General features: G+C 40.6%; 1 long non-coding RNA gene across 2 annotated transcripts; it reads right to left on the bottom strand.

The window, feature by feature from the left end:
• Positions 1–16,365: 16,365 nt before the first annotated feature.
• Positions 16,366–68,879, bottom strand: LOC141990105 (uncharacterized). 2 transcript variants are annotated; one of them, XR_012640076.1, is made up of 3 exons: positions 68,799–68,879; positions 31,170–31,304; positions 16,366–16,434 (listed from the first exon to the last, which is right to left on the bottom strand). It is a non-coding gene; the product is annotated as an uncharacterized LOC141990105 (long non-coding RNA). The 2 variants fall into 2 exon arrangements; XR_012640077.1 differs by lacking the exon at positions 68,799–68,879 and adding an exon at positions 34,834–34,928.
• Between the last annotated feature and the right edge of the window lie 3,210 nt (positions 68,880–72,089).

The following is a 72,089-nucleotide window of genomic DNA, read 5'->3' as shown; positions in this document are numbered from 1 at the left end:
AGAGAAAACAAAACCAACAAAAAGAACTAGGAAAAAGATATTTTGTTTTACTGGAAAACAATTACAAACTAACTTTTGATCTAGCAATATTGTATATGGAACTAATTGAATCGATGGATGTTACATTTCTGTTCGTAAAAAGAAAAGGAATACTTGTGGCACCTTAGAGACTAACCAATTTATTTGAGCATGAGCTTTCGTGAGCTACAGCTCACTTCATCGGATGCATACTGTGGAAACGTGAGCGTAAGCTTTTGTGAGCTACAGCTCACTTCATCGGATGCATACTGTGGAAATGTCTTCTGCAGTTTCCACAGTATGCATCCGATGAAGTGAGCTGTAGCTCACGAAAGCTTATGCTCAAATAAATTGGTTAGTCTCTAAGGTGCCACAAGTACTCCTTTTCTTTTTGCGAATACAGACTAACACGGCTGTTACTCTGATTTCTGTTCGTGTATCAGATCTTTCTCTAGAAATTGTCACAGTTCTCCTGTCAGTGCTTAATTTGTGCCAAGGCGTGCCAGGGCTGAGCCCTGGCCCCTCTAGGCTTGCCTGTTCGCAGCCCTGGCACTTCTGGGCTTGCTGCATCAGTTATGACTGTAAAAATATTGCTTGATCCCCAGCACTTAATTGCTTGAGTCCAGGAACCACTTTCATTACAAATCAAGCACCGGTTTCTGTGTAATTTAAAATATGGCAATGTTTTTCCTTCTCTGTATTCGGGGGTGTGGGGTGTGGGGGGGAGTTAAAAAGAAAAACAAGCTTTGTCCTGAATTTTCTATACTGTTGATCTTTATTTCCTAGAAATGTAGGTGGTCACCCTAACTGTATGCTAAACAGCAGTTACTGAAAACATCTGCACGTGGTTTCAAAAGCACACTGGTGTTTAATTCACATACTGTAACTATTACTCAAAGGGATAATTATTGTATTGAAATGTCAAGTATTAAAATTATGTTTGTTGAGGATTAATAGGTAATGTATATGTAATCCTGAATACATTGTTTATAAAAAGTTAGTGTCTAATTCTGATGTCTGTTATTGCTGAATAAATCTGGAGAAGCTGCACACCCCATTAATGTCACATCCATGGGGCTGGATTTAAGCATCTTTGCCGAGTCAGGGCCATGAGCACCATCTCCCAAAACTGACATTATATGGAAGTCCAACAACTAGATGCTCCCTTCTTTAATGCTGTGCATAAGGCAGCCACCATCCTGATGAAATGTGTCAGGCGATTGTGAGGGGATGAAGAGCAGCAGTTCGGTGGCATGCTCCCTGCACCCCAATCCTCACTTATCCTTCCTTCGCCGGAAAGAAGAACAAGGTGTTATTTTTGTGGTGCCCACTGTCACTCTTTTCCCAGGAGCTTTTTCCTGTCTGGAAGATGCCCCACGGAATGGGTGGCCTGATCCCCAACAGAGCAGCAGCACAGACCTTTTAAAGGCTTACACTACAAGCAAAATGTTCTCTATGTTCCTGTGGTTTGTTGAAGCTTCTTTTTCATGTTGCATAATATAAGTAATTTCCATGGCATTTTACTATGCCCCCCAACAAACAGCTTTAATATTTTTATCCTCTTTAGCTGTTAAGGACTAATGCTTTCTGTGGACTCACGGAATTTGTTCTAGTCCACAACTCCAGTACAAACAACTTTCAGTCGAATGCCTTAGTTCACTAGGTATTTAATAACTCCCCCAAAACTATTTATTGTCTTACAGGCTGATGCAATGAACATTATCCAATAATTAACTCGCATATTTGCAAACCCCAGTTTAAAACATTACCCCATTCCCTAAACTAATAAGAAGTAAACTTCAGTTCTTAAGTGAGTTCACTGCAACACAAATTATTAACAATTTCCTCATACAACATGCTGCTCATTTTTAAAATAAACTGTACAATAGGCCAAGATCTGCTGTCAGATACACCAGTGCACAGCAATTAGACCAAATTCGCGGCCATTCTGTGACATTATATTCAGAGCAGAGTTGCCTATTCATTTTAGTGGGCAGTCCAACTTAAAGACTGACAGCATGATCTAGTCCTGAGTCAGGAGTGATCTAAGTAAGAGCAACTCATAAAACTCTAGGCTAAACAATCAGTTAGGTTAGTAACTATGACTTACTCGTGAGGTGATAGTGAGTCAAGGTACAGGACTAAGGGATAAAGTAGCATAACTTGCAAAAATCTGGCATCCAACAGATCTATCTGCAAAATTAGGGCAACCTGTATGCAGAGGATGTGATGTGGCCACAGCACCCAATTGTTATGCTGATTCAGTGTGGCCCCTTTGCATCTTTCACTGGCAGGGTTACTACGGAGACTGTCATAATCTACAGATGTCTCCCCCATGTGGCACCACTGTCTGCTCCTCCTTGAAGTGAATTTCTTCAAAGCGAATGTGCTCCTGCTTGTTCCAGGTAATCTGTTAGTGATAAAAATGAATCTTTCCCAACCTAGTGTCATAGATGCATGAGTTCTGAAGGAGGAATTTAAACACAAACCAGAGCTGCTAACTACTCATCAGGGAAGCATCTTGTACACACAGCCAGGATTCCTTTACCAAGCTTTTACACTGAGGCACACAACTTTTTTTGTGCTTAAGGTTCAATTCCCAAACATTGTGTAATCCAGTGCCATTTGCCTGACCTATCTTTTCTTTTGGGATATAATGAAAGAGCAAAACTTGCTTCTGATTCTATTATCCAGCAAATCTTATACTGCAAATCGTTCCCCTATGGAAACTGAAGAATTTAACCTCAGACTGTGACAATATTTGCATAGAAAAACAGAATGGGCCACAGGATAAGGCCCTTACTTTATACTCTGCCTTTTTGCAAGCAAAACTTCTATTGGCTTTCATGGGAGTTTGCATCTGTAAGGATTTAGTAAAGGACATCAGTGTCTGAATCAAGGAAACGATGTCTCCTCTTACTTTCTGTACCCTTAATTTCAACAACTCATTCCTTAATAAATTCAGCTGCTGAAAAAGTTTGAAATTACTCAAATGGAATATTTTTGCCTGCTTCAGATCTCACCCCATTGTAACTCAGGAATAACTCCACTGAAATAAACGAAGTCACACCAGTATAATACAAGTGTATGTGAGATTAGAATCTGGCCCTCTGTGTCTATGTTAATCTGAATATTTCTATATTCCCAGGTAACAGTATCCCAGCACACAACATACAGAAGAACTAAAAAATTACACATTAACTATATTACAAACAGAGATGAGTAAACTTGTTTTGTCTAATTTGGAATCCTCTCAAACTTCATAGGTTCAACAGTTCAACTAAAACACAAATAACAGTTGGTTTCTTGCAACACTTATGAAAGATTGTGTAGAAGGAGCAGAGATGGGGGCAAGATATTAAAATTCTAATGAAATATAGAAACAGTAGGCCTTCAAACCTCTGCAAGATTTTAACTGTATCATCTCAGGAAAGAAACCTGAGTATCATTGTGGACAGCTCAATGAAGATCTCTGTTCAACATGCAGCTGTGGTTAAAAAAGGAGACAAGATGCTAGAATGAATAAGAAATGGAATGTAGATTAATATGAAAAAATTGCCATGACATTATATAAACCAGTGTTATAGCTTCATGTGGAATTGTGTGTGTAGTACTGGTACCCCATCTTAGAGGGGATATTGCAACATTAGAGGAGGGTCAAAGAAAGGTGCCAAGAATGGGCATGGAAAAAAACACATCTTTGTTGAGAGACTGAAAAAAATTGGGATTGTTTGTCTCAGAAAGAAAATGAAGAAGAGGCAGCAAGTATATAAAATAGTGACTGATATAGACAGGATAAGGCAGGACCTTCTGTTTTCCCTGTCTGATAATACAAGGAAGAGGGGACATTCAGTGAAATTGAAACTGAGAGGTTACAAATACCAAACTGATACAAGGAAATATTGATTCAAATAGCATATACTTAGGCTGTGGAACTCATTGCTACAAGATGTCATTGGGTAAAGAATTTAGCAAGCTTCAAAACTTATTATGTGGATAACACGAATATCCTGAGTTACAATAGTTAATACTAACAGAGTATTGGAAGGGAAATAAAACCTCACATTCCATGGTTTAAAATGAACTCTAACTGTTAGGACGTAAGATGAGACATTTATGATGGGCAGATTACCCCCACATTTTCCTTGCATTTTCCTCTGAAGTATCTAGTTTTGGTCACTATCAGAAACAGGATGATGAACTTGGTGGACCACAGTTCTGACCCGGTATCCGCTGATGTTATCTTTAATTAACCTGCACACGATTAACTGAGGGCAGAATTTGCCTCAAATATAACCCTTATGTAGGACACCCTCTTATTCCAGTGAAGCTTCTGGGGGAATGTTCTTCTAGTCTTCCATTCCCAAAGACTAATGCTTAATATAGGCTTTCGCATAGTACTAAACAAACAACTGAATCATGCACAGAAGAAACAAGAGTTTAAATTAGAGGAGAAAATATCTGAATCAGTTTCCTTACCTTAAAAACCCCCAAATAGTTTATGAGGTCTGCAAAACCTCAAGCTTCATAAAGTTTGCCCATCCTTGTGAACTGCTGCTGCAGAAGATACATAACTTAAAGGCGGCTGCATACAAGCAGATGATAAAGTGAACTCCATACATTAGAAGGAGGCCTGAGCCACAAAGTTTGGGTCTGGATCTAGATTTGATCTTCTCTAAAGTTTGGGGCATGTTCAGGTCCAGAGTTGTGGTTCAGGCTATTACAGAGAGAGGAACCAGTTGCTAGATATGAACTTTCCCAAATGTGTGGGTATTTGGATCTGGAGATCTGGCTTGGGCTCTTCTCTATAGAGTTTGTACATCAGTTTGGCAAGAGCTAAAAAGTTCTTCAGGAGCCCTTGGGGAAAAGGTGCTATATGAATGTAAGATGGTAAACATTTGCTGGCAGTAATAAATAATTGTCTCAATTTTCTCATTCTTTAGCTTTTCATAGACCAGCTGCTAGCAACTATCTTCCATCCTTCCTTTTTCTGTATGTGTAGGTTTAACTCTTCCATTTGATTTCAAGGACCCACAAACAGACTAAGGCCATTCAGAAAAAATATTGATCCCCTAGATTCTCATCTTAAAATTCCTGCTTACTTTATTTTTCAGATTTTACTTGCTTGAACTTTATTCCAGTCCATTTGTTTAGACATTTAAATGTAGGCAACAGCACTTTAGTCTGCCACATATCTATATATATTGGGCTGCCTTGTTCCAGCCAGCACTGAGTCTCTTGTGGATTTTACTAACAAATTGTTTGCTGCTGCTATTACAAATGAAAGCACTAACAATATACAATCAATTAATTCCCTTCTCCACCTGCTGCTGTGATGTACAGTAACTTCCTGGCATAAAGCAGGATTGCTGAAAACTGCACTGTAACTTCACAATATTTTGCTGATAGTGACCAAATTACTTGGGTTATTCAAATAGATTTCTTTCTACAATTCTCTGTCCCAGTCCCTATAAATTAAATCCAGGCAAAGCACAGTTAAGAAATCTTTTCTTTCCTTTTTTCCTCATGAGCTAATCAATAAGGGTTGTAGCATCTACTTCACCAACGATACAAGGAACGGTCTAAAGGAATCGCATCAGATTTTATTAGTTTGGAATAAGGAGAAAACAACTTTAGTAGATCTGTATAATTTTCCTTAAAAAGAAATAATAAATTGTGACTGTACATAACACTCTACAGTGAGACTTGGGGGCACATTTCATTTGAAGTCTTTGTGGATGTAAATGATGCCATAAAACTTCATCACAGTAGGAATCTTAGCAAACATCTGTTGTACTTTGGACTTCAAGTCAGAATTCAAAAACATCAGCGCAGCTGTAAAATGTCACTTAACTGGCAGGCCCTTCAGCATAGATTCTTTTCTAGCTGAGTCACTTAATAAACAGGTAAAGTTTGCATATTTAATCATAGATTCAGAAGTTGTGTTTGACAAACAAGAGCCAGTCCCACAGGGAAAAAAAATCCTACAACAGAGGGGGTGGTAAAGAAAGAGTTCACCTTTTAAATGCTGAGTAAGTCACAGCATTTCCGGTAGGAAAGAGTATACCACACCTTCTAAATAAAAGAAGACAGATATTTCCCCAATACTCAGATTGAACAAAATCAATCACCCTTTTTCTTTTCTTTTCTTTTGCGAGAGGGTCAAAATTATTTTTCTTTTCATTTTCCACATTTATTTGCTTCTGTATTTTCTGGCTTGGGTTGGCAAATACTGTAAAAGAAGATAATCTTATAGCATTTCCAGCCCAACCCAGGTAGTGAAAGTAATCTTAGCCTATTCATGGACGAGTTCCACACCAAAGGTTAGAGAAACTCTCTCTTATTGAGCTTATGAAGATTTGCATGGAGGAGAGGGGGAGGAAGAGAAAAGCGTTTGCAGCATCATGGCACCAGAGAGTTACACACCATTCCATTTCATAGAATATCAGGGTAGGAAGGGACCTCAGGAGGTCATCTAGTCCAACCCCCTGCTCAAAGCAGGACCAATCCCAACTTATCTGAGGCAGGGCTTTGTCAAGCCTGACCTTGAAAACCTCTAAGGAAGGAGATTCCACCACCCCCTAGATAACCCATTCCAGTGCTTCACCATCCTCCTAGTGAAAAAGTTTTTCCTAACATCCAACCTAAACCTCCCCCACTGCAACTTGAGACCATTACTCCTCGTTCTGTCATCTGCTACCAAGGAGAACAGTCTAGATCCAACCCCTTTGAAACCCCCTTTCAGGTAGTTGAAAGCAGCTATCAAATCCCCCCTCATTTTTCTCTTCTGCAGACTAAACAATCCCAGTTCCCTCAGCCTCTCCTCATAAGTCATGTGCTCCAGCCCCTAATCATTTTTGTTGCCCTCCGCTGGACTCTTTCTAATTTTTCCACATTCTTCTTGTAGTGTGGAGCCCAAAACTGGACACAGTACTCCAGGTGAGGCCTCACCAATGTCGACTAGAGGGGAATGATCACATCCCTCAATCTGCTGTTAATGCCCCTACTTATACACCCCAAAATGCCATTGGCCTTCTTGGCAACAACGGCACACTGTTGACTCATATCCAGCTTCTCGTTCACCGTAACCCCTAGGTCCTTTTCTGCAGAACTGCTGCCTAGTCTGTAGCGGTGCATGGGATACTTCCGTCCTAAGTGCAGGACTCTGCACTTGTCCTTGTTGAACCTCATCAGATTTCTTTTGGCCCAATCCTCTAATTTGTCTCGGTCCCTCTGTATCCTATCCCTACCCTCCAGCGTATCTACCACTCCCCCCAGTTTAGTGTCATCTGCAAACTTGCTGAGGGTGCAGTCCACACCATCTTCCAGATCATTAATGAAGATATTGAACAAAACCAGCCCCAGGACCGACCCTTGGGGCACTCCAACTAGACATGGAGCCATTGATCACTGCCCATTGAGCCCAACAATCTAGCCAGCTTTCTATCCACCTTATAGTCCATTCATCCAGTCCATACTTCTTTAACTTGCTGGCAAGAATACTGTGGGAGACCGTGTCAAAAGCTTTGCTAAAGTCAAGGAATAACATATCCACTGCTTTCCCCTCGTGGAAATCATGGAGCAGGTCCTCAAGGAATCAATTCTGAAGCACTTAGAGGAGAGGAAAGTGATCAGGAACAGTCAGCATGGATTCACCAAGCGCAAGCCATGCCTGACTAACCTAATTGCTTTCTATGACGAGATAACTTGACAGAGCCAGTTATCTCGTCATAGAAAGCAATTAGGTTAGTTAGGCATGGCTTGCGCTTGGTGAATCCATGCTGACTGTTCCTGATCACTTTCCTCTCCTCTAAGTGCTTCAGAATTGATTCCTTGAGGACCTGCTCCATGATTTTTCCAGGGACTGAGGTGAGGCTGACTGGCCTGTAGTTCCCCGGATTCTCCTTCTTCCCTTTTTTAAAGATTGGCGCTACATTAGCCTTTTTCCAGTCTTCTGGGACCTCCCCTGATCACTATGAGTTTTCAAAGATAAAGATTTCATGTGCTTCCAGAGATTTCATGTGCTGTGAATTGTGGGGCCTAATCCCAAATCTGAAAACATCTTCAGTTCATCATTCCGAGGAGAGAGAGGCCACACAGCAGGCAAGAAAACAGTATTAGATGGAATGTGTAATTGAAATATTTGTTTAAAAGAAAAGTCAACCAAAAATCTTTAATACAGTAAGGGAATAAAACTAGGAACACTAGCTAAATATTACTGAATCTGCACCCATCTTCTGGTCCTCCTCCAGGCAAGGGAGAAATGATGGGGGAAATCATTCTTGGGGAACACTGGGGATTTCTCCTGTGGTGGGGGTTCCTGGACTCCCGCAGGTTCATCATTCACCTCCTAGACACCCAGGAGGGTCCCCTGCATGCTCAGGAGGGTCTCTCTGCAAGGAGTTTCAGGTGCCAGTGAAGGGTAAAGTCCCAGGAGTCCTGAAGGCCCCTTGTTCTCCTCCCAGTCACTAGGAGTGTGGGGGTGGGGGATGTCCTTGAAAGCAGCTCCTTCAGCTAGGCAGCACCCTGGGTGGCAGCCAGAGGAGGAGGTATTGTGGTTCATGGACAGGTTCAGTGGTCTTGGCAGCAGACTGACCCTGTACTTGTACAGTCACCAGTTCAGTGAGCGTCTCTGTTAGGGAATGCTCCCATTCCTTATGGCATACCTCCTGCTCCATGAACTGGTTCATCGGTGTCTCTTTATGCTGAAGAGCCTGCTCCTCCTGTGCCCACAGGAAATCAAAGTGCTCCTGGTATCTCCTGCCTATCTCTGTAAATAGCTCTTCCAGGGTCCGTATCTGTCTGCCTCTGCTGTCTCTGGGGTGTTGCTCCTGCCCTCCCGGTAGAATGATTACCCTCTTGAGAGCCAAAAGTCCTACCAATTCAAAGACAAGTGTGTAGCATTGTATATATGTATATATTAATTACTTTGGAAGAAGCTGAGAATTCCTCCCATACAACATAACTTTACTATTTTTTGATACTTTTCAGCATTCCAGAAAAGTAACAGTTTGACTGTCCTTCTCAGACAACTTCTGCAGCCCATGAGAAAGGAGCAGAGGCTACTGATGGTATGAAAAATGTACTAAGGTTCATAAAAAATTTAAATGACTGTAGTATCTGAAGGGGTGGGAGGAGTGGCAGTTCCTTTGAGGGGATATGACCAGATCACAGTTTTTTCTTTTTAAAGCCTGGCTAAAATTTGGAGAACAGAACAGTTTTCAAGGTACCAGAATGGAATAGATAAGCGGCTTTCCATTCCTGTGGAGGAGATCTGGCAATCTATGCCAGAGAGATGTTTCTGCTAATGATCAACCCTCTACATACTGTTGAAGGGAGGGGTTTGGCTGGCTGTGAAGGTGGGCCAAGCAGATTTGCAGTGCTGCTGAAACTCAAGACCCAGCTCAAGTTTCTTCTACACCAGAAATTTGCTGAAATATGCTTACAGGACTGGGAGGCAATTCAGCTGGAAGCTGATTGCATTCTCAGTGATCAGACAGAGTTTCCATGCAAAGGGAAATGCAAACCATGAACACTGCCCCCCACATCCCATCCCTTGCATCACCAGAAAATCCTGCCCTGTGCCTGCCTAACAATGGTGAAATGGACAGGGAAAGAAAGAGACACACCGCAATTTGATATGGTGCCCTTAAGTTTCAGATCAGCATCACAAGCCCCTTGCCTCTCTTTGACAAAGGGACACTCCGGTGTGTTTGTTCAACCACCAGACTGTACCCTTCTCCCACCTGTTTGTAAAGCATGGCTCAGTGTGAGAAGTGGCCAGACACCAGGCACAGGGATGGTAACAATTTTTAAATTTTATATGTTTTCTACAATGATCCCACCCCAAACCAGGACCTTTCTAACCTGCCCTCTTCATTCCTCCACTCTGCACAGCTCTAGGATCATTGCTGCCTGACTGCTGGCCAAGAACTGCACAGATGTAGGGGCACAATGATTTTTCATTAATAATCTATGTTTAGACATAGTAACATAATAATGGTTCACCAGAAATCAATAAAGTCATTGATTTATAACTGTCTTGCTTGGGGACCATTTTTGGGGGCAGTGGAATGGGGACTGGATGGAGGGGAGAAAAGGGATGGGGGTGTGACAGTGCCCTGGCTTCAGCAGGTCAAAATTCACAGAGACCTAGTAATGCATGTGTCATAAAAATAAATGGAAGGGTAACCACCTTTCTGTATACAGTGCTATAAAATCCCTCCTGGCCAGGGGCAAAACCCTTTCACCTGTAAAGGGTTAAGAAGCTAAGATAACCTCACTGACACCTGACCAAAATGACCAATGAGGAGACAAGATACTTTCAAAGCTGGAGGCAGGGGGGAACAAAGGGTTTGTCTGTCTGTGTGATGCTTTTGCCGGGAACAGATCAGGAATGCAGCCTTAAAACTGTTAGTAAGTAATCTAGCTAGAAATGCGTTAGATTTCATTTTGTTTAGTGGCTGGTAAAATAAGCTGTGCTGAATGGAATGTATATTCCTGTTTTTGTGTCTTTTTGTAACTTAAGGTTTTGCCTAGAGGGATTCTCTATGTTTTGAATCTGATTACCCTGTAAGGTAGTTACCATCCTGATTTTACAGAGGTGATTCTCTTACCTTTTCTTTAATTAAAATTCTTCTTTTAAGATCCTGATTGATTTTTCATTGTTCTTAAGACCCAAGGGCTTGGGTCTGTGTTCACCTGTACAGATTGGTGAGGATTTTTATCAAGCCTTCCCCAGGAAAGGGGGTGTAGGGCTTGGGGGGATATTTTGGAGGAAGACATCTCCAAGGGGGCTCTTTCCCTGTTCTTTGTTTAACACGCTTGGTGGCGGCAGCATAGGGTTCAAGGACAAGGCAAAGTTTGTACCTTGGGCAAGTTTTTAACCTAAGCTGGTAAGAATAAGCTTTGGGGGAATCTTTCATGCAGGTCTCCACATCTGTACCCTAGAGTTCAGAGTGGGGAAGGAACATTGACAGCATGTCATGGGGAAGGATAAGTCAGTGCTTATCCTTCAAATACCCTGGATCTTAACATCAGGAATTTAGTTCCAGAGCAAGAGGGGATATTGGCAGGGAGGGATGGGGAGGGAGAGATGGGGGGTGGGGCAGGGGAGTTCCACTGGAACTTACCAGCCTCGGGTTCTGGTTCCTGCTGTGGCTGGGGGTTCTCCTCAGGTTTGTCAGGGGGCACTTTCTCAACTGGCTCCTGTAGACACAGGTGCAGAATCACATGCTCCTCGTCCTCCAGGTCTTCCAGGACATCCTCCACAGTCCCTGCTGCCTCCTCACCCTGGCCCTAATCAGCATCCTGTTGGACAGTGGCAGGTGGGCTTGCCAAAGGGATCATGAGCCAATTTAGGCATTTTACTGGGATCCTTGAACAGCCTGCAGTCAAGGTCTTCATAGAAAGAGCATGTACAATGAGCTCTCCCAGAGCAACTGTTGGAGCCTTTTGCCCTCAGATACAGGAGTCTCAAGTGTGTGATGAGTTCCCAGCACTTGATGAGTTCCCACTTAATGCCCACCTGTTCCAGCTTCCGTGAAATTTCCCGCTGCAGGTGTATGTTCCTGCTACTCCTGGGTAAGTTGTGGAGATGGTGTACTTTGACCACACATTGATCAGCACCAGGGTACAGTTGGTGGGCCAGGCAGCTGTTCTCAGAGCACATTCACCTGTATTAATTTGTAAAGAGTGCAGCAGAAAGCTATTCTGATGCCGTCAGCAGAGCTCACTACTGCTGGTGAAAACAGGGGGACAGGGACCTTTATCACTGGCAAGGCTCAAAAAGAAAAGGGTTCAGTACACAGTAGGAATGGGGGTGAAGAACTATTGAAACCTGAGACCCAGTATACAGCCCTTATCCCTGTCCACACTGCACACTGGCACAAGTACAGGGCCGTGCCACAGCCTAAGATGTGTAATTACTCACGCCCCTCAAGCTTGCTAGCTTATTCAACATCTACTCACCTTCAGACATGTGCTTCCAGGGTTTAGGTGTGGACAATAGCAGGCTATAGTACTACCAAATGTATGGACACATTTACAAATTGCTAGTATAGATGTATCCTAAGAAGACCTTAGTAAAGCTTTTAATACCGGTTCCCACAATATTCTTCCCAGCAAGTTAAAAAAGTATGGATTGGATGAATGGACTATAAGGTGGATAGAAAGCTCTCTAGATCGTCGGTCTCAACGGGTAGTGATCAATGGCTCGATGTCTAGTTGGCAGCTGGTATCAAGCGGAGGGCCCCAGGGATCAGTCCTGGGGCCAGTTTTTTTCAACATCTTCATTAATGATCTGGATGATGGGATGGATTGCACCCTCAGCAAGTTCACAAATGACACCAAGCTCAGGGGAGAGGTAGATATGATGGAGGGTAGGGATAGGGTTCAGAGTGACCTAGACAAATTGGAGGATTGGGCCAAAAGAAATCTGATGAGGTTCAACAAGGACACATGCAGAGTCCTGCACTTAGGATGGAAGAATCTCATGCACTGCTACAGGCTGAGGACCAACTGGCTAAGCAGCAGTTCTGCATAAAAGGAACTGGCGATTACAGTGGACGAGAAACGATATGAGTCATCGGTGTGCTCTTGTTGCCAAGAAGGCTAATGGCATATTGGGCTGCACTAGTAGGAGCATGGCCAGCAGATCTAGGGGAGTGATTATTCCCCTCTATTCGGCACTGGTGAGGCCACATCTGGAGTATTGCATCCAGTTTTGGGCCCCCCACTACAGAAAGGATGTAGACAAATTGGAGAGAGTCCAGCGGAGGGCAATGAAAATGATTAGCGGGCTGGTGCACATGACTTATGAGGAGAGGCTGAGGAAACTGGGCTTATTTAGTCTGCAGAAAAGAAGAGTGAGGTTGGGGGATTTGATAGCAGCCTTCAATTACCTGAAGGGGGGTTCCAAAGAGGATTGAGCTAGGCTGTTCAAAGTGGTGGCAGATGACAGAAAAAGGAGCAATGGTCTCAGGTTGCAGTGTGGGAGGTATAGGCTAGATATTAGGAAAAACTATTTCACTAGGAGGATGGTGAAGCACTGGAATGGGTTACCTAGGGAGCTGGTGGACTCTCCATCCTTAGAGGTTTTTAAGGCCTGGCTTGACAAAGCCCTGGCTGGGATGCTTTAGTTGGGGTTGGTCCTGCTTTGAGCAGGGGGTTGGACTAGATGACCTCCTGAGGTCTCTTCCAACCTAATCTTCTAGGATTCTATTAATGTATTTACAGATAGGTAAGTTTTAAATAGTTATCATAAGTTTCTGAATGAACGATATGGTGCTTCATGCCAAAAAATTGAAATAGCCCTGGAAGTTAAACAGACACCTTGGGTGAAATCTGCACCTACTGAAGGCAATGGCAAAACTTCTGTTAACTCCAAGTAGGCCAGGATTTCACGCCTCATCTTTGCATTTTGGTTCTTTGCCTGCCAACTGCAATAGTATGAGGAACCCTACTGGTTTAGATTAAAAGCAATATCAGAGATATTAAACAACTGCAAATAAAATACACATGAAAATATTTAATATTTAAAATATATGGGAGCTCATCTCTGCCAGTGTGGTAAATTTTGCAACATACAGTAATTTTAAAAAATTAATATACGTGAAAATGTTTCCCTCCTAAAATGTTAGTAAGATTATGGCCTAAAGATACATATTCCTATTCCAAAACCTAAGAACAAAGCCGGGGCCCTCTATGAGTAAGGGTGGGGAGACTTAACACTGAAACAAGATACTAATGGACAGAGACTGAATTACTCCCTTACTCATAGAGTGCCCCAAATCAGCCATGTATCCTGGTATATAAAAGCACTCAAACCAATGCTTAACTCTGAATATGTGTTTAAGTCCCATTGAAATCAAGCTTTGGAGGAAGAGAAAAATTATAATGAATCAATGTTTGAAACCTCCAAAAAGTGACCTAAATTAGCTTTTCCATGGATAACCATGTCACAGTTTCCAAAACTGACAGTTTGTGACCTACCAGGACCATAATCAAATTCCTCCTGACATTCATTGGCAAAGATGGGGAAGAAGGAATTCCTGATTTTATAATGGTATAAATTTCTCATTTCTAGCCACAACGGATTGCAAGATATAGGCCCTTAAACCTTTCATTGTCCAGGACTAATATTTGCCTCTTTTGAGAACCGGAGAAGTATAATTGGCAGGGAGAAATTCCATATATAGGAGTATGGAGAGGAAATAAACTCTTTTGGGTAAGTTTCTTTTTTATTCCCCCCCACCACCACCTCTCTTTTCTTCTTTTAAATGGCGGATGTTCAAAGATTTGGAATATTAGGAGCCCCAGCTGAAATGAATTAGTGAGCAGAGTGCAGGTGTGGTGGTCAAAGGTGCATGATAAATAGCTATCTGTGGTGGATTCTGAGCTAAGTTTCACTGGTAGAAATCAAGAGTAGCTCCATGAAACCCAGTGGCATTACTCTGTAAAACCAAAGCAAGTGAATCCATTCTCAGGTCAAAAAATATTTAGCAGTTATACGGATGTCACAATATTAACCAGTGCTCTAATGTACTGTTCAGGGGGCCAGCGAAATGATGTTTTGGCACAGGCCCTGTGTGGGCAGCTATCCGTCAAGAGCAGCTGTGTAGTGAAAGGTTTGGAATGTCCTCTGAGTAAGACTGGTTGCAGAGCTCTGGGGACTACAATAGTGGGAGGTTCTTGAAATATAAAAGTATCATTCAATAATGAAAAAGAAATTTCACTAATACTTAGTCATACAGCAAGGAAACATGAAAATAAACCAAAACACAGTTGCTATTTTAGTATGTTAAAAAAAATCTCAAAACAAGTTCAGCGTGTTTTACAAATATTTCACTTTTTCAAATGGGTTGTTTTATGGGAAGAACTCAGACTACTGGTCAGACTGTAACAGTACAGAGTATACTGGACTGTAAACATCCTTTAAAAGAGCAAGCACTTCAGTTTTGCTTAGAACTGTAGATCTCAATATGCCTCAGAAGGGGTACTTACTTGAATGAGATCCTATAACCAGTAACAATGGGTCACTGTGGAAGTAATAGTGTTAATTACCATAACATGGGCATATCAGATGTTTCAGATGTCCAAAAAGCACAAAACCCTTCATACCAATGCCCTGTTTTGTTTTGTTTTTTTAGCATAGCAAAAGGACATGGATTCCAGCCTAACGAAATTTTCAAAAACTGTATTGAACTTCCATGACATCCTTTCAAATGAAAAGAACAGAAAGAAAGAGGATAATTTTACCTGGAATATTTCAATAACTCCTCTGTTTACCAGTATGAAGGTACTGTACACATGTTTAAAAATGAAAATGGTGGTAGTGAACTCTCTAAGAAAACATAGTAGACTAAAGCTGTTAAGAATTAAAAGAGGAGTCTGAGAACCGGAGAGGCACTGAGAATCTACCACTCCCATTGACTGAGCTGTGGGTTCGTTGCCCATAAATTCATAAGTAGTCATCATATGTATCATACACAAACGATTTCACTTTAGGAATATATGGTAAATCCTATTAGTGAGCAGGACTTTAGCAGGAACTCAGGGCAGCACTTCTGCAAATCAGGCCAGATTTATTTAGGAACACCAATATTGATTTAGAAGTCTAAGTAGAGGCACCTGCATTTGAAAATTTGAGACACAGAGTTTAATAGAGAATGATCTCCATTCTGTAGATTTATTTTGAACCATCCTATAAAATTTTAATGCAATGATTTCATTTTCTCTGAAATATTACAGGATGATTTTTAAAAATGATTACAGCAAGATTACCATTTTCTTTTAAATTCTACAGGACTTTTTCATAAAGACTCCTTTCAGGGTCTGCAGATTCATCAATACCACCTCTTGTCAATTCCCAAGAACCCACCACTCTAGCTGACTGAGCTGTAGGCTAGTTGCCCATGAATTCATAAGCAGTCATCATATATATATATGACAGACAAGATATTCTACTTAAGGAATATTCAGTGAATCATCACTCCACTCAATGAATGTTATGGCAAGGGACATATCCTAATTTAACAATATAGACATTATTTTAAACAACTAAGAAAATAACTCCTGAGAGATCTTCAGCATAGTCACACAGATTCCTCCATCCCCAGGCAGTGCTCATCAACCCATGCCACCGGAGCTGTTTCTGGATTATATTAACAACATATTGATTGTCATCAAAGAGACTTGAAATTTAGTTTAATTCATTTTCTTTCAACAATAAACATATTATTTATTTGTAGATTATTCCCCCTTGAATTCACTTGTAAAGACATAAAAACTCACAGAAGTTTAACGCTAGTAATTTCACTCAGGAGGATTGTAACGTTTCCGCTTGCTTTCCCATTCTTCAGTCAGAAGGCCAAGAGACAGTCTTCTAACAGCAATGAAACTGGTTTCTCAGAATGCCTGTACATCGTAAAACAGTCATCAGAAGAGAGGAGCAACAGAGCGTAGAAAAGATATAATTTTAAGTAGCATGTGGGAACACTACCAGGAGAGTAAGTGTCACGTCTTGACCTGGGTATGGGAAAAACACAGATCTAATGCATGCCAATTAGATTATGCCATGTTAATAAAGCATGCACTACCAAGGAAATGACAGAAAGTAAAGGATCACCCTAATGATGTGGTACAGAACATAACAGAAAAAGGAATTTCTCTTTGGCTCAAGGTATTTATCCTAAAGTCTTGAAAAATTTGCTGGTATCTTAAAGTAAGAACTCTCGTTAAACCCGAGGAAGCACACATATTTGTAGAACAATGTTTAAAGCCCTTTCCCCCTCTTGCTCTCACAAACACTATACACAAACACTACCTTATGAAGGAGTTAAGGTTCATTAAGTATGACATAAGCCTAACGCAAACCCTTAAAAGCAAACAAAACCCAAAACACCAAACTATGGGATTCCTCCTAACTATGGGACTCCTCCTTACCCTGCCCACACAGCACTTTTCCAGTGACAGTGATAAATTGTGCACTGAGACCTTCCTCAGGCCTCCAAAAAATAAGGAAACACACAATATGCAATCCCCTTTACAGTATAACCCCACTACTAAATACAACCTGAGCAATTTGAACAAATATTCAGCACTAACCTATCTGAACAAGGTGTGTGTGGGTGGTATGTTAGGTGGTTGTGAAGGAAACATGAAGTTGTAATTAGAGGTGGTCAGAGAGGGATAATTCCATTTAATATAGGATTTCAATCTTTTGAAATTTGGTTTCATTCTGACTTTGAACAAAAACCAAACATTTAGAAATTCTCAACGAAAGGGGATGGAGTCCTGGCTCCAGGGCAGTCCACCTGGCCAGCTGCCCCAGAGCTGTGGATTCTGGAAGGCCTGTGCTCCCTGACTTCCAGGGAGTCCAGCTGGCCAGTCTATGTGGTTGCCTACATTCTGCTGGATCTTTGGCAAAATTGAACTCTCTCAGCGAAAGATTGTGATTTCACCAAACTGGCAAATTCCAATAAAAAAAGAACATTTTTCATTCAAATTTTTCCTCACCAGCTGTAGTCATAATTAAGGGATTGTGTTTTTCCGGTGAGGAAGAGTAGTGTGTAGCATGCTATCAAGCCTTTATAATATTCAGGTTTGAAAAGCATTTTTTTTTTGGCTTGGGTCCTTTCCCATCCCATCTTCTAAATAAGTAATATATCACATAAATGTTCACATAAATGAACATAAATGAACTCTTTCTATATTTCTTTGAACTCTTTCTTTGAGTGACTACAAAGACAACAACAGGAACGGTTCAAAATTGGCTGGTTAGTAAGATGTTGAGTGCTGGTAACACTGTTTAATTTTTCTAAAATGCAAGCTATAAATATTTCCCCATTGGTGACAGATAAAAAGTGTTCTATTGTATCAAAAATGATAAAAAACAACATTGATAGACATATTTACTGGTAGTTTCATAATCCCCAGTGGTATGCCAATTTATATTAACTATTATTACACAATGACGTTATGAACACTTGAGTGTGTTTTTCTTCTTCACAGACTACAAAATTGGCAAAGTCTCGAATGATGCAGAATGAGAACTATGATATATATCAGACCATGGGCCAAGTTTGGCCTTCAGAGACATATCATGTCTCCTATAGTCTCTTTAAACTTAGGGAAAATGGATTGCGAAGTGTATAGCCCTTCTTTGGGATATACAATAAAATACTGAAGACAGTTGAATGGTTTCCACTTCTTTTTGCTGTTTTCTATTTCAAAAGTAAGAGAAGAGACAGTTTGGTAACAAGGGCAGAGATGACGTGATGGGCCGTTTGGAAGGAAAATTCAAGAGGGAGTTTTTTTGCTCGTTTGTTGATACTGCTCGAGTGTCCATCGAAAAAAGGTTTGGACAAATGAAGTACCATGAAAAGACCTCTGGCATTTTGTATGACCTCATTAAGCTGCCAGTGAAAAGGAAAACACTCTTGAACAATTGTACAGACCTTCATCAGATGCTGACACATAGGGAACATTCAGGCATCAATGATAAAGACCTCTGTGTCAAATTGGACAACATCTATCACATTTTGCACAACAGGAAGCACTAGCCACTCCAAGTTCTCCAGTTCATTCATGATGCAGAGCTGAAGGACACTTTTCCTAATGTGCGGATAGCTTTGAGGATTCTGCTCATGCTGTCGGTCACAGTTGCAAGTGGTGAGCGTGATTTTTCAACGCTCAGGCTCATTAAAATATATCTTCAATCGATGATGGCCAATGAGAGACTGACATCACTTGCTATTTTATTGTTCATTTTCATGCCATTAGCCAATCTTTGAATCTCTCTGATGTTGCACTTCAGTTTGTGAGACCAAAGGTGAGAAAAATGACTTTTTGAACTAAAGTAATAAGGTTAACATTCTAAGACTGTCACTTACTTGTAACACTATTTAATAATTGTCCACTCACTGTTGGTGCATAGTTCAATTTCTTGAGATTAGTCTGTTTCAGTTATGCTTTAAAATTAAAATGTTTCTATAAGCTTAGAGGAAACAAAGTTTTTTATTTGCTTATATATGTCATGAATACAGATTTACAGATACTAGTGTGCAAATCATTATCTTACATGACAGAGATAACATGCATGCAAATCGTGCATCCAAGTTGTGAAACGGGCTATAAATGCAATAAAAAGTAAGGTATTCAAATTTTTAACAAATGGAGGGGGGGTACTGATGACACTCCTTGCCTGGGGTGCCATTTGGTCTAGGGCCAGCCATGAGTACTTTTATACCAGTATGACTCCATCTAAACTAAGGGTGGCGGTTACTGCTTTAACTATAATGGTATAGTTAGAGGTAAAACTTTCTAGTGTAGACAAGCCCTAAATGGTGAGTTGCTTCCAAGGGAAGCAACTCTGAGGCAAACCACGCTATTCTGAGGTGCCCTTATGTGGGCAGCATCGGAATGTGTATGTGGGGTAGGAGTAGATGCTATTCGTTGAGCTTCTAGAGGCAGATATGTGAACCATGTATATATATATATATAGTTACTCCTTTGTATGTGAGTGGCAAAAATTCAGTCTTGCAGGTTGTTCCAGTCAGGAGGAGAAATTGATCATACAGTAGGGTACTTTTGCTGTAATCTTATTTACAAAGGATGTACCAGGTCCTGTTTCTTTGAACACAAGAAGAACCAAACAAAAGGAAATAGTTTTCCTTGCTCTGGCCCCAAAACTCTTTTAGCCAATGCCAAATCTAGAAGCCCTATCAGGGCTGGGTCAAAGGCAGCCTGTATGCACCAGTCAATTAACAATCATGATTGGGACACAAGTAGCTGGGTCAGGGCTAAACTGGATCAAGATACCAGGAAGTCAGGGTCAGGCACCAAATTTAAGGCTGGAAGCGAGTAGCAAAGTCAGGGATGAACTGGGTCAGAAGCCAGAGTTTTGGGTCCAATAGCAAAGTAAGGTCTGGAGCAGCTTCAAACAAGTAGACTGCTTTGTTGCTCAAACAGCTCCATATGATGGCTTCCTGGTTTATATACCACTCCAGCCATAAATCAGTGCTTATTCAGTCTGTCTCACTTTCTGCTTCTGTGGGTTTCTCCCTTGAGACATATCCACATTAGCTCAATCAGAGCTAGCATGCTAAGAATAACACATAGCTACTAACAGTGCGAGTGGTGAGAGGGGCTAGCCCCCCCATGTATTTATCTAGTATCTTGGAGGGGTACATACTCGAGGTGTCTAGCCCCTCCCACCATTGATGCCGCTGTGGCTACACTATTTTTAGTGCACTATCTCGATCAGAGCTAGCATGAGTATGTCTCTTCAAACAGCAAATTATACTTCCAGCCAGAAATGCAGACTCACCCACACGCTTACCCAAAACAATACCCAGCAAAGCTCTCTGCCCACATACTGCTAATACCTGGAGAGTCATATGCCTTTGTTTTAGGTGGGGGCTGCTATAATGGAGCTAAACTGTTTTATACAGCTGACTCAAATAAAAGATGGCAGTCACACCTCCAGCTCCCAGGCCATTCAACCCAACCCACAACTATATGAATGTGATGGAGTCATTGTCAGGGCATGTAATGTTTCCAATACCATTGTACATAGGGCTGGGTGGGAAATGCTATTCCTGTCCCATGACAATGTTCAACATGTCAACATTTTTCTTGTCTGAAATCAGGAAAAAAAGTCAATATCTTAAAAATACATTGTGAAATGAAAAATCTGAAAATGTTTTTTGTTCAGGTCAATTGAAACATTTCTTTTGTTTGGTTTGACCTTTCCCATTTTTATCAACATTTTAAAATGTAAATTTACTACATTTTTTAAATGAAACATCTTTTTGCCTCAAAACCTCTGAAACTTTTGGGTTGGACAATCTCAAAAGTTTTTTTTTAACCAACAATTTTTCAAGTCGGATGATTCATTGAACCTCACACTGTTTCACAAATAGTTTTGGTTTTGATGAATCTGAATTTTTCTGTGAAAAACCATTTTGTCAAAAAATTCCCAGCCAGCTTCAGTTCTACATCCTCCTCATTCCTTTTAATTAACTTTCATGTCTGTAAGCTAGTTGTCCAGAAGTTCAAGAAAAGGAATCACCACGTACCTAACAGATAAGTCACTCCAATAAGTATATAGTAAAACATTGTTACAACCTCACTCAGTGGGTTGTATGAATGGGGATATTACATCCCAATAGGATAGTTTCTAAATTTGAAAAAATAAGTCAAGGTACAGGTTTGTCAAACTGTACTATAAATTGCTATGACTGCTGGTGACATCCATTTGCTGATTCCTGTACCTTCAATACTATGTCACATGCCTGAAAGCGAGTAGGTGAAAGGAAATTGAAGGGTGTGATAAATGAGTAAAAACACCAGTAATCGAATGGAAACAGGGTGGAATTATCAGATATTATATCAATGATGTTTCTCTGTAATCTATATTATTTGGACAAATTTTGCTTTTCTTTTATTGCTCTTACAAACATTAATGGTAGAAGGGCAATGGTGTTCCTGTAGCCTCAAAGTCTGACAGCTAAGCACACACTCAGATATAAATCCTAATAAGAACTACCTGACAAAGCATGTCCCAATACCCGCAAGGCAAAGGTCTTTCTATGTTGCTTTAAAAGCAGAAGAATGGTGATGGGGGGTAAAACATGGAAGAAAGTGAGATGAATAATGTCTGAGAGGAAAAAAAACACAAGAAATGAAAACTCTACATTTGGCATGCCCTGTGTAATGTCACTGACAATATAAATATAGTACAGATGATGTCAGGCTAACATTAAAGTAAATTTGTTCACAGAATGATCATAACATTACTGCTTTGGGAATCCAGAACAACAGTGAGTCAGTGAGTAAAAAAACACAAAAAAAACCCCAGTGATGATGGGATTAAATAAAGGGAAAACTTCTTTTCTTATATTTCTTAGTAATTTCATGTGGGAGGATAGAGTAATCCCAGAGCATGAACCATTGCAAACTCTAAAAGGGAAAAATGAGAAATGTTTATACAGCAAAACCATTTTTATGGTGAATTCATGTTTGGTATTTTTTTTTAAATTCCTATATGAGAGAAGAACAGTTGTCCTTTGATTTATATCTATGAAAAAAAGGGTGGGGGAAATCAAGTAGAGAACATAAAGTACCACATTCTTAAATCTTTTGGACTAGTTCCAAGAAAAATCTTATTGTCTTTACATTCTGAGTCCCATATAAAGTCATGAAACCCTCCCCATCCCCTCACAAAAGAAAAACGTTCAGGATTTTTTTGCGGGGGTATATTGGTTTCTGCATCTTGGAAACAAACTGCAATTTTATTGAATTAGGTGTGCTCTCTTTGAATACTAGTATTTTCCAGATTGCTAAACAAATGAACATTTAGAAGGATATATACAATACAGTTTAGACAGTTACACACACACAAAAAAACTTGACAATAGTTAGGCTGTTGGCTTGCTGAGACCGCTGCCAATCATGCTGACTCAATATTGTTTCATTGTTTCCTTGTATTCCCACATCTATCTTCTTCTCTTATACTTAAATTATAAGATCTTTGGGGCAGGGACAATCTTTTTGTTCTGTGTTTGTACAGCACCTAGCACAATGAGGTCCTGGTCCATGACAAGGGCTCCTAAGCGCTATGGTGGTAGTAATAATACATAATAAAAGAAAATAATAATATCACAGAGCACAGGTAAACATTTGTATTGTAGATTGTTGTTCACCATCGTGCAGGGGAATGCACTATGAATGTTGTACTTACTGTACAGGCATACAGATTTTTGCAAATATGATTGTGTCCATATACACTGCTATTTAGAGTGAAAATGAGGTTGATATGAACAAGGTACATGAAACCCCTCATAAATGCTGTTTGCATTGCAAATCTGTCCCTATGGAAGTGTTCTCTCTTATTTGTGTTTATTATGATCGATCTGAAATGGTTGAATGACGGCTCTATATGTTTTGTAGCAATACTTTAGTGTTTTGGCTGAGATTTTAAAGGCCACCTAGGGGGTACTGATGTATGATTCCCATTGAAACTAATGAGAACTGTGTGTATCAACCCCTTGGTGGCTTTGAAATTTCATTGTTTATGCTAAATATGATATACTTGCATTTCTCTCTGGCAGCTCCTTTCCTCAAATGCGTAGTTTGTTTTCTGTTCTGCTGAGTATTTTAGCTTCTGTGTGTAAAGCCACTTTTGCCCTGCTCCCCCAAGCTGTGCCAGCTGCAGTTGGGGCACTGGCCCAGGATTTTTAATTTTTCCTAAATTCCCACACACAATAAGCAACCATGTACTTATGAAAAGCAAAGTCTGTGCAGGGCAGGGTCAAATAGCTTCACAGGTCTTTGGGGGATCACATTTGCATCCAAATTAGTTTTCACTTCTCATCTTGGTTCTTACATCTGTTGAATTATTTTTTTCTAGTATGGCTTTGGAGAATTTCTATTTACTGTAAGTTACAGACTCTGTTGATGAGGTCACTAGTTACTTTGAGTGGCTCCTTTATTGAGTAAGGCTAAAACAATAGTGAGCATTGTATTTAATATGTTATTAAATGAATCGTAGCACAGCTGTGGAGAGAGGTAGCCTTAGTAGCCACAGGCTAAAAAGACAGCTGTCTAAGGTTCCACATGGAAGGGAGCACTCTAATATCACTGGAACCAAAGAGGTCACTCAGCAATTGATAAGGCCCAACCCACTTTTCTGTGGTTACAGGGATTCTGCTTACCATCATTGCTGCGTGCAGCTGAACAGAAACTGGAACAATATATTGGAGGAGACGTGAATGAAGGTGTTGGCCACTTTATTTAGGTTGTCAATGCAACTAATGGTTGTGCTGGTGACATAAACATTCGTTGTATTAAATGATAATGGATGAAACTCAAAGGGTTTAGAGATTACACTCAGATGAGCACCCCAAAATTTGGATTCTTATCCATTCCAAACCTTGCCCAAGCCTCTTTGATGGGGAACTAAGGCTGGCAACCTTTTGAGAACAGGCTTGCATTATAATCTAAGTATATTCTTCAATTCTCTGAGGCCAGGTTTTGGTGGTGATTTTAATGATGTCATAATTATGCCAGAAGGTCATACATCTACAGGCAGCACCTAGAACCACGATTTGGGAAAATAACTCTTGTTCACTCACCAACTGAATCAAAGGCAATTCTTAAGGCGTAAAGACATTAAGAATGATACAATCTTCTCCTAAATACACAATTAGCCCAGATGTAGGAATCAGTCACAGGACTAATGACACTGAAGGGGATGGTACTGTATTTTTTGCAGATAAAAAAAATTGCTCAAGAAAGCATATTTCATGCAAACACCTCAGTAACTCAGAATAATATTTGGTGTGAATATAGAGCAACACAATCTCCCAGTGTTTAGCAATAACATGATTTTATTACTAGAAGAGCAAAGAGTCACTTTACCTCTCATCCAGCCTTCAGATAGCCAATGATATGGCCTGACTTAACAAGCCAGCCCATCATAAAAATAATCTGCTTTCTTCCTATCAACAGTGGTTTCTATTTTTTGGCTAAAATGAACTTACCAAGCATTCTAATGGAAACGGACCTTAGAAGTGTAAACAAATCTTATTACAGGAAAAATAATTAAATCTGTGTTCTTTGTGCAGTGTGTCCTTGAGAAAGTATTTGAGGCATTTCTAGTAATATATTTTATGGCAAATAACTATCTGATTCATCCATTTCGGGCATAAGATTTTTTTGTGACTAATATAGACTGAACTTATTAAATGGCCTAAGTAAACTTCATCTGCAGCCCTTGCTTCATAAGGTTCTGTCAAAAATATCATGATTTTATAATATTTTCTTTGTGCTCTGCTTGCTGGACTCTTCAGTCAATGTGTAATGCATATGTATATGCACAACTCTCAGAAATATATTCACTGATGCACAAATGTGTAAGTTCATACCTCTGATTTATGATTTTTGATCTCTATGCATTGCTCCTCTGTAAGAACTAACGTGTCTGGTTCAAAATAAGAAAATGGAGTTAGAGATTTAAGTTAGCAGTAATATGAAAATAGAAAGGCATTGTTAAATTGTAGCTAGGAAAACCAAAACATTACTAAACTACAATACAAGAAAAAGTGGTATAAACAAGAAAAACCCCAACTGTAATACTGCATTCATTTGGGGGCAATTTTGCTCAGTAAGAATGTACACATTCTTGGAGAAGCCGGAAAGAAAAAAACATATGGGCCAGATCCTCAGCTGGTATGAATGGAAATATCTCCACTGAAGTTAGTTTTAGAGGAACTGGGGGTTATTCTTCAAAGTCAAAAGCCCACCCTATGTTCAACTGATGTCTCATGTCAATTTCCATAGCCAACAGTACAGAAAGGAGTGACATGGCTAACACCAGGTCCAACCATCTTTGACTCCCCTAACCCAACACATCATATACCCATTTGCAGGTGGATGGACTAGAGGCAGCCTTTCTATGTGAGATTGAGAAAGACTCAAACCCACAGCTTCCAGGATTGTAGCCAAGCAGCCATCAGACCTCACTGGGGATTAGTTTTACAATCTGAAAATTTGAAATTATAGTTTACTATGAATAGGGATCTTCCTAGAAACAAACTTGGCTGCACTTGCTCCAAATGGTGTCTTTAAATCTGGAAGCATGCTCTTATACATTGTGACAAAGCTTTGTCCTTGTCTCCATGGGTCCTGGCAGATTTTGCTAGCCTCAGAGGCTCACTGTGACCCTCCACATAGCCCTTCTCTCTCTAAAGGCAAGGGTCACAGCCTACTGAGCCATTTTCATCATAAGCCAGCAAAGGAGGTGAGGAGAAGCTACCCTTCCTTGCACAGTCACTGTGGTCTCCCAGTCTCAGTGATTAATCAGGGGGCAAAGTGGGGAGCCTGGGCTCACCCTCTATTCCGAGCTCCAGCCCAGGGACCCTAATAGTATCAGCTACAGTAGCTGACTTTTTAGAACGAGGACACGTACAATTCCCTCGGCCACTTCCCCACAGCAGCCCCCACTTCCTTGAGATCCACTTCACCCTTACCTCAGGGCCTCCTTCCTTGTGCCTGATAATGGTTTGTCTGGCTCAGTCTCTCCAACAGTGCAAATTCCTCCTACAGCTCCTGATACATGCACCCACCTGGCTAACTGGGAGGCTTTTAACTAGTTTCAGCCAGCTCCTGATTGGCTTCAGGTGTCCCAATCAACCTAACTGTCCTCCCTGCTTTCTGGAAAGATCTTAATTGGCCTCAGGTGTCTTAATTGACTTGGAGCAGCTGCCATTTTCTTATCCTGGTAACAGGGATTTGTGTAGCCTGAGGCTAATATTTCTGTCTCCCATTACTTTATTATAGCCATCTGGCCTTGCCCCATCACAACGTATACACATATGCACAGGCAGATCTGATTAAGTAATATGGAAGGAACTTCAACTTGAAATAGCTGCAAGAAAAAGATATTATGAGCAGGGAGCTTGTTAAACACAACAATAGATGGAAACAATTACATTTCAGGTTGTACAGATTAATTGTATATCTTGGCAAAGTAATACACACCCTTTTCAAAAATATGGCAGTACATGTTCTTCTTCAAAGAATACACTTACATGAGCAGAAAATATTATATAGTAAGCCTATACGATTCATGACCTTCATCTGTGATTCAGGTCATGGGATAGAAAGAAAACTGGTGTGTTTAACAAAATTTGGCTCCATGTAGAATAGTCATAAATGGAAAGTATTCAAGCTAAAATGTTATTAGTGGAGTATGACAGAAGTCTGTGTTAGGGGTCCAGCTTTGAAATATTTACACAAATATAATTTGTATAGTGATGTGGAAAGCATAGACTTCCAAGTTTGCAGATGACACTTAATTAGTGAGTACAGCAAATAATGAAGTACCACACAGCCAGAAATGAGAGATTTAGTTGGTATGAAATCTTGACAGGTGAATGAATCTATTATAGCAAATTTTGCAGGAGAAGGCAGAAGAAAGTTTAATTTTTTGAAAATATTAAACTTTCATGGAAAAAACTGTTTTTTGCATAGCTTACTGATGTTTCTCGGAGGACTCAGCATTTGAGATGGCAAAGAATTTGCTTCTGAAGAATGAGTCACTGCACCAAAATCACTTCACTGTTGCTCACAGGAGCAGTACATTCAGAGTCACTAAAAGGAAGATGCCTTGCATGACAGGTTTCAGAGTAGCAGCCATGTAAGTCTGTATTCACAAAAAGAAAAGGAGTACTTGTGGCACCTTAGAGACTAACCAATTTATTTGAGCATAAGCTTTCTTGAGCTGCAGCTCACTTCATCGGATGCATTCAGTGGAAAAAAAGCCACTCCGATGAAGTGAGCTGTAGCTCACGAAAGCTTATGCTCAAATAAATTTGTTAGTCTCTAAGGTGCCACAAGTACTCCTTTTCTTTAAAAGGAAGATGGTGGGTGCATTTTAGAGCTGCGCTTGATTAGGTTTTATCTCCTGAATTATTAGTGTCTGTGAATGCTGATAATGAAAAACCCACATTACAAAAGGACACCAGTCAAAAGACATGGCAGCATTGCATGGGATCCACACACAAAAACTAGGTTTGGACTAGAAGACTAGAATCCTCCTTTCCTTCCTCTCTCCCTTCAGTGACACGCTTGATTTATAGGGCAGAGGAGGGGGAAATTTTGGAAAATATGTAGTTATTGAAAAAGTAACTATATTAGTTTTCTTATATCTGCCTACAAGTTAGGCACCAGGGCAACAGTGCCAATGTCTTTATTCAGTCAAGTGCCAACTGTTCTTTAACAAGAAGATTTTTCATTTAGTAACAAGTTTTCAGTAGTTCTAAGGACAGCAGCTAGCACTGGGTGCTCAAAAGAAGAAAAACCACAAAGAGAACACTTACTAGGTAGCATGACTGGAGGAATTAGACCTCACCTAGAATACTGTTTGTCCTTATAGAATCAACCTGAGAAATGGCACATCTTCCCAAAGGCAAACCTCCTGGGTGTGGTATTCTGTCCCATTTAGTGGCACTGAGACCACTGAAAGTGAGTGAGAGAGAGAGTCTGCTCAAGAGCCTTAGGTAATAGGTAGTTGACTTTTAGCTTATGCCATAAAGTCTCATGCACTAAGCTCCAAAGGTCCCAGGTTCGATCCCACCCACTGACGGCTGGGGTCTGTCGATGCTACAGTATTACTCAATTTATTTATATATTCTGATTACAAATCAATTCATGTATATGTATCAGATCAGAAATCTTGCGGTTAATCAGTGTGTTTGAAGACTCTCAAAGGGCTTGGAATGATCAAGTTAAAAGATAAGCCATGACACATCTTCCATATGTCCTTCCATATGCCACATAAGATCCCATCCTCACATGCATCCTACCCTTCATGTGGTCATAGGCCAAAATGTTCTACCTTGGTATCTAATTGCCTAAGAATTTGTCACCACAATATCACTTTACTGTTAAATCTAACTTTATCAGGTGAGATCTCCTGTAGTAAAGTTCCTGCAACATTTCATATAACAAACACAAAGCATTTATACTTTCTCTTATATTGGAGACATACATTTGCTCTGTTTAGTGACTTCCTCTTATCTGCCTCGAGAATTACCCTTTAATGTGAAGTTGCACAGTTGACTCCCTGAAAAAGCACAAGAACAAATGCGCACATACACAGCCTTGGAACCCCGACCAGGTATTCTATCTGCTACCCAAGATCCATAAACCTGGAAATCCTGGACGCTGCATCTTCTGAGGCATTGGCACCCTGACAGCAGGATTGTCTGGCTATGTAGACTCCCTCCTCAGGCCCTACGCTACCAGCACTCCCAGCTATCTTTGAGACACCACTGACTTCCTGAGGAAACTACAATCCATCAGTGATCTTCCTGAAAACACCATCCTAGCCACTATGGATGTAGAAGCCCTCTACACCAACATTCCACACAAAGATGGACTACAAGTGGTCAGAAACAGTATCCCCAATAATGTCACAGCAAACCTGGTGGCTGAAATTTGTGACTTTGTCCCCACCCATAACTATTTCACATCTGGGGACAATGTATACCTTCAAATCAGCGGCACAGCTATGGGTACCCGCATGGCCCCACAGTATGCCAACATTTTTATGGCTGACTTAGAACAACGCTTCCTTCATTAGGTCCCCTAATGCCCCTACTCTTCTTGCGCTACATTGATGACATCTTCATCATCTGGACCCATGGAAAAGAAGCCCTTGAGGAATTCCACCATGATTTCAACAATTTCCATCCCACCATCAACCTCAGCCTGGACCAGTCCACACAAGAGATCCACTTCCTGGATACTATGGTGCTAATAAGCTATGGTCACATAAACACCACTCTATTCCGGAAACCTACTGACCGCTATGCCTACCTACATGCCTCCAGCTTTCATCCAGACCACACCACACGAACCATTGTCTACAGCCAAGCTTTAAGATACAACCGCATTGCTCCAACCCCTCAGACAGAGACAAACACCTATAAGATCTCTATCAAGCATTCTTACAACTACAATACCGACCTGCTGAAGTGAAGAAACAGATTGACAGAGCCAGGAGAGTACCCAGAAGTTACCTACTACAGGACAGGCCCAACAAAGAAAATAACAGAACGCCACTAGCCATCACCTTCGGCCCCCAACCTCTCCAACGCACCATCAAGGATCTACAAGTTATCCTGAAGGACGACCCACCACTCTCACAGATCTTGGGAGACAGGCCAGTCCTTGCTTACAGACAGCCCCCCAACCTGAAGCAAATACTCATCAGCAACCACACACCACACAACAGAACCACTAACCCAGGAACCTATCCTTGCAACAAAGCCCGTTGCCAAGTGTGTCCACATAAATATTCAGGGGACACCATCATAGGGCCTAATCACATCAGCCACACTATCAGAGGCTCGTTCACCTGCACATCTACCAATGTGATATATGTAATCATGTGCCAGCAATGCCCCTCTGCCATGTTCATTGGCCAAACTGGACAGTCTCTATGTAAAAGAATAAATGGACACAAATCAAATGTCAAGAATTATAACATTCAAAAACCAGTCGGAGAACACTTCAGTCTCTTTGGTCACTTGATTACAGACCTAAAAATGGCAATCCTTCAACAAAAAAACTTCAAAAACAGACTCCAAGGACAGACCGCTGAATTGGAATTAATTTGCAAACTGGATACAATTAACTTAGGCTTGAATAAAGACTGGGAATGGATGGGTCATTACACAAAGTAAAACTGTTTCCCCATGTTTACCACTCCCCCTCTTCCCCCCCTCCCCCCCCCCGCCCCGTTCCTCAGACGTTCTTGTCAACTGCTGGAAATGGCCCACCTTGATTATCACTACAAAAGGTTCCCCCTCCCCCCTGCCCCCCCCCGCTCTCCTGCTGGTAATAGCTCACCTTACCTGATCACTCTCATTACAGTGTGTATGGTAACACCCATTGTTTCATGTTCTCTATGTATATAAATCGCCCCACTGTATTTTCCACTGAATGTATCCGAAGAAGTGAGTTGTAGCTCACGAAAGCTTATGCTCAAATATATTTGTTAGTCTCTAAGGTGCCACAAGTCTTCCTTTTCTTTTTACTCTGATGCTTGGGCATCTTCTGATAAAGACTTAACCTTAAGCTGTGGAATCTCTTTCCTAAGAACTCTATAGAAAATTTGGCTTTGAAATGCTAAAACAGATGCAAGGACAGTGCACGCTCTCAAAAAGTTGTGATAGCTTGTTTTGTTTTTTAAGTTGAAATAGTATGACCCAAGCCTTATTTAGGTCAAAGCTTCCTTGAATGAACTTGGAAAGATTTTGGACCCTGTAATGATTCCACTATCTTTTTCCTCCAGGAATTAATGAAAGAAGTCTTTTCTCAGGGTGGAGTATAAGGAGTGTTTTAGAGCTGTATTGACAACAACCAATTTCCATTTTCTTTCTCTTTTGTTCAGCCAGATAACTTCCCCAAGGGAAATTGGACTGAAAAACAAAATGCTAAATGGTATATGCAGTCAATTAAAGTTAGTAATGTCAGCCCAACAGAGTTGAGGGTAAGAGCCGTACCTTTTAAAAAAAAAAAAAAAGTTAGAGGTGTTAATACTTAAATACTAATGGTTTCCTTACTAGTCAATATCTTACCTCCTTCAGTGCACTCTGGATAGAACAGCAGGACCTGCGTGGCCTTATGTCACACATCCTCACGTTGCCATGGAGAATTGTGCAGCTTATCTGTACTTCAGGGAGGCTCCACATCTTCTGAGTGCACATAGTATGCTGTCAGTAAAGGCATGCAAAGAATTGTTAGTCACAGACAAAATAGTGGTTTATTTTCCTCCCCTGTTTTTGCAAGATTCTGCAAGCACTTCTTGACTCCAGGTGGGACTTTAAAATGAAAATACCAATATGCCTAAAGAAAGGAGTTTTGTCACTGGAAAGTCTGCCCTACTGAGATGTTCAGGCCAGTTTTTCATAACAAAATATGGTTCTGTAGTTTGGATAGCATCCAAAATGCGGGTGCTATTCACAGCTGAATTTCCAAATCTCTTCAGGTTCTTAAAAATCAAAGATGATCTGTTTTGAAATGTTCTTTTGGGAATGAACTATCATTTGATGGGTTTCAGAGTAGCAGCCATGTTAGTCTGTATTCGCAAAAAGAAAAGGAGGACTTGTGGCACCTTAGAGACTAACAAATTTATTTGAGCATAAGCTTTCGTGAGCTACAGCTCACTTCATCAGATGCATTCAGTGGAAAATACAGTGGGGAGATTTATATACATAGAGAACATGAAACAATGGGGATTACCATATATAAATGTATGTATATAAATCTCCCCACTGTATTTTCCACTGAATGCATCCGATGAAGTGAGCTGTAGCTCACGAAAGCTTATGCTCAAATAAATTTGTTAGTCTCTAAGGTGCCACAATACCCCTTTTCTTTTTGTATAATTTGATGGTCTCTTGTGCCCTTCATCTGAATCAACCTCTCTGCTGTGAACTTTCTTGATATTAAATGCATGTGCCCCTATAAAACAGTGATAGGTCATATACAATTTTAATAGCACTATTTTAAAAAGGGAATTTTAATGATGGCAGTAAGACTATATTTATGCACCTAGCTCACTCAATGAGAAAAATCTGAAATATTTCTAGTCTTCTGCTTTCCATGAATAATTGGCAACAAATATATATTTTTCTCCTAGTTTAGTGTTTAAATGAAGATATCTGATAAAAAAGGAATTTGTGTATGTCCTTGTTTTTAATTTAAAAATCAGGAAAATAAACAAATAAAAAACGGTGCTGGATTGCTTCATATGTTCTCCTGTATTATGAATGCCAACTGAGAAACAACCTGAAATTCACAAACTGTTGATCTTTGGGCATTATATATGATTAAAATTGAGAAAGTGGGTCAAAGTGAGGTCAAACAATAATAGCTAAAAATAATCTTTAAGTTAATCCGATGTATACAATATTTTCCTTAGCAATAGTAACTAATTTCATGTTGATGGCACAATGTTAATTTAGTTTGTGTATTTAAAATGGTATTTTTTAAATTGTTTATTGGCTCCAAAGTTTTAGACTGATGCAAGCTCCAAAAAGGGCATTTGTGCACATAATTTCAGACTGACAGAGAAAGAAAGAAGAAAAAGGAAAAGAGATGAAGAGCATATCCTTGTGTCTATGTGCTCCTTAGAAAATTGTCCTGACATGAGGAAATGATCATTTTGAGGAAACTTGCACTATGGCTGCTCATGCTGTAAGCATTTTGAAAAAGCACTCTGACAGTGGTTAGCAGTTCATGGCCTGTGTGGAATGAGTTTGGTGGTCTCAGTCTTGTTCTGAGTGGATCTTGACCCATGTTAATTTCAGGGAAAATATGGAAAGTAGCAATAAAATTAGATCATCTCATATGTTTTGATATTAGATTGAATGCATACTCTTACAGTTATAGAATATTTTTCAAAATGTTTACTGGGGACATGCAATCTTAGGAATCAACATCCCTGAAGAGTATGTAAAGACATGTACAAACAGAAAGATGTTTTTAAAATCTTAGCAAAGCCACGTTAAGAAGCAAGGCATAGCCAAAGCAAAACTTTGTATTTCTGAACACATGGAAAATATTAAAAATATTTGTGCACTATGGATATTACAATATGTTCTATAAACAGAGAATTAATCATTGTGTCAATAGAGCAAAGGGACCAAGGGATTTCACAGTACAATGTTTGCTCTCTGTTCACTGATGCACTATTTATAGCCAGACAGCAGGGCCAGACTTTTGGGTGAAGCTGTTGTCAGCAAGCAAAGTTATTTAATAAGTCATCTGAGGTTCTGTGATAGGATGACCAGATGTCCCAATTTTATAGGGACAGTCCCGAAATTTGGGGCTTTTTCTTATATAGGGGCCTATTACCCCGCACTCCCTGTCCCAATTTTTCACACTTTCTATCTGGTCACCCTATTCTGTGACCTCCTGCTATAAAAATAAGTCAGATGAAATTACATCTCACAAAGAGATAGAGGTTTGCAATAATTCTGATTAAACCAGTTAATGCATTGGTAGCTAAATTTGCTGTCTTATGTAGAAGTTAACAACTAAGAAGTATTCTGGGGGAGAATGCTGACCAGGAAAACCATCGCTGCACCACCCAGTATATAAGGAAGACAGTTGAAAGGAGTCAGGCATTCCTTCACTAGGCATTGTAAAGCAATTTCCATAAAGGATACCAAAGACATAGAAAGATCCCTCACTGTAGCCTTATACAGAAACTTTACTTTTCATTTGTCTACACTGTATGTGCAGTGGAGGAATTATTCTGATCAGCATATCATTAGAAAGTGCCGTTCTCTAATGTTAGCGCAACAAACTCTTTTCAATTCTCTTTTCCGCCTTTAGAATATTTAAGAGTTGACAGACCCTCAAGAGTAGAAAATAAAATCTGTAATACATGGCTTCGAGCCAGATTCAGTACAACGAGCCTCAGCTTTATGCTGACCCACCAATCTCCTCCGTATTGACCTGGCACAAATATCCCCTGAAGGCAATTCAGTTTTGTGCTTGCTTTCAACTTCAACAAAACAACACCGAGAGTATGGATGACTTATGGGCTGGGTGTCATATAGCATTCTCATCAAGGGACCTTTTTCAGTATATCAGCCATATTTCATTTAAATCCCCAGTGGAAGTGGATGAGGAATTCCAGACATTCATTTTCAAGTCATCCTACCTCATTAACAGATCTCATGCTGAAGCAATGGTTAAAGAAAATCTATAAAATTGATGTTTGTGACCATAAGTGTAATGCATTAAACAGAGTCACAGAATCAAATCTAGAAATCCTAATTCAGCTTTTAAAAACTCCTACTAACCACAATGGAAAATTCCCTAAATAAAGACCAATTAAAAGCCATGGAGAGGGGAAAAATCATCCCACTTTTCCACCCTGAATGATTTTCACTCCTACAAAACTCACTATCTGTTTTCCACCTTTGATTCACCACTAAATCCATCCTTGATCCCTTACAATCTGAATTCTGCCTTTCCTCTATACTTATACTGCCCTCACCAAGAGTGCCAAGAACTTTTATATGGCCAGATTTTAAGTCCTTCTCAGTGTGCGTTCTCTACTGTAGTTATACAGTGGAAACTTTGTAAGAGCAAGCGGGATGGTCTTTGTGTTTTGGGGAGGGTATCTATATATCTTAAGGAATGCTTTGCACAGTTTAACAGCTGGAGTCGCAGAACACTAACGTTCATGTGGTATGTTCAAAACAAACCTTAATATTGCAGAATTACCTTCCAAAGTTTCAGCCTCATCCTTCCTGCCCCCTTGACATGTGATGGCTTCACAGTAGAGCAGAACACATTTGAATGCAAATCTCTCCCAAAATGCTCTCTGTTGTTCAAAACACAGGCCAGTCAGTTTCATTTGCATCTGATAGTGAGGAGGGCTGTCTGGGGAAAACATTGGCATTATGCTTTCATGGCAATTTCATCTTCCAAGCAGACTCTCCCCTATGCTATAAGTTAAATGGCTGTAAGTTAGCCTGGTTTCAAGTCATCTCATCATTTCCACTCAGTGGAGCAGGTTGGTCAGCAGGATGAGAAATTTCTTGATCAGGTACCTTTACCAACTAAACACTTTTGAAAGCTGAGATATTTCTTTATTTCTATTGCATTACTTGATGTGTTATGTACTATTATAACACTTCTCATCAGTAGAAAATACGGACAAATTTAAGTTACACAAAAGCTTTTTGTTACAAAGAGCGGGCTGCTGAAATGATCATCCAAATGGAGACAAGGTCTTGTCCCTGTTAAGTGGATTTCTCTCTCACATTCTTTTAAGTCAGCTCAGAAAACCAAATTCTACTCTCACTTTCACTGGTGAGAGAGTGCTGTTGAACTGGTGCAATTCAAACCAGAATTTGGCCCATTGCCTCTCTTGGTATCTTTGCCTTCCTGCTGTGCTGAGGAGGTCAAGCATTTAACCTCAAGGGTCAGAGATCAGCTAAGACTTGCCCTGGCTTGGCCCAAGTGAACCACAATAACAGCACATTTCCCAAAGTCTTCTCCCTAACCACCCAGCTACAATGATAATTAACTGGGTACTTGGAGCGGTTTAAAGCCATATAGAAATCTACACTGTGCCTGAGGAATTTTAATAGAAGGACAGCTGCTTTCAGGAGTCTCATGCTTTGTGTTTCTTCTCTTTAGAATTTGACCATTTCATCCTTCATTGTTTCCCTTTTTTCCCCTTCTGTGACACAATATATAAACAGATCTCTGACTTAGCAAAAATGCTTCTTGCAGAAGGAGTAAGTTCTTTAAGAAAAACCATATTTTTGAAAACAGTTGTAAAATAATTTGTGAAAGGATCTAATTTAGAACCCTAAGCTACTTTGGTCATTAATAATATAGAAGCAGCTTCAGTTAATGATTTAGATGATGGTTCAGCATCTCTGCAACACTGTGTTTCTGCTCAGCACGACAGAAAGTGGAGGCTGTCAGGGAGCCAGTTACAATTACGAGAGTGGATCTCCACTGGCCCCAGCATAACCCTGGGAATGGTAGTCCTGACATACACCAGATGGCAATGGTCCCTAAAGAGTATACTCTAACCATACCTCCTCTCCTCAGCCAACATGTGTCCTATGTTGGGGCCAACTGGCAGGTAGTTCAGGACCTTAGCATTACAGATGATAGCTTGCCCACACGAAGAGAGAGGCAAAGGGCCAGAACACACCGGAATCTAGCCCAAAATACTTATTACGCAACTTTCTACCCAGAAGGAATCCCAAAGAAAGGGCTTTGCAAACTCATTTACAAAAGTATGTATAATTATATATACAAAACTATACATAAACTGGCCTCTAAAAAATCTCTTTCCCCTTTCCCACTTCGCAAGAGGTGGTATTCCCACAAAAAAGTATATTAGTCTGAAGTTCAGGATGGGCAATATTCATTCTGACACCAGTGAGGTGGTAAAGGCTCTATCTTACCTGCCGGAAGGACTAAGATGAGAATGTCATATAAGTGGAAAGAGAAGATTTACAGCTCAACTAAATGCCTAGATCACTCTTCTCTTCTTGTCATTTATCTTGCCAACAGGATGACAGGAACTCACATCTGCAGATAATTTCAGCATTGCAGTCATACCATATAACACTGGTATGGAAGAAGTTTACTAACATGTTTACATCATTTTAAAATTAATTTAACAGTAGTGAAAGGTATCAGATTAATAGCTCTGGAAAATGATGTCCTCTATTTTTATCCACTGAGCAGATATATGCAAAGGCGGGGGGTCTAAAAGCACCACTCACTTACTATTATATTGATGTACCTTAGCTATGACCTGAAAGAGCCACTTCTAGGGATGAGGATAGTTCAGCCTCCATGTCCAGTCACTTCTTCTCTCTGCTGAGACTGCACACAGTGGCAGCTTTGTTGGTGGTACTGTGGTACAGTCACTGTCGAATGGGAACTGGACTGTGAGCTCCATCTCTTTTTGAATAGACCAAACAGCCATGGCAACAGCTTTCATTCATTACTGAGCTGAAGTGCAGTCAAACTAAAAGTAAAATCCTTCAATTACCCCATTAATCGTCCCTGAAGATATTCAGTGTCCTGTAACAAGGTGCTAGAGCTTATTTAAAATGTAATTGCTATATTTTAAAAAAATAGAAATTATGAAGAGGCAAAACTTTATCAGAACCTATGGAAAAGAAATTCAAGTGTTTCTGAATGCTATTTGTTAAATAACAGAAAGAGCAAGCTAGTGCAGAACCTACCCTTAGTCTGGGAATGTATCTGCATGTTTTCCAAAAATGTGAACACTAAACCACTTCAATTTCCATTACCCCATCTGCACACAGAGCCCATATCTCATCCTTCTTAGCTCCCGCCTGTAGATCTGGAACTGTTTAGCATACCACAGGGCATGGACTTTAGAGAGAAAAGAATGTTTGATGACTACCCAGTAGCAGCACATCTGACCAGTGTTCTTGCCTCACCTAGTTTGCCAATGAAGGGGGTACTAATTAGACATGAAACAGTTTGTGCTTCTGGCAACACCATCTGGAATCAGTTTTGATTCAATGAAAATTTTAATATGTTCCATCACTTATTCCAAGTACTCTTCCAGAAAGAAATTGTGCAGTTTTTAAACTGGAAGATCCGGGAGGTGTTAATGATGAGGTGCCTACAGGAGGTCAAAAGGAACCAAGAAAATGTTATAGGCTGTGGGGATAGCCTGAACGTCAGCTTGTACCAAGAACAAATTCATGAGATGAGGATGGAAAAATTGAAGAGTGATCTTATTGACCTTACCAAGGGCACTTTTTGCCATATGCTAGCTATGGATTCAGCAAATGACAATAGAAGCCAATTTAGATAAAAGATCAGAGGCTGTAATACAGGAGAGAGGACTAGGAATAAAGCAGAGTGTTAGTTGTCTCCCTCCCAGCAAGACCCATTTTATTGATATGAATATGTATGGAAGAAAGACTGGTTTAACACTTTGTACTGTTAGATCACACACACACACACACACACACACACACACACACACACACACACACACACACACACACACACACACACACACACACACACACACACACACTTCCAGCAGAGAGCACTGCATACTCTGAAATAGAGACAGAAATGCTTGGGAGATATAATTATATCTAGGCTGAAAAACATATCAGCTCTCTAACGTCTGAAGCATGTTCCCTTAGCACTTAGGGCCCAATGCCGCCATCCTTACTCACACTGAACATTACTCTGCAAATAGTCCTGTTGAACTCAGCAGGATTACGCATGGAGAGAGTGGCAAAATTAGGCCCTCAGTGAAGCTACAGGATAAAACATAGACTGCTCCTTCCAAAAGGATAAAATCTGATGGTGAGTAAAGTTTTCAAAAGCATCTAAGTGTTTTAGGAGCCTATGACTTTTATCAAAAGTGACATAGGTATTTCAGAGCCAAAGTTCTATTGACTTTTCATGAGAGTTAAGCCTCGAAGTGCCTAAGTTACTTTTGAAAATGAGACTGAGGATCCTAAATCACTAAATCAAAAGTGATGTAGGCATTTAGGAGCTTAAGTCTCATTGGAAGTCAAAAGAACTTAGACTCCTAGATATACATGTCACTTTTGAAAATGCAACTTAGGTGCTTTTGAAATTTTTATCCTTTACTTTTCATGTTGCCCACTTTTCACCACCCTTGTCTATATAAATTTTTTATCTGGTTTTCTTACCACATATACAATAATATACTAATTTGCCAAGGTCAAATTGAAAATAGCGCCAAGGTCTTCTTTGGGACCCGCACATCTCCATTTTCCCGCATTTTTTTGCCAGAGATGCATGGATGTGATCGGAGCTCTGCCCAAACTTCCGGTATCCTGATCTGAATGATCTCCCGTTTGTCGAGTCACGCTGTTAAGCACATTGAAATAGTAGCCATATAATAAAAGTATTAATTTTAAATAAACCAATCTGGTAAAAAATCAATCCCAAAATGTCACTGTCTAGAGGTGTAAAGCGTAAAAGAACAGTGACTTCATTTAAATCTGGATGGCTGGATGAGAATATAGAGACGGTTACACCGAAGCCACATAGTGTAATGCTTGTTAAACTTCGTGAAATATTCACATATGATGAGGACAATGGAGTGGTTTGTGTATATTGTCGAGACGCCAGAGCTTCGGGAGAATTTTCAACAGGAAAAATGTGGAACGATGTATGGAAGTTAGATTTCTTAAAGCGTCATCTGTCAAATCCCTATGTTCAAAATACAAAGACTTTCTTGCTGAAGAGATTGTTATAGTCAGTCAGTACAATGACTTCAAGTTTGCAGTAACTGAAAGAATCAAAAGCCAATTGGTTTTAAGTTTCCCGGATATGGTGACATTTGCTCACCAGAACAAACAGTTTCAGGATCTTGCAAAGTTGATGGATATTGGAGGAACATTCCGAGCATCAAGTGCAGACTCTGAGCATGGCTTTAGCTTAATGAACACTTTAAAAAACAAACTACGGAATCGTTTACAGGTAGATCATTTGGACATGCTGATGTGTATTAAGAGTTACCAGCTGGATGGAGGACTGATAGATCTGGACAGAGTTTATATTGAATGGGCAAATGAAAAAGATCGCAGGGAAACACAGTAAGGTTAGTTTAGCAGTCTTTGACATTTCAACCAATAAGGAAATTAAAATGCATTTGTAATTACATATCTTATTCTTGGCTGATAATCATTTATTGATATTTTTTAGGAAAATTTTAAATTTAAAACACAAACTCTTGTTTTTCTTTCTTTACTTATGATGTCTCTATCTGAAAACCCATATAAATTGACATAATGGCATACTTATTAAATTGTCTTTATTATATGTTTATCAAAATCTTTTCGGAAATGTGTATAGAATGAAAGGTGAAAGTGGACACCAACGGGCAGAAGCCTATGGACTGATAATGATCATGATTAATATGTGCTTGATATATGCTTGTGATTGTCTATAAAAAAGATCATAAAGTGTAATGCTTAAAACTAACTTCTGCTTTATGAAGAATGGTTAAATTTCCTTTTTCTAAGTATTTAAAAATGACATTTATAAAATAACATGGTGTAAAACTATTATTATCACAAATTGCACATTAAAACTTTTTAAATATATAAGCATTTTACTCACTTGGGTGCATTTGCCTCATGGCGCACAAATTTGAACTCTGCTTCAAAAATTTGCACAGGAGAAATGTTTTGTGCACCACGGCCTGTCAAAAATTAGAGGGAACATTGCTTCTGGCAAGGCCACATAAAAGTTACAAAAATTGATAGGGACAATATAGGGTAGAGAAAGACAATACGCATCCAATCCTGCACAGTCTAACTCAGTAGTTCTCAAGCAGGGGTCTGGGCCCCCCTAGAGGGCCTTGATCAGATTTCAGGGGGGCCTCCAAGCAGGGCCAGCATTAGACTCACAGGGGCCCAGGGCAGAAAGCCAAAGTCCCACCTCATGGGGCTGAAGCTCAGATCCCTGAGCCCTGCCATGTAGGGCTGAAGCTGAAGCCTGAGCAATGTAGCTTCATGGGGGCCCCTGTGGCATGGGGTCTCAGGCAACTGCCCTGCTTGCTACCACCTAATGCCAACCTCGCTTTTATATGCAGAAAACCAGTTATTGTGGCACAGGTGGGCCGTGGAGTTTTTATACCATGGGGGGTGGGAGGAGGGGGAGCTCAGAAAGAAAGAGGTTGAGAACCTCTGGTCTAACTCCCACATGCAATTCTTACTCAGGTCAGTGCATTGAAGTCACAAGGTGATGTTTTTGCAGGATCAGGTTCTAAAAGATTTACCATATTTGTGAGAAATCCATTCCAGCACAGAGCTGAAATGGACAGGGATCTGTTGGCTCTAGATGTGTCAGGGCTATCTAGAGCAGCAATGGTTGTGTTTTTGACCTGTAAGCAGAACCAGTAAAAAAAAGTCTTCTGAAAAGTTATTTTCAGTAGGTTCAATTTTTCAGTAATGACTAAGAGTCACTAGCATCTGAGGCTGTTGGAGCTGTGTAGATAAGTCAATAATCTTAGTTCAGCTACTAGCAGACAGGTCTCTATTTCACATACAAAACCCCATCCCATACAGCATGCTTGTAGGCAATTTTAATTAAGATGTTGAATGGGCCTAGAAGTGGTCCCTCCAAGGACAGGTTAGGCACATCTCTTGCTATTGCTGTATCTCTTCTGTGGACTAACAGCATTTAGTTTCTGGGGCCTTCTATATGGAGATGTTTCTTAATTCCTTTTTTTTTAAATGGCTTCAGAAGTCATCTCCATGCTACACTCTCAATGCCACACACCCCAGTCTCTCATTGACAAAGATGCACTAACGTATTCACTCTGATGCCATTGATATTAAAAAAACAGGAGTAGCTTCTGATGCCTCACATTACACAGAGTTCTTCCTTTTCTCTTGAGTCATGTAGCTAGCTGCAATGCATGATCTAGATCAGTACAAGATAGCAAACTATCCTCTACCTCACCCACCAGAGTTCTAATCTTCAACATTAAATGGATTAAAACTGGTGTGTTTCCAGTGGGGTATTGCATGGATCGGTTCTTGGCCCTATGCTATTTAACACTTTTATCAATGACCTGGAAGAAAACAAAATCATCACTGATAAAGTTAGCAGATGACACAAAAATTGGGGGAGTGGTAAATAACGAAGAGGACAGTTCACTGAATCAGAGTGATCTGGATCACATTGTAAATTGGGCTCAAGCAAACAATATGCATGTTAATACAGCTAAATGTAAATATATACACCTAGGAACAAAGAATGTAGGCCATGCTTACAGGATGGAGGACTCTGTCCTGGGAAGACATGACTTTGAAAAAAGATTTGGGGGTTGTGGTGGATAATCAGCTGAACATGAGATCCCAATGTAACTCTGTGGCCAAAAGAGTTAATGTGATCCTGGGATGCATAAACAGGAGAATCTCATGTACGTGTAAAGAGGTTATTTTACCTCTGTATTTGGCACTAGTGTGACTACTGCTGGAATACTGTATTCAGTTCTGGTGCCAACAGTTCAAGAAGGATTTTGATAAATTGGAGAAGGTTCAGAGAAGAGCCATGAGAATGAAATGACTAGAAATCATATATAGTGATAGACTTACAGCACTTAATATATTTAACCTAACAAAGAGAAGCTTAAGGGATGACTTAACTTCAGTTTATCAGTATCTGCAGGGGGAACAAATATTTAATAATAGGCTCTTCAGTCTAGAAGGGAAAGTTGTAACATGATCCAGTAGCTGGAAGTTGATGCTTGATAAACTTGAGACTGGAAATAAGGCATAATGTTTTAACAGTGAGTATAATTAACCACTGGAAAAAGTTATCAAGGGTCATGGTGGATTCTCCATCACTAACAATTTTAAATCAAGATTGGATGTGTTTCTATAAAATATGCTGGAGGAATTATTTTGGGGAAGTTTTCTGGCATGTGTTATGCAGGAGTTCAGGCTAGATGATCACAGTGGCCTGGGAATCGCTGAACCATTTCTTTTTAATGATCTAAAATTAGCATCTATCTAGATTTATAAAAGACAGCTGCCATGTGGGCAAGGATTTGGGAATGACAACCTACAGATGGTATGGTTTATGAAAGAATGATCATATGATGTGACAATCATTGAGAGCATGAATCTTACTAAATCTAAATGAAAGGGCTTATTGTACTTGAGGTGCTAAATTTCAAGAATTCCACCATTCCCATCCTCTCAAAAGTCCATGCACTGAAAGTCTCTGAATCACCAAAGATACATAAGCAGATATATACTGTTTTGAAAATGCCAAATTTGATACACTTAATGACACAGCTGTTTGCTGATGTGTGTGTGAAATCAAAAATTGATCCAAGTTTGAATAAAATTAATGGCTTTTGAAGGGAGGGACAATAGGAAGGAATGAGAAGAGTGGAGTTCATTTTTCTACTTTGGGCTATTACCAATAGAAAATGTCATTTCCAAAGCACCATCTCGACTCCCCCTATTTATTATTTGAATAAAGTTCTTTAGCAACATAAACCAGCACAACAGCCTCTTGCTTTGCAGTTCAGTTTAGGCAGGCTGACTTATGTTTTTACTGGACAACTTATCAGATAACTCAGTCCAAAAAACTAGATCTGCCATTTTAATGTTCCACCAAGTCTATGCCAGAAGCTCAGGTAATAAAACCACATACTATCAAGGTAAAAATCAGTGGTAACAAATGTGGTTTCACAGCCAGACATTACATTCCTTTAGCCTACTTGCTGATCAGTACCCTGCCATGGTGTCTTCAATCCCACTCGTCCCCTTCACACGTTTCTCTACCTCTTAAAACATAGGGGAAACCCATTCCCTCTGATTTGTTTTCCTGAATACCAGTCTTTTCACAAACACTGAATTGTCTGTCCTCACTTTCTACACAATCCTTACTCAGGCTGTGTGGTCATTGAACTCAATGGGCCCAATTCTTCTATAGTAGTTGAGGGCACTTGGCATTTCCCAGGACTGGGCTCACTAGGAGGTTTTCCTGAATAAAGATTAAATGAGGAGTTCAGGATTTGACTCGGTTATAAAAATGCTTGATATCATGCATACTCTACTGGCTGTTCTTGCCTATCTTTTTAGTGATATTTTAAAAAGCAAAACAAGTTATGACTGGTGCACATAATTTTATATTTTAACCAGAACTATAATGTAGCACATTTTCCTGTGCAATAAAGGAAATGAATTGGAAAATGTTTAGCATGGATCAGGTCACATTTTCTAGGACTGGAGCAAGCCAGATTGTGATCTTACTTTGTGCAGTGTGGTGCTGATTTCTTCGCAAAACCGTTCACAGAGCAGGTCTGAGGGATGAGAGAAGAGTGCGGCTGGAAAAAAGTGGTGACCCCTTGGCATATCGGTGGAAGCAATTCAGGACATTCTCTCTCTTGGGAAGGATGGGAGCAGCCAGAGCCCCATGGTAGCAGAGGAGATGTGAATGGTAGGAATTTCCCGGTGCAGCGAAGGGTGAAGGACATTGAAGGACATGCTCTCCATATGGCTATTTTTACTTTTCTTCTAAAAGCCTGTAAGACTAGCCATTAATCAGTAAACACAGTGATTATTGGTATAGCATAGCAGCAATGGCAATGCTTATATCTGACTAGAGCAAGTCTGAGTTTATATAAATTCTGAACCTGTATGAAGTTTATCTGTGTAAAGATGGGCACTTAAATTCATTTGCTAAAGCTGCTGTGTGTGAGTGTTTGTGTGTGTGAGAGAGAGAACACAGCCCCTTATGCAGTGAACACACCACCAGTGCACTTGGCCTGGTCATGTGTCTGAAGCAATGGAAAGGCCTGTGATATACGACAAAGTCACTTGTGATAAAAACTGGGAAGGAATGAAGAAATCCATAGATTCTGATTATGGAAGCTGAGGATCAGGTACAACGCTGTGGCTGTCTCACTTGACACTCTTCTCTGTGACATAATGATGATTCTGAAGAGGCACAGCTGGTTTAATTTTATGCGAGAATACCATATCCCTGAGTTGGAGAAGGGTCTCTCTCTTTCCCTCCCCGACCCTGCCTCCCTCTCACTCTCTCTGGAAGCTGAAACTGGTTTTTAGAGTGGTTCCAAAGAAAGCAGGCATCTTTCTTGAAGGCTTGAATTTCAGCTCTCTCATTTGGGCTAAAGGCAGACAGCCTGATTTTCAGAAGCGTTGAGCACGCAGCTCCCACTGACTTCAAATGGAGTTGTGGGTGCTCAACGCCCTTGAAAAAACAACTTTTTTTCCTCTGGCCCCTCTGCTCTGAATGACACTGTTACTGTCGTGAAAAACCAACAGATTTGTGTGTCTCACCATTAAAAAGATAATTTGCCTACAAGTACCCCAAAGTCATGTCCAACTGGACCATAGGGAAAATCTGTGCTGTGTTGGACAGGATTCTGTACCAAATACTCCCAAGAAGGAGGGGGAACCAGGGCAGAGCAGGAACAGCCCTGAGAACAGAGGGTGAAATCTTGGTTATACTGAAATCAATGGTCAAATCCCATCAACTTCAATGGGCCCAGGATTTCACCCAGAGGTCTTAGAGGATTTAACTTTATATGGTGGCATTATCCACTTACTAAATTCTTTTTGAGACAAATTTCCTTGCACTGTTCTAATATTTTGGATACAAGACCACAGTTATCTCCCGGACGCATAGTATTGAATATTGAAGTCCACCAAGCCAGACCCAATCCTTGCGTGGCCTCCAGTTATTTTCCCTTGCAGCCCAAATTGCCATCAGAGCAGAACAAGACTCAGAAGCTTCTCTCTTTATACAAGTGACTCTCACAAAACTGAGACATCAGATTAAGCAGGCTCAGATGCACAGGAATTGTCTATTATTCTTTGCTTATACATCACCTACCACAATGAGGCCCTGATTATGATTGGGGTCTCTAGGCAACATTATAATACAAATAATATATACTAATGAGAAGATATCTATGTTATTGGCAATGAGGTTTACACTTATAAAGGCAGAGAAATGTAAGAACACTTCCTACCATTTACAATCTACAACTTCTTTCCACATTGAAACATCAGTATCAATCTTTAACACACTTTGTTCTGTGCATGTGGATGTTCTATTTCCTATAGTAACTTGTCACCGTACCTCAGTGGGTCACAACTGAGAATACCAAATTTAGGACAAACTGCTGAGAAATAGGGTAGACACACCCCAAAATGTTGGTGGTTGTTCTTCTATAAGATATACTCCACCAGCAACAAAAGTAAACTTCTGTCTCACCACACTGGCTAGCAAGAAGTCACAAATGCAACCTCCTTAGGTATTCCAAGCCTGGATTCAACATCTAGACACTAGACTTAATGATGAGTGGTTATTTAAAACCAATGTCATCAACCAAAGGGTTCTTCTGATCCCAGTGGACCAGCCACATTCCCAGGTCAATATATAACTCAGATCTTACCCAATAATCATCCTGTTGCCAATCTTTTAGTACATAATATCTAAAGCTTTATTTATAAGAGAAGAGAAAGAGGTGAGAATTATAATTGGTTAAAGGAATCAAATAGATACAATAATTGCAAAGTTCTTGTATCACGTTTGAAGCCGTGAAAGTATAAACTGCTGGCTTGTTAAGTCTCTGGTGGCTTCCAAAAGATTGGATGGTCCTCAGTCCTTTGGTTAGAATTCTCCCATTAGTATAAGTCCATAGTACAGAGATCAGAGCAGGAAAGAGGCAAAATGGAGTTGTTTCAATGTGCCTTTTACAGTTTCTGCTAGGAAAACCCATTGCCTCAGTGCCATAAATATAAAGGGAAGGGTAACCACCTTTCTGTATACAGTGCTATAAAATCCCTCCTGGCCAGGGGCAAAACCCTTTCACCTGTAAAGGGTTAAGAAGCTAAGATAACCTCGCTGGCACCTGACCAAAATGACCAATGAGGAGACAAGATACTTTCAAAGCTGGAGGCAGGGGGGAACAAAGGGTTTGTCTGTCTGTGTGATGCTTTTGCCAGGAATAGATCAGGAATGCAGCCTTAAAACTGTTAGTAAGTAATCTAGCTAGAAATGCGTTAGATTTCATTTTGTTTAGTGGCTGGTAAAATAAGCTGTGCTGAATGGAATGTATATTCCTGTTTTTGTGTCTTTTTGTAACTTAAGGTTTTGCCTAGAGGGATTCTCTATGTTTTGAATCTGATTACCCTGTAAGGTAGTTACCATCCTGATTTTACAGAGGTGATTCTCTTACCTTTTCTTTAATTAAAATTCTTCTTTTAAGATCCTGATTGATTTTTCATTGTTCTTAAGATCCAAGGGCTTGGGTCTGTGTTCACCTATGCAAATTGGTGAGGATTTTTATCAAGCCTTCCCCAGGAAAGGGGGTGTAGGGCTTGGGGGGATATTTTGGGGGGAAGACATCTCCAAGTGGGCTCTTTCCCTGTTCTTTGTTTAACACGCTTGGTGGTGGCAGCGTAGGGTTCAAGGACAAGGCAAAGTTTGTATCTTGAGTAAGTTTTTAAACTAAGCTGGTAAGAATAAGCTTAGGGGGTCTTTCATGCAGGTCCCCACATCTGTACCCCAGAGTTCAGAGTGGGGAAGGAACCTCGACACTCAGTTTTTGGAAAATTACAGGCACAAGACGGAGTTTGGAGTCACATGAGCGAGTCACATACCCTTACATGCTTTGATGAGTCATAGCAGAGGCCATTACCCATACTCTAGTTAGAATGTTCAGGTCGAAGTCCATCAGGTGTGGATAGGCTTCTTACATGGTCCATTGTGTTCATTAATGAGCAATCAACTTGAATACTCCATTCACAATGTGCTGGCCAGACTGGCTGCAAATTACCCTGTGGGTGTTACCACAAGTGCAAACACATTTGAAATACAGGTACATAGTCAATATTCATAACTTCAGATACAAAAATGACACATGCATACAGATTGGATAATCATATTCAGCAAATCATAACTTTTTCATTGGCACCTTACCTGACATACTTTGTACAAGATTTATTGCAATTATATAACAGTGATAGCAACAATGATCTACATGGTCATATTTCAATCATATAAAGTCACTTAGCTGTTTATATGGTCTCTGGTTACATTTCCTGCTGGCTTTCCAAAGAAGAGCATGGATTCTGGCAAAGGTGTCCTCTGCTCGAGGAAGCCTGAGATCCAAGGACTAATTACAAGGGGCATGAATGAGGATATCCTTTGGAGCCCACTTCACTGCACAGGAGCAGCATATACCCCCAACTGCAGCATATGAACCAGCCACCAGAAAAAGCAGACATCCCCCCTTGCTAACAGACAGTGTCCCCTTTGGACCATTATGCGGGACCAACTTGATTGCTGGACCATTCTCCCAGTATTTCCTGGAACTCTACGGAGAGATCCTGATCCACTGTTCACACAAGGGGATAGAAGCTGGCTGCTCTCTCCTTTCACCTCGTCCACCAGGATAGCAGAAGGAAAGGTCTAGCCCTCAGTAGTTAGCTTCCACATCCACCTTTACCTTCTGTTCAAAAGCAGAACCACAAAGTCTACATTGCTTTAGGCTTTTCAGTGCCAGCATTTTCTACTGAAATAAAGTTTTCACTGTTTCTAACCTCAGCTTGAACAGTAAAACAGTTTATATTTGGAAAAGAAAAACTGTTGCTTGGTGTATTTTTCCCTCCTCATCCTGAAGACACTGTTAGTAAATCAAATGGGAAAAGAGTTATCAAAAGGATATACTCTTCTGATTGAAAAAAGAATGTTGCAAACCCACATTTTGTGTGTAAATTACATTTTTATGACGCCTACTGTAACACCACACCTAGACTCAGCAATTTTCATATAACGTATAAAACATACTAGTTTCAGGGCTGAAAACAGATACCAATATTTTATTTGATTCTGAAAATATCATATAACATTTCAGTATGTAACTTGAAAAAATTATGTAGGCAAGCATTCACACATTTTCAGATACATCTTGTGACAAAGTTCCTCCTCTGACTTGGTGGGTCTTGCACTTATTGGTGGATTTGCTTGCCTCGGAGCTTCACGGCAGCCCTCAGTTTGGCCGTTTTCGTCCAGCTCAACTTCTCCTGTGTCTGACCAGGAGCTGGGAGGTTTGGGGCGAACCCAGGCCCGCCCTCTACTCCAGGTTCCAGCCCATGGCCCTGTGGAATGTAGCTGTCTAGAGTGCCTCCTGGAACAGCTGTGCGACAGCTACAACTCCCTGGGCTACTTCCCCATGGCCTCCTCCCAACACCTTCTTTATCCTCACCATAGGACCTTCCTCCTGATTACTGATAATGCTTGTACTCCTCAGTCCTCCAACAGTATACGTTCTCACTCTCAGCTCCTAGCGCCTCTTGCTCCCAGCTCCTCACATGTGCACCACAAACTGAAGTGAGCTCCTTTTTTAAACCCAGGTGCCCTGATTAGCCTGCCTTAATTGATTCTAGCAGCTTCTTGATTGGCTGCAGGTGTTCTAATCAGCCTGTCTGTCTTGTTTCCAGAAGGTTCCTGATTGTTCTGGAACCTTCCCTGTTACCTTACCCAAGGAAAAGGGACCTACTTAACCTGGGGCTAATATATCTGCCATCTATCACACTCCTGTAGCCATCTGGTCCAACCCTGTCACAATCTGTTTACCCATTTTTGCCATAGCACAGGAGAGAAAGGAACAGATATTTACTTATTACATATACATTTTGCACTTAAGCTCAAATGTTCAAATGGAGCTATTTAAATTTCACCTGCAACATGTACGCATGTATCCAATTGTGCATGAAAACCCCATACCTTCATATGTAAACAGAGATTTACATGCAGAAATAGATGCATGCACAGATTTTGTGGAAGCAATTTATGAGACCCATGAAAATTTGGGCCTTAATGATTTCAAGTTAGCTTGAGGCTGGGAGGAAGGCAGAACCCATATACAACGTAGTCGTGTTCTAATTTAGTTCCAATACTAATTTCATTGTTGTTAAAACTAGCGATAATGAGTATATATAAGTGGATTGGGATTCTGTTTTCCCCTCTTCTGCTATTAAAAGAATTGTCTTTTTCATTGTGTGTGTGTTTGTGGGGGTGGGGGGTTGGGTGTAAGAACTAAACACTTGACTCAGCCTTTGTGAGACACCAGGAGGGTGAGATTATGGAATTGCCCGCATGTATTCTGGCAACACTCACAGGTATTTCACCTCTGGCTCATCTCTATTATGTGTGGAAGGCAGAAATAAATTTGTTAGCCTCTAAGGTACCACAAGTACTCCTTTTCTTTATGCTGTAGCTGTGAACAGGAGTTAGAGAATAACATTGATGGTCACTACTGAACTGACCTATGTGACTTCTGCAGTTTATTCACTGCCTAACTATTAATTCCTTTTCCTGTTTAGGTTTCATTATGCTAACCTACAGGAAAGGTATGGTAAGTGCAGACAGTAAAATATAAAATGTAGCTCCCAGTCCTTGTGTCACTAGCGTGAACAGAAAAGCAGCTATATTTTTGGTTTTATGAGAAATTTCTTCATAGACAATCTATTCTCACCATATATGCATATAACAACTCTTATTAAGAAATTCTGAGCACATGAGAAAGAAACTAGGGTCCCAACCTAAGAAACAAACACTTCTGTACTTTGCTATTAGGAAACCTATGAGGATAGCAGTCTATGAGCTCATAAAAGAAGAACTTTAAAAACAGAGGGTCAACAGACTCTCAGTCTTTCCTGTTTCCTGCCTAAAAGCTCTCCTACTGGGGCTAACCATTGCCCCTAACTGATTTCCTGGCTTGCTGTAACCTAATTCCTTTGCTCACTCTAGCTGTCATATAAGCTGATGGAGCAGGCTCTCCCACTGGAGTTCTCCCTTGCTTGGCTCTGCACTCCCATGCCAAACTAAACTTTCCTATAGGCTTTCTCAATTTTCCTTACTACTCTCAGTGTTTAGTGAACCCATGAATGATTGGCAGAGCAACCACTAATTTGACCCCAATTACATTAATATGTGGGCTTGAAAAATTAATGACTAGTGTGCTGTTTACCAGCTCTTCACCTATTTTTCTGTTTCAAAAGGCTGTCAAGGGTCTGTCATGGACTAAGCTGCTTAGAAGCTGATTTACAGATCAGCAGCTTCTGGTTGGTTCTTCACCATATGCAGGTAATAGAGCCACAAAGTAGGAAAATTAAAATGTTAAAGTCAAGAATCTTCTTAAAAAAACAGTCCAGATCAGTAGTGACCAACAGTTTCTGCTGTCCAATGGCTGTTCAACATCCTTTATGAAAAGAGATGGATGGACATAGTCCAATTCCTAGGTAACACCCTCCCCCTACAAACCTACACACAACTGGCATATTAGTTGGTATGCTCAGCAAGGAGGCCAAGCATTGTATGTGCCTGCAGAATTAACTACCCTTTTATTTGCAGATGTGGTTTCCTCCACAGCAGGGTTTGGACAAATTGTCAGGGCCATATAAGAAGCTTGCACTGCCACTGTTCATATCATATTTGTGCAGTATTTTGATACAGAATTTCAAATTTGAGGGCTGTCAGTCAAGTACTTTTCACAATTGACCAAATTTACTTTTATTTAAAAAAAAAAATCCTTGTAGACTTCCCTTTCCCTGTGAATTTTTTCCGCCAGAGTCTTGACCTAGGCCCATAATATATTACATTTCTTAATTTATACAATTAATTTTTTTCCTAAATTATAGTGAGAAAACTGTTGTATTTTTGTAGTTTTTTTAAAAAATCTAACTGTTTTTCTTTCACTTTTTAGAAACAGCTTTAATCCAACATAATTATACCTAGTACTTTCATATGTAAATTTTTAAATAAAGCTCCTATACATATGAAATATTTTGGAAGTCAATGGTGTCTCAAATTTTATGTTCAGATAGTATCACACAAACAAGTGTCACACACGTACCAAAACATGAAAAATCATTTTGCGGGTTATCGCAGTCACTTGGTACATCTCCAGCTGTAACTAAAATTAGGAAGCAATCCAGCCAATTCACTTGAATAAAAAACATTCATAGAGATGATTCATTTCCACAAATGCAACATTAGAATACAAACAAAAACAGACACATGACTATCTCCACATTGCACATGCAAAGATAGTGGGCAAGATAGTGTACAGATGTGAACAAAATGACAATGTACAGAGACTAATTCTCTTAACAAGATGGCCATTGTATTCCCATATATGTACTCCCATACTGACTATTCTGTTAGTTTGCTCAGTATCCTATTGATTAGCAGGATCATCCCAACAAACACTCAACCAAAATAGCCAGGTGTATAGCTGTGAAGAGGCTATACCTACCTGCAGGAGTAGTGGAACTAGGTGTTCTGGGGGTGAGGCAGCACACCCTGGCTTGAAGTAATAATAGCAACCAAATGCACGGCTTCCATTTACAGTTTTGTTCAATAGCTTTCAGCACCTCCACCATAAAAGCTATTCCAGAGCTCCTACCTGTTTGTTTTGCCAAGGCTGAAAAGAGAGAGATCATAGGAAACCACAAAACCATTATTGGACCCCCGGACCTGGAAAAGGATGAGGGTTGAGTGAATGGTCAGAGACTGCCCAGGGTGTTAACTGGGGCTGAAAGGCTGGCAGGGAAACACACAGAGTGACAAAAAAGCATGTTGCGAGTAGGAGAGAGTGTTCCTCCCAGAGATGGAGTTTAGTTGGGCCCAGGGGAACTTACACCTTAATCTTTCCTTGCCAGCTTGCGTAAATAAGAGCCATGTATTTATAGCTTTTATTATTTTTACCCTTGGCTCTAAGGGCTTTGTAGCTTTGGGGGAATAAATAAACAACACTTTCTTTGAAATGCTGTTTTTGAGTCTCTTTAACCAACTCGCTGGTCACAGGTCCCCAGAGTGAAACAGTGCCAGGGGCCTGTCGCATTAGCGTGTTTGGGAAACAGAAGGGCTGCAGGCCAGAGACTCCTTCTAAGGGTGGTTGGACCATATGATTCAACCCAGAATGAGCTGCAGGAAGCCAGGCCTGTCAACTCAGGGGTCCACTCGGGAGAGGGACTAAAAGGTGGGAGTCTGATGCGCAATTCATCTTGTGACAACCTCATTGTCAGAATTGTTTACTATGGTCCAGTTTTAGGGCCAATCATTTATGCCCCTGCAAACCCACTGATGCAAAGGGACTGCAGAGATGTCATCACAGGCATGTCATGTTGGTTGCCGTTAACACTGGTGCTGACACAGAAAAAGGAAAATCCAGCTTAACTTTCAAATCCTAGATTGAATTTTCAGAGCTGGCATTTTGGAAAAAACCTTTTAAACTGAGCACTATTGGACCACAAATCAATGCAAGATAATACCACTTCACAATGCCATTTCACAGTTATTTTTCAGAGTAGAACCATGCATTAAAGTATTAGAGACTTATAGAGCCTGAAGCTGCAAGGTGTTGAGCACTTTTACTTCTATTGAAATCACTGAAAGTGCTTAGTACCTTACAGAATCAGGTCTTTTAGTTTTATACAGGAAACAGCTTGCTGTTAGGTCTGAGCATCTACTAACAGACTTTGTATTATGTACCATAACACTCCCGGGATAGCCAAAAAAATGAAATGATCATACTGAGCCAACAGTTCTACAGCTTGCGTGTAAGGATTCAGAGCACCGGGATTTTTTAGGTGGCATTACAGGATGGAGTTCACAAGGTGAGATGGGTCTGGTTTTGGTGACCATTTGGATTAGGAGTTTTGAAGGTAATAGTCTATCAGAACACAAAGTTTTATAGTAGTAACAGCAGAGCACAGAGGCAAGAAGATGGAGAGCACATCTCTGAATTGTAATAACATCTTGAGAGTGTTCCCTGTTAACTCAGTAACAGCTGTTGTATTCTAGGCTTATCAACTCCTGGGCCTTCAGTTACAGGGTTTATTTCCTATAAAACCTCAGCCTTTGGCCTCAGTGTTTATTTAGCTCAGAACATGGTTATTAAGTTGTAAGCAAAGAGAACTCTTCAGTTACCTTTTAAATACAAAACACCATTACAATACATAGGATCAGACTCTGATTCCTTTAGTCATACTGAATAGTCCACAGATAGTCCTAATTAAGTCAGTAGTACACCATGAGGAGTAAGGTACTACTCAGTGTGTGCAAGGGTAGCACAATCAGGCAGTAAAGAACAAGCAAGTGAAAGAAATGATGAATTTCAGACTGAACAGCTGTGATAGAATAGTTTATCACCTGCACTCTACAGTTAGGTCGACTGTTTGCAGTAACAGAGCATGTTTTTGTGAAAAGGTGTAGTTTGGTTTTGACCTTGACCCCTCCCTCTGAAATATCTTCTTTTAAAAATTATCGCCCTCTCCTCTGGATTGCAGTGGAGAATTCATAAAGGAAAACAAGCCCCACGGAGAATTTAAAAACTAAAAATTACCCTCTTTGTTTTTTGTTATTGTTGTTGTTTTTAAATGCATTTAGTATCTTTTTCTGAGTGAAAGAACTAAAAGCCTATGTGATTTCTCTTTCAATTTGGGGTGAATTTGGCGTCCATAAGAGTACTTACCACCTAAACCCAAATGTATCCAGTTACTTATTTTAACAAATGGCTATACTACCTAATTTGTTTTCCTGACTGTACACACTTAAACACTAGCTCTCTGAGTAGAATGCTGGCCTTGTGCCATTTACTCATGTAAAGGCACCAAGACTTTGGGAAATAAATAATCCTAATGATTTTATCAGGCATCCTATGTTACAGCATGTTGAAACCTACCAAGGAAACTAGATTAATGAGGCTTTTTTTAGCTGACTGTTTTGAAAATAATGGCAGTGCAAGCCAAGTAAAACGAAGGTCCCATCTGAGAAGACTACATTGATGTAGCCTGTATAGCTGACAACACAGAGCCACTGTTCTGCATAACAAGGCCTTCAGCAAGTTACAGCGAACTTGTTCCCTCAGAAAATACAGCCCTTCTACACAACTGGAGATCTAGGGTTCAATCCTCTGCCTGGCTGCTTTATGCTCCTCAAAAGTGGCCAGAAAACTGCTCTACAAGGTAGCCAGGCCACAACTGGTCACACTACTCCTTGTCCTGCAATAACAGTAGTCAAACAAAGAATAGTTAATAGCCCAGGAGCTAACTTTAAGACTACATCAGACTTTCTTTGGCAATTAAATAACTATGCAAAATACAAGCACATTTTGATACAAAATTCAGTTTCCATTTTCTTATAAAACCAATCTATTCAGCTTAAATACCATAAGAGCTAAGTTACAGTAGTATAATTCCATTGACTCCAGTTTAAGTGTGACTAGACTCTGACACAGAGAAAACAAAACAAAAAAAGAGGCAGAGAGGCAGAACCAGGGCATAAAAAAATAGATAGCGTCACCTTAAGTGTCCTCAATATACTGACGGGCCCATTGAAACCTCATGAAAAACTTTTTAAAAAATCTTTTCAGAGACAACTGGGCTTATCCATATTTTCTGCATCTCTTCCCCATTCTACTTTTTAAAAAAATCTGCATCAAAACAAGATCTGAGAAATTCATCTGTGCGCGTTGCTTCTCTTTCAACTGATGTCATAATCCTCTGACATCATAATTATTTTTACTGCAATTATTAGTAAATCACAAAGTCTATGACCTGATTCTTATCTTACTTCTACCAGCTTTACACTACTGACTTCAGGAATAACTCCACTGTTTTATACTTGTGTACAACAAAACAGTATTGGTAATGTACACTAAGACAAGCGTGCATTGGTGCAGTATGGGGAAACTTAGTGTGCCAATGTCTGTGATAGAGGGCTTCATCCAGGAGTATTTTCATCTTGATACTACATTCACTTTAAAAAACATAAATAAAAACCTTTATGTAGTTTTAATTCCAGAAAAAAGCACTAAGTACCATCCTAAAGCTATTTTTGAAAAGTATTTTCTCATTTTTGACAGCTAAAGCCTCAGGTCCCCAGACACACACTACAGTATAAACAGTTAATGCAAGATGGACTTGAACCCAAAATGCAGAAGTCTCCTACTTCACTTTGCAGCTCTGAGGCTATGGCTCCACTAGAGAGTTTACAGCAGTGCAGCTGTGCTGCCCTAAGCTCTCTGTGGAGCTGCTTGAAACTGATGGGAGAGAGCTCCCTTGTCAGCTTTATTACTCCAGCGCCAGCAAGCGGCGGTAGTTTTGTCAGCAGGAGGAACTCTCTCGCCGACATGGTGCTGTCCACACCAGCGCTTAAATCAGCATAAGTTATATTGCTCACAGGGTGGCTAACTCTCACCCCTGAGTGACATTATTTATGTTAAACAGTAATGTAGCCATAGCCTCCGTGTATTGATCCCTTAATTGCATTTCACAACTACAGCCTAAGGGCTTTGGCAGATAGTTTGCAATAGGTTAAGGTAGGTCATCTCTCTGGTGTTAGGCCATAGAGTAGTGATTAAAGATGAGATTCACCGGCAGCCTGGTACAAGGCTTAGGAAGGGATAACTTTGTTGTTTTGACTCATAATGCTGAATAGAGACTATGCCAAGAGGTAGAGAGCTACATTCTGTTTAAGTTACATCAGTGTAAATCCAAAATAACTCCAATGAAGTACATTGAATTACACCAGATTTACACTGGCATAGCTGAGAAAAGAATTTGCTCCATAATCTCTAAGGAGAGCTAATAAAAAGGTGATACATAAAGCATCAAGATTAATCCAGAAAAAGCTGTGGCAAACTGGGAAATATCTGCATTATTTTTATGAATTTGTTGAGGGTTGTAACAGTGAGGCCCATTGATGCCAATGGGCAAAGGATTCACTGTAATTTACAAGCAACTCTGTATCAGACCTGACAAACTCACTACACCTAATACACCACTTTCATGGTATTTATGCATGAAGGGGAGCATGTGAGGTCTCTGCTGAAAGCTTGTATCTTTTTGATACTCATAATCATTATGATGTGTGCATGGGTAAGATTTAAGGAATAATATAACTATATTGAAAACTATGTCTTATGATCTTGGAGTAAAAGTTAGGCACCAGGAAGTCGTACGTCTTTGTGATGGGCCATTCAGCTGGGAGGGAGTTGTTACCCCTCTCTGGCGAGACGATGATGTAATGTAAGGTTCAATTGTCCACCCTTGCTCCATCCCAGAACTGTCAATGGAAAACCACCAAAGACAACTGCAAACATTCAAAATGACTTGAAGGTAAAAAGGAACATAACAACAGACAGGGGATCACACTCTATCTGTCAATGAAAACAAAAGACTGATTCAATATATCCCAGGGTCGAGAAAGACACTCTGCAGCCTTTCACTGAGGAGACAGTTTGTCGAGTGGGGGAGTTTCATGACAGATGGGATTCTGGTTTCTGAGAAGACAGCCAGTTCTGCAACAGACTGAATTTTGGGATGGAGGGTGGGGAACCTACTTTATTACATAGGAAAGGTAACTATTCAAAAGTGCGGATTCTAGTTCACATTTTATTATTTTGTTTTGTGTTGTAACCATTGGTTTCCATCACTCTCAAGTGGAATCTCTAATCATTCTTAAATAAACCTTCTTTTGCTTTATTATAAGCGCTTACTGGTGCTGCGCATTATACAAGAATCGGACTTAAGGCAAAGCTAGTAAGCTGGGGTACTCTGCTCCTTTGGGAGCAGAGGATCTGGGATTTCTGTGAGTAGCCAGTGTCAGGGGCTGGGTAGCAGAGACGAATGCTTCATGGGGACTTGGAGACTGGGGTACACCTCATGTTAACCTACAAGGCAAAGACAGGGTACTATGTGTAAGGGGACTGTTGCCCCCTTACTAACATTCAGTGGGGGTGTTTTAGTTTCTAGCTCCTAGTACTAAAAAGGGGGAAGGTTTGATGGGGAATCAGGACCCTGAGACCGACAGCCCCCAGGAACAATGGGGAGAGGCCAATGCTCCAGGTCAGCCTGAATGACAGGATGGGCAGGCTAATCAGGGAATCAGGAGGCCAGGGGGGTCCCATCCTCAGTGTGAGCTGGACTTGCCTGGGTCAGACGGAGTGGGGCCGAGCTAAGGAGAAAGCAGGTGCTCAAGCTGAGCTGGGGAGCAGAGCTGTGCCAGATCCAGAGAGAGCAGACCCTGTCCTGGGAGCAGAGCTGCAGCCTCAAGGCCAGAGGCACAGCCCAGAGAGAGCAGACTTGCCCGGGGAAGAAAGCTGCAGCAACCAGAGCCAGAGGGGCCAGAAAAGCAGCCCAGGAAGCAGGTCAGTGCTGGGAGGAGAGTCACAGAAGCAGCCTGCAGAGCAGACCTGTCCTGGGAGCAGAGATGCAGCAACCCGAGGCAGGGGGGCCAAAGAAGCAGCCCAGGGAGCTGGAGGCAGAGCAGCAGCCGTGCTGAGACAGAGTGGAGCTGGAGCTGGGGCTGGAGCAGTCCGGAGCTGGGTGCGGTGAGCAGCTGGGGAGAGCGAGGGGGACCCTGGGCAACGGGCCCAGCACAGGGAGACACCTCATCCAAGAGGCTCTGCAGGCCAGGCTTGGATCGTAACCCCAACAGGGCGGGGGCGACACTGAGAAGAAGGGTCCTACCACTTAGAGCCTGAGAGCGTGTGGCCACCACCAGAGCAAGTATCCAACTCACAGCATCCCTGCAGCACAGCCAGGGCCTGAGAAGAAGGCCTGGGACTTACAAGGAACAGACTGTGAACTGCCTGGACATTCCAGAGACACTGTTTGTGATGTTCCCTGCCACAGAGTGGGGTGATGTGTTTCCTTTAACCTTTCCCATTTTTCCTTATTCTTTTTAAAATTAACTGTTGATTAAATAACTTGCATTTGCTTTAACTTGTATGTAATGGTCAGTGGGTCAGAGAAGTGCCCAGTGCAGAGAGAGTACCCCGGAGTGGGGACACCCTAGCCCCTGTCCTTGGTGACCATGGCAGGGTTGGGGATCGAGCCCCCCAGGAATCCTGGGCCCAGCCTTGTTGGGGTTACGAGGACTCTGCCAGACAGGAGAGTGGAAGGGGAGTCCTCAAGGGCAGAGAGGCCACTGGGTAAAGGAAGTGGGAGCGAGGACTCAGATCCTTTCGCTAGCCCACTTCACGGGGTAGTGCAGAAGCAAGGAATGTTCCCCACAATAGCGGGACTATTCCCCCACTTACATATGGGCCAAAGGAGAGTCCCTGAGCAGCTGAAAGGATGGTGGTGTTGGGGAGCTAACCTTCAGCTACCATAGGCAAGACTCCCTTTCAGTAGAGGCAGGGGTAACAATGTTACTCACAGTCCTGGGTACCCCAAGAACCATCACTCTTTGTGTTTGGTTATGACAGGTCACTTGCTATGGAGTTAGATCAAAATGGGTCATTAAAGAAGCCAAGCAGGAAAGGGTGACCAGATGAAAGGGACAAAATATCAGGACACATGGGGGAAGCAAAAAAAAAAAAAAAAAAAACGGCCGGAGCGGAGTTGACAAAGAACTAAAAATCGTGACAGTCCCGATTTTATCGGGACGTCTGGTCACCCTAGAAAGGTAGAACAATGACACAGAAAAGAGGAAACAATGAAAAATCTGTTGGAAGTACTGCCTGTCTAGAATGGATTACACCTCCTAAGGCTCTGGGATCAAGGGGCATCCTAAACCTCAAAAACCGTCAAAAAGGGAGGCGGGTGAGCTCAGAGAGGCTGTCCAGGGTGTCAGTGAATAGGGGCAGTCTGCTTCTCCCTGCCAAAGGTGGTGTTAGTGGGGTTGAGGGGAACTTACAAAGGTGTAAGTATTACCTATGTGTGGAGGCTTTTTATTGTTGTTACCGTCTGCTCCTTATGAAAAAATGCTTTGTTTTGAAAACACTGTTTCTGGGGCCTGCTTAACATATACAGCCACAGGGTCCTAAAGGGAAACGATTACTAGTGTCAAAACCAAGTTGAGTCTGTACTGTTAATATGGCTGGGAACCAGGGGGGCTACAGCCCAGAGATCCTGTCCCAAACTTGTAGGACCACGTTGTTTCACCAAGAGCAAGGGGTAGGAAGCCAAGTATTGACGTACATGCCAGGTGCACTCCAGGACGACTGAAGGGGTCTAAGGTATAGTTCATCCTGTAGCCATGACAGGTGGGTCTTGCAGAGTTCTGTGAAAATGGTCAGATTCTGGATTAGACTCATCTCCTCTGGAAAATTGTTCCAGAACTGAATCCCCTTGATTGAGGATGATTTACTTACATTTCTATACACTTTGTTGTGAGCTTCGTAAAGTGCATTGCATCAGAGGCGTGCTCCTACCTTGTTGTGTCACAGACAGAGATGCAGCCAATGATATAGCTGAGTTTGACTTGTTGATGCCTTTGAAGCCCAGGTCCAAGACCATGAACTGGCAATGGAAGAGGATTGGGAACTTGTGGAGGGATCAGAGCACAGGGAATGATTTATTTGTGGGAGGAGAAGATAGTAGGCTGCTGCACTGTGCATGTCAGAGGCTCTGTATTGCTTCCACTCTCAGACCAAACACTGTTCAGTGAATTACAGCAATACAGACTGGAACCTAGGGGAGTATTTTCTTTTTAACCTGATGGTTGGGGGATTAGTGGAATGCCCCACGGTGATGTTAATATTATCTGGGGAGGGTTAGGAACTCAGGCATCTAAATACCTTTAAAAATCTGGACCTAACTTCCACTGATTTAAATACAAATTAGATGCCTAAATACATTTAAAAATTTGGCTCTGAAACTCTAAGCACTGAGTTGAGAATATACCCTTTAAAGTCATAAACAAGAACAAATGGAAATACCAATCATATGTTTTTTTGCAAGAAACTCACAGAATAAATGATTGACCTCACCATGGGAATATGTTTTTTAAAAAAAAAAACAGTTCTGATTTCATTTCTGTCAATTTGACTATTTTCATACATATATACATACTTTCCCCAAACTAACACAGATAAAATTCATTCTTTTAATACATAATCCTCTCACTAGCACAATGTATTTAATGATGCAACTTAATGAAACTGCGCAGAAAGAAATAATTGGTTATACATATACAATATGGTTGTTATAAATCCAGTTACACTATGCATGAGATTTCAATGATTTGCCTGAGTATTTAAATTGGAGAGGCCCTTTTTAGGATTAGTTAACATCCTAGGGAAAGGGGAATCTTATCAATAAAGATCCTCTCATAAACTGACTCTTTTCCCTACTTTCCCTGTGACACTCCCCAGTGCTCATCTCTCAGACTAATTTCTTTCTGTAGACCCATCACAGAATATTTGTTGGGCTCCTATAATTAGAGGACCTCTGACTGGTAAAATTCAGTCATTTACTCAAAGAGAGAACAGTTTGTGTTATACCTACCATTTCTGCCTTAGGCAAACATTGATTAGAAAAGGCTGCTTTGTTAGCCAGACTTAACTACATAACATAAACAAGGTAACCAATTAATGTTGTTCTTTCAGCTATGTACTGATTGCATACTGTAAATGGTTCGGATTCACCCAGCAGCACCTTCTGCTGGTAATCGTCCAGCCACCGGAGCACCCTCTGCAGGTCGGATATCTGACTTACCGCCGGCCCCCGTGTCCCTCCCAGGACCCGGTGCCCCTTTCTCTGGGGTGCTGCCCCCCTGGCAGTACCCCCACACTCTCAGGTTCTGGGTCTCCCCACCCAGGGGAACTCCCACCCTCTAACCCCACCTGGCCTCAGTCTGGGCTACTGCCAGCCCCCACTTAGCCCCTTGTATTGGAGGCAGACTGCGGTGTATACGCCACTCATCACAGGCAACGGGGTTTTGGACCTGCTGCCTCTGCCTACCCATGGGCTGCCCCTCTGCAACTCTGCACCTATTTGGCCTGTAGTCAGGCCTGTAGCCTGAGGCTTTCCAGGCCGGAGCTCCCAGCTCCTCTGGCCCTTCCCCAGCCTGCTCCAATCTAGGTGTCCTGCTCAGCACCTTGCAGCCAGGCCCTTCTCCCTGTACAGGCAGAGGGAGACTGACTGGGCTCCTGGCTCACATAGGGTGACCAGACATCCCGATAAAATCGGGACTGTCCCGATTTGTAGGTCTTTGTCCTGTGTCCCGACCGATGCATGATTCCGATATTGTCCCGTTATTGCAGCTTTGGCCGCTCCGGAGTTTTTTTGGATTTTTTTGCTTCATCAACTCCAGCCGCATTTTTTTTTTTTGCTTCCTCCATGTGTCCCCGATATTGTCTTTGTTTCATCTGGTCACCCTAGGCTCACAGCCTCTTATAGGGGCCAGCTGGGCCTGATTGAGCTGGCCACAGCTACGGCTGCTCCCTTAATCAGCCTGGGCTTTTCCCCACAGCCCCAGCCCCCTCCCAGGGCTGGCCTCAGCCCTGTCAGGGCCGGAGCGGGTAACCACCCCACTACACATAGACTAACATAACAAAGTGGTAGAACAGTCTGTATAAATAGCTGATGGATCGGTGGATAAATACGAGAGGATCGTATCTTTAGTAAACATATTTGTAGTAGTTATATATGCACCTTTCCCCCTCCCAATGATTCAATTACCTAACAGTATACAGCACTTCTCTATTTCAGTATTCTAATGTAGGTAGGCTAGATAGATACTCAACTATCAACACTGCTACTTATCAACTGAGTGACTCCATATCCGTGGCCAAGATGATGTATTATTTATGGAAGCATCACGGCGGAATTACTCTGGATTCCCATAAATACATGCAATATACTATATTGCCTGCGGCCATATCACCTAAAGCTGTGATCTCATCACATCTCAAACTAAGCAGTGGCAGATCTAGTGAACACTTAGAAGAAAGATTTCCAAAGAAAACCACGATGCTACAGGAAGAGATACTGTTGACTCAGTGAGCGGCACTCTTTCCTTTAAGCCACTACTGAACTGATGTATTGTGGTAGCAGGAAGCCGCATTGCTGGAGTTGCCCCATTTCTAAGGACACATGAAGCTATGCACCTGGCCAATTATACTTAAGGAGCCCATGGCACTTTGCTCAAGGGCAGGATTATTAACAACCCTGGTCATGGCTAAATTACAATCTATCTAAATTTCTCCTGCAATTTCAGTTAGGGAAGTCAGTCTCCTCCCTTTTTAAAAATCAGTAGTATTAATGGAGCAGAATGCTTGCTGTGTTCCATACCAGAGGTAGCTGCGCTGGAATGGGTAGTAAAGTTAGATTTGTGTAAACAGCCTGTAAGTCACATTAAGATCGGTCTTGATGAAAGATGGAATATAGCAGATATGATTAATAATTAAAATGTACAAAACATTCCAGAATTAGCCACAAATGGGTATGTTTTACTACTGGAAGGCCTAATGTCCTGACCTGACCATATTTCAGTGATCTATGCAGCCATATCAAGGAGAGACCTAGAGAAAGTGAGTATATGTAAGCATTCATGGTGAGAAGGGAATTTAATGCCCACAACTCCTGTTTCCTTCAGCTCTATACTAATGAGAGAAGAAATTCAATAAAGAGAAATGCTGTTCAAGGTGAAATAAAATCACCTCTTATTATTAAGTGCAGTATTTTTGGCTGGGTACAAGTAACCTTAATGAATTAGATAAGGGCACATTTAAAATGTACCTGAGTAAAAGCATCTATTCAGTTAAAAAGAATGCAATAGTGAGCTTGTGTCTGTGGCCAAAAAGCTAATGTGTAAAGCACATTGTGAATCAGAACAGTTCTGTGCTATACACGGAATGTAAAAAATGCAGCTTACAACTGTGTTAAATTCTTGAGGTATCCAAAAAGATCATTCTAAGCAGAAGCAGTGTTACTGCATCAATAAGAGCCTGTACTGAGCTGATACATCAGCTGAATGACTCAGCAGTCATGTCATTCCATATTAGGTGTGCTATCTACTGCAGAAGAGAAAATCTTTTCAGGTAAATCAGACTGCATTTGTCTCAAATAACCTTCCTTTACTTTTCTGGTATGTTTACTAGAAACTCGACCTCAGCCAGTCAGCAAAGGGACAAAACATCTAGCAGAACTGTTCACAAACAATGCACTGTAGTAATGACATGGCATGTAAAATTCTAATGTCGGTAGTGGGAAGCTTGTATCCTGGTCACAAAAATGTGCTCTACAATGAAATTTGCCATAGAAGCCTTCTGACTGGAAGTTAAATCATTTCCACATTATAAATAATAATAATAAGACAAACTGAGTATATTTAAGCTATACAAATTTGATGTTAAATGGCCAGTTCAGGAGATTGGTGATAGGATGTAGAGCTTGTTACCATTATGTTAATGGTTCAAATGTACACTAATTTTGTACCAAAAAAAATGTTGATACTTTATGAGAACAGTTTGTTGGTCTCTGTAGAAGGTAGAGTTGAGAGGTCACTGTCCAGTTCTCAGTGGGCACATGTTCCTTTGAGGATGCATTATCACCTCAATGATAAAAGAAAAGGGAAATATTATAGGAATACTTCCCAGCTAGAAGGGAGAGACATGCAGCATTTGACTTTCAAATGGCCAATTAGCGCTGGAACTACTTGTCTCTGACAAATTTAAAGGGCTAGCTACGAGAAACACATGCTGGGAAAGATTCCTATAACAGTGTGATTCTGCAGTAGGAGTTTCAGTAGTGACTAACAGACAGTCTTAAAGAAAGATCAGTTTGGGCAAGGACTTCTCCACTCTCTGAGGACAAGAGATTTGGTTGCAATATAATCTGGTGTTTAAAATAGCTATGTCTTTTTGCTGATATTATGTATGCTGATATTATAATAAAAAGTGAGGCACAATTCTGATATCAGCTCCTGCCTGCATCTAGTGTACCACCACTACTGCAAACAGTTCCCACCAATAGAACATTTCGTGACTACTCATTAAATCTTTAAAACCACTTTGTGTAGACTGTGTTCTCACCCTGCTGGTGATCACTTTCTACAGATATTATCACAAACCTCTTTATTGGCAGGAGTATTTGAAGAAAAAGAGGATTTAAAGGGAATTTGAGCAAGTGTTCAGAAAACATGGATTCTGAATTTATAAACTTGAGTATTTACATTTGAAACCTGATTTTTAAGGGTTACAATCATCCAGTTAGGGAATACAGCTATACCATCTGGCTTATGTATCCAAGCAACACAACTCATAATTCAAGCCTTGACTCAGGCAAGCAAGTCTAATTTGAATTGAATGGGTTTGAGTTCCCTGAGGGTGTTGTCAGGGAAAGAAGTGAAAAATTAAGAGCTTAGTCGTGTAGGTTTGATTGTAGCTCTGAACACTAAAATTATATTGAAACTTACCAGGTTGCATTTATCTGAGGATAATATATTTGCACATATTCTGGGAAAAATTCTACTGCCTATGTATAGAGGCGGTCAGACTAGATGATTATAGTAGTTCTTTCTGGCCTTAGAGTCTATGAATCTATTTTGAAACCAAACACTTTGTGAATCTTTCACAGAAATATAATTACTCTATGTTCTTCAGCCGTTGTGATATGGAAATGGACAAGCCTATTCGTTGTCAATAGCTCAGAAATCCCAAACCTTTATTTGGCTGCATAACAGTTAGAATTTGTTCTTATATATTTATTGCTAGGCATCTCACATAGCTGCAGAGGTGCTTTTTTCCGCAAGCTATTTCACTTTAATGCTGAAGAGCACTTCTGAATACAATATGTGCTCATAACACTGATCATAAAAAGGCGTATTATAAAATACAGCTGCCATGAGGGCTCATTGTTTGGCATGCAAAGTGCTTTAATTCAGAAGATGAAACTAATCAGAAATATTTGACTACTATCTTTGATATGCTTGCCTACATAATCAAAAAACAAACAATTAGAGGATGATTCTAACTGTCTCAGATAAAACCAGACTGTTATTTTCACTTCCTTTCTTTCTAAACAGTCACACTTGTGACTAACTACTGCTTCATTACTCTCAAAGGTATACTTTTGACTTCTCTTACCTAAAAACATAGTCAAGAAGTTTCTGAAAGGTCAGCCAAGGGGAGACAAACTGGGAAAGACAGAATCCATCACATACAAATTCCTAATCTGTTGCAGAAAGTATGGGGTAAGGGAGGGTATGAAATTAACAAAACACAGCTAATGTGTTTTTCATGTCATATTGCAAACTACAATAGATATAAAATGTTTGCAGACAAAAGGCCATGCTCATGGAAGAAATGATTTGGTTAGAATTAAAATAAAACAATTCTGGGAAAGTAATAAAACCTTTTGCCAAACAAAGGAGTAATAAATAACCGCACATTAAGAGGATACTATTCAAAGAATGTCAATGGGAAAATTAAAATAGTGATGCCCATTGTTAAAATTGTTCTCATGTAAAAAAAAAAGAGTGTCTGCCATAATCTCATATTCATAACATTGTCTATTTATTTATTTATTTTGTACTTATTATTGGAAGATAAAGGATACATAGGATTGTGCTTACAAAAACCATGTACATCTAAAGCATCCACAAACAGATCTGCATGAACAAATGTTCATTTTCCTATATAAATGTTTGAGGGTTTTGTATAAACAAAACACATCCTCTACATCCTTATGGCTTGATCTCTTGTGATCCACTTTTCAAAATCTGGCCTGATTTAGTAACTATTTATATTGTCATCAGATAACCCTGCTATCCCGTCAAATCACAAGGGTCAGCTAGAATTCAGGGAACCTTGGTTCAGATCCCAGCAAGACTGATCCAATTCTCTGACACTTTCACGGTGGAAATATGGGGTTCTATGCAGCCTTTCATATGTGGGTATTTTAGATGCAATGTTTAAAATAATAGAGGACCTGTTTCTTCTGTGCTGACTTTGATGTTTCCTTGGCATTTTAAAATTAGCAATTTCTCCCGTTTTATCTTGTGCTGTTAATATTCCCCATAGCCTCACTGTTGTATAGCATTGCTTTGTACTGGTCGGTTGTCATCCAATGGAGCAGTTTGCAGGCAGATACTAATTCTACCAAAGGAGCCCCAATTCCTGATGCTTTCATCCACGTAACATTCTATTATTTTCGTTGATGTCATCAGTAGAACATCATGCAGAAGGAATGGTTTGCGCTTGAGAATCTCTTTGTAGGATCAGGGCCATAGTAATGTGCTGAAGGAAGTTTGTGAGGAAAGTTGTTTTATAAATGTAAATTATTCCCTGAGACTGATTTTTGTTGGTTTGTTTCTCTGCTTGTATTCAAATTCAGTATTAATTTTGTTCCAGGTTCTCCAAGACTCAACCACTTCCTAACATTAGAAGCATAGATGACCATTTTGTAATCTGAAAACCACGGCTCTTCTATTGTCCCTTTGCCATAATCTCAAAAGGCAAAGAACCTAGTGGCTGCAGTTGGATATAGTGTCTTCTCCTACAGTCTACCCAGCAAAATTCCCACTGAAACTGATGGGAGTTTTGTTTTGTAGGGACTACATGAATCGATCCAGAGATACTTAGCCATGCAAGGATACAAAACACATGCAAAATTCTACTCTTCTGTGTTTTCTGCATGTGTGGAAAAGTCCACTGACGTTAATAAGAATTTCGAATTCACAGCGCTCACTAGAACTGTGTCACAGATCTAAGCCTTTCATTGCCGAGCACACTGAAGAATTTTTCTCTAAGAACTTTTTCTTCCCAACAAAGATGTCACATAAACAAACATGCACTGGAATGTTTGGCAGGAATGCATATAGCTTTCATATCCTCACAATAGAAACACTGGACAGATAAAATTTGGTAAGAATTGTGGCTCATATGCTGTAGCGATGGGCACCAATAAGGAACACAGACAGACAGACAATCTTTTAAATAAAAACTGTATGTTATAAGTAGAAATGGATCTAAATCAAAACCCTGGAATCAACCTCTGAACCGCTGGACTATGAAGGTGAGATGATGATCGCAACTCTGTGGCTGAAGCACATCTACATGAATAAATTATTTGTAGGGTACTAACAGTCTGTCTGAAGAAATTTTTTTTGGACCCATGTGCCTTCTTTGCCTATTTTAGTCAAATAAACCTTAATGTTCCAATTTAAAATGGGTGTGTGGTCTCATTCCAGGAAAATGTGGCAGGTTTCCTAGTTAGGTCATGACTGATAAAATGTGAATTATATCCAAATCCAATAGAATTGCAAGTCAGATTGTTTTCATTTAGTTTGTACACTTCCCTATAATCAAAAGGGTTCTTTAAAAATAAATAAGACCAGCTGTATTTTCATCAATACAGATGTGCTGCTGATTGACAGTTATTACCTGATTGTTTTTTTTAGACCCACGTCTAATGTGGCTAATAGCATAAATCCATTTTATGTGCAGGTGAGATGTACACGGACATAAGACTGTGACACTACTACGACACAAAGTGAGCGATGCTGAGTACTCATCACTCACTTCAGCTATAACCATGATGCTATTAAAAAAAATTGCAAGCCACATAAAACTTCTTTTTAAAATCCCTGTTAAATTACAGGTATGTTTATAGCATTGTAAGACTACAAATCCCAACTTGTATTTTCCAAGAGTAAAAGCAATAACCAAGGAGCGTATTGTATCAGACTAATGACCTCTTCATGAGACTTAAATGTCAACGTTTTTTGTCTTGTCCTTTTTTTAGCAGCATGTTAGCACCTTTTTACTGATGTAATACAGAAAATGCCACCACTGATGATTCCTTAAAGATCTGGATAAAGATAACTGGGGCATAACCCATTCGAATGATTTCTGTTTGGCTCCATTATTATAGCATGGATTGTTTAAATTTAAAGGGCATTTTTTCTGGAATAATTCTATCCCAGAATAACTATAATATATGTTTGGAATCGGTTTCATAACCGAACTGGGAGGAAGGGTGGCACAGAGAAGGTGGATTATTCCAATGTAAAAAAACCCCAAAACAATGTAAACACTTATACACATTAGAGAATATTACACACACACGAACTATGGTAAAAGAGCATTATTACGGTTACAAAGTCAAACACCCGTACGTTAGGAAATGCCAGAATAAAAGTTGCCTGCACATATTCGGCGTGAAAATTTTTAACTCAAACAGTTAAAGTTTGGCAAAGCTATAAGCAACTGAAAACAGGGTCTTATAATGGAAAGTGTTAAGTGACCTGAATAATTGGGAAGGGGAAGGAAAGAGGAGTCAGGGCAAGAGCCCTGCTGACGTAGAAGGATGAAAGAGAGGTGGAGGGTGAGGAAGGACAGATTTTTTTCCTTTTTCTCTTAACAATTGTTTTTTAAACTTTACCTTTCTTCAGTTTCACAGCCCCTTTTCTCTCTTCCTAATGGCTTTTTTTGGTCGTCTTTATGTAAATATTGACATTTTTCTGTGGAAAAAAATGGGAAGCTCGGTCAGCATCTTGTTTTTTGGCAAAAATCTTGATCATTCTGAGCACAGAAGCCAATTAAAACAGAAGGTTTATAGGAGAGAGATTTTCATACTTACATTATAATTATTCAAAAATAACCATAACATGATTCTGAAATTCTCTGCACTCTGACTAGATGATAGTGTCTCAGAGAATGTGGGTTTGCATATTGTCTTTACAGTTATTGCAAAAAAACCATATGATTTATCTGGAAATCAGACAGTGCAGACACAATGCAGGGGAATGCATACCTGCAAATATCTGCACAGTTAAGTGTCAGTAACTACAGAGTATGACTGCATTTGGTGTGTTTCAGACTGCTCCACTTCACTGTAATACAGGATATACAGCAGGAAGTGCTGTTTATTTTCACGGACATTCATTTCCTAAATTAAAGGGGCATTTGATGTGTTGCCATGTATTTTCCAAACTTTGAAGCTCAAAATGGAGAGTCCATCCCTTTCACAAACTGTCTGAGCCATAGGAAATTGAAAAGGTCAGCCAGTACAGTACATCTCTGTCTCATAGAAGTTAGTCATATTGTACTAGATTAAATATAGAAAAACAGGCAATCCTATACTGTCTTGGTGGCTTCATTTGTTTCTTTTCTTCTAAGCCAGTTTGAGGGAAGCAAGTCACAGGAAGGGACCTGCTCAGAGTCATACTGTACTTCCAGTGTCAAGCCATCCTTGACTCTCCATGCTTGGATGACCCCAAAGGAATTTGTTACTGGAACACTCTTGAAAACTTTGCTTTCTGATTCTCATCTAAAATCCATTAGAAAATATTACGTTATATATCTCAATTGATATTACATGTCTTTTTTGACACTTTTAGCATCTGACCTCCGAAGTGTTCTCAAACAAAAGGCAAATTCTAGGGTTTAACTCCCATTGACATCTCTGGAAATTCAGCAAGTGCAGTGACAAAACTCAGGAAGTAATTTTTTTCAAGTTACTGCTTCAATAAACCCCATTGAGATAGAAAAAAGAGTGGAAATAGTCAATTTTCCATATAGAAAAAAGGTGTTTGATTTTGTTAAAATGCTCAGGTGAGAGGGTGAGCAGTGATGTGGCAAGTTTTGCAGATGACAAAAAAATCATGTAGGTTAGTGGAGACTGTAACTTCAGGTAGCCTTAACAAAGCTGGGTCAATGGGCAGCACAATGGGAAATAAATGTGGCTGAAATGCTAACAAAAATATGATGAAAAAAGCAAGCACATTGAAAGGAATAATTAAAGCTACTCATACACATTGCTGGATTCTAAATTAACTGTAACCACTCAGATAAAAGTCTTGGGCATCACTGAGGCATCAGTGAAAACCTTTGCTCAATCTGCAACTGGTTTCTAAAAAGCGAACAAAGATTGAAGTCGACTGAAGAATACTGAAAATATGGCCACTTCTTCCCATTGTTCCCAATAGGAGTGAAACCAAACAGCTCTCAGGGAAGATACTAGCTCCCCCTGTTGTCAGGAGGCAGAGAGGAATGCTGTGAGGAGCAGCTGAATGAAGGCAGCCTATGGCTTCAGTTCCATTGAGAAAGGGAGATGACGGCTATTTTGAGAGAGCTGTTTTAACTGAGGTCAATCTGTAGCTTTAGTCCCATGGACTATAATATGAAATGGTCATTTGAAAGAGTTTCTTAGTCACTTTCACAGCAAATATTACCAGCAGTCATAAAAAAATATAAAGTTTCCCATTGCACCACTTCTATTCAAGATTCAGTTCTCTTCTAATTTTTGAGTATATAAACAAAACCCTAGCTGAGATTCTTAAAGGGATCATTTTAAATGAATTAACACAAACTACTTAACAGATTTCCTTAAGAACACAGGGCTGGAAGGTATCTCCTAGGTCATCAAGTGCAGTTCCCTGCTATCACAGGTAACATGTTATATAATTCCTTCCATAAACTTATCAAGCTCCCTCTTAAAACCAGTTAGGTTTCTTGCCCCATGATGCCTATTAGAAGACTGTTTCAGAGCATCACTCCTCTGATGGTTAGAAACTTTGTTCTAATTTCATGCCTAAATTTACATATGGCCAATTTATATCCTTTTATTTTGTGGCAACATTGTCGTTTAGCTAAGACAGCAATCATATCCCTGCTCAGCCTTCGCTTTGCTAGGCTAAACAAGCTAAGTTCTTTTAGTCCCTTTTTACAAAATAGGTTCTTCATTCCCCTAATCATCCAGGTAGCTCTTCTTTGAACCGGTTCTAACATGAATTTATCTTTCTTGAACATGGGTGACCAGAATTGTACATAGTATTCCAGCTTAGGTCTTACCAGTGGCTTGGACAATGTATTTATACTTCCCTACCTCTACTGGAAATGCCTCACCTGTTACATTTGAGGATCATGTTTGTCTTTTTCACAGCCACATCACATCAGTGGCTCACAGTCATCCTGTGATTGAATAGTATGCCCAGGTCTTTTTCCTCCTCTGCCATTTCCAACTAACGGGCACCCAGCTATAGAAAAAAAAACCTTATTAGCCCTTTTCAGAGTGTAGCTGGACCTCTGAAGGGGTCAGTGGCTCAGCCTACATCTGACAGACTTCACAAGGGGGAATGAGAACTCAGGTTCACCTGGGACTAATTACCTCACTGAGTAACTGGGAGGAAGGCAGGAAAGTACCTGGACATGATAAAATGAAGCTACTCCCAGTGGGGCTAGAATATAGAGGCTCCTGGGGAGAGGAACATGGGAAGAGAAAGCTTCCAAGGGGAGGCCTTCTCAGGGGGAACCTGCTGAGGGAGCTCACCAGAAAAGGAAATCAAGGAGCCATGCTCCCAAGCAAGAGAGGGTCCAAAAGGGAAGAGCATTGAATGCCAAGTCTCAGCGAAATCTGGCCCCCATGGAAGTACTTCACCAGATAGCAGGAGAAGCTACAGGTCAGAGGAATTATGAGCTGTTCTGAGGAGGGCTGTTCGTGGTTTGACCTCTGTGATGACCTTGACCTCAGACTCTCCACCCAGCTGATGACAAGAGGCCTTGGCTCCAGAACAGGGTTGTGGGTCAAGAGGACCTCATTGGCAAGGGACCTAGACATAAGTGGTGTTGATCAACTAAAGTTAACTCAGCCCCCTCCAGCCAGAGATGCGAGGGTGGAGGCCTATTTGTATAATGTTCCACCTTTAGGTTAATTAAGCTAGACCCCTGAAAG

Source organism: Natator depressus, chromosome 6 (assembly GCF_965152275.1).
Source record: "Natator depressus isolate rNatDep1 chromosome 6, rNatDep2.hap1, whole genome shotgun sequence".
Classification (NCBI taxonomy): Eukaryota; Metazoa; Chordata; order Testudines; family Cheloniidae; genus Natator; species Natator depressus.
Note: the sequence above shows the minus strand (reverse complement) of the source record. Positions and strands in the feature narration are given on the sequence as shown.